We start from the raw sequence: 72,089 nt of genomic DNA, 5'->3' as shown, positions 1-72,089 counted from the left end.
CTGAAACCAGTCCTATAATGCTTGTTTCAGTTACAGGGAGGACTTGGCTTGTCAGTTTAGACTGCACTGTTCCCATGATGAACAGGGTCAAGACTGATTTGCAAATGGTTGGGTCCAAACTGGGGTGGTGTGGTGAGCAAAAAAACAATGGATTAAATCCAGATCTTTTTGACTGGAGGTGAATAGTTGTATTCTTCAGAATTCCGTCCATCATCTGTTCTTTTTGCATCTGTTGCCCCAAGTGGGAAGGGTATTCCAAGACATGGGTCCCATGCTCACTGTGCCACTGGATTCAACCTAGCCTAGCCGATGAATAGTGTTATTCTGAAACCAGTCCTAAGATGCTTGTGTCCAGTCCAGGGACGACCTAGCTTGGCAGTTTGGGCTGGACTGTTCTCATGTGGAACTCGGTCAAGATTGATTTGCATATGGTTCGATCCAAACTAGGGTGGCGTGGAGAGCAAAAAAACGATGGATTAAAGTCCACAGCTTTGTGACTCGGGATGAACGTTTGCATTGTTCAGCATTCCGTCCATCATCTGTTTTTTTTGCTTTTGTTGCCCCAAGTGGGAAGGATATGCCCAGATGTGGGTCCTGTGCTCACTGCGTCACTGGATTCAAGCTAGCCTAGTTGATGAAGGGTGATACCCTGAAACTTGTCCTAGAATGCTTGTTTCTGCTCCAGGGAGGACCTCGCTTGGCAGTTTGGGCTGGACTTTTCCCATGAGTAACAGGGGCAAGACTGATTTAGATATGGCTGAATTTAAAATGGGGTGACGCGGTGAACAAAAAAACAATGGATTAAACCCAGATCTTTGTGACTAGGGGTGATTTTTTGCATTGTTCAGCATTCCGTCCATCATCTGTTCTTTTTCCATTTGTTGCCCTAGTGTGAAGGTTATGCCCAGACATGGGTCCCGTGCTCACTGCGCCACTGGATTCAAGCTAGCTTAGCTGATGAAGGGTGATACCCTGAAACCAGTCCTAGGATGCATGTTTTCGGTCCACAGTGGACCTGGCTTGGCAATTCAGGCTGGACTGTTCCCATTAGGAACAGGGTCAAGACTGATTTGCATATGGCTGGGTGCAAGTAGGCGTGGCGTGGTGAGCAACAAAAACGATGGATTAAACCCGGATCTTTGTGACTGGGGGTCAATGTTTGCATTGTTCAGCATTCCGTCCATCATCTCTTCTTTTTGCATTTGTTGCCCCAAGTGGGTAGGGCATGCCCAGATGTGGGTCCCGTGCTCACTGCACCACTAGATTCAAACTAGCCTAATTGATGAAGGGTGATACCCTGAAACCAGTTCTAGGATGCTTTTTCCAGTCCTGGGAGGACCTGGCTTGGCAGTTCGGGTTGCACTGTTCCCATGACGAACAGGGTCAAGAGTGATTTGGGAATGGCTAGATCCAAACTTTAGTGGCGTGGTGAGCAAAAAAATGTGGATTAAGCCCAGATCTTTGTGACTGGAGGTGAATATTTGCATTGTTCAGCTTTCCGACCATCATCTGTTCTTTTTGCATTTGTTGCCCCAAGTGTAAAGGGTATGCCCAGACATGGTTCCCGTGCTCACTTCTCCACTGGATTCAAGCTAGCCTAGCTAATGAAGGGTGATACCCTGAAACCGGTCCTAGGATGCTTGTTTTCAGTCCAAGGAGGACCTGGCTTGGCAGTTCGGGCTGGACTGTTCCCATGAGGAACAGGGTCAAGAATGATATGCATTTGGCTGGGTCCAAACTGGGGAGGTGTGGTGAGGAAAAAAAGGATGGATTAAACCCAGATCTTTGTGACTTCAAGTGAATATTTGCATTGTTCAGCATTACGTCCTTCATCTGTTCTTTTTGCATTTGTTGCCCCAAGTGGGAAGGGTATGCCCAGGCATGGGTCCCATGCTCACTGCCCCATTGGATTCAAGCTAGTCTAGCTAATGAAGGCTGATACCCTGAAACTGGTTCTGGGATGCTTGTTTTAGGTCCAAGGAGTACCTGGCTTGGCAGTTTGGGATGGACTGTTCTCATGTGGAACAGGGTCAAGACTGATTTGCATATGGCTGGGTGCAAACTGGGGTGGCGCGGTGAGCAACAAAATTGTGGATTAAACCCTGATCTTTGTGACTGGGGGTGAATGTTTGCATTGTTCAGTATTCCATCCATTAACTGTTCTTTTTGCATTTGTCGCCCCAAGTGGGAAGAGTATACCCAGAGGTGGGTTTCATGCTCACTGCGCCACTGGATTCAAACTAGCCTAATTGATGAAGGGTGATACCCTGAAACCAGTTCTAGGATGCTTTTTTCCTGTCCAGGGAGGACCTGGCTTGGCAGTTCGGGTTGCACTGTTCCCATGGCGAACAGGGTCAAGAGTGATTTGGGAATGGCTAGATCGAAACTTTGGTGGCGTGGTGAGCAAAACAAAGTGGATTAAACCCAGGTCTTTGTCACTGGAGGTGAATATTTGCATTGTTCAGCTTTCCGTCCATCATCTGTTCTTTTTGCATTTGTTGCCCCAAGTGAGAAGGGTATGCCCAGACATGGTTCCCTTGCTCACTGCTCCACGGGATTCAAGCTAGCCTAGCTAATGAAGGGTGATACCCTGAAATCGGTCCTAGGATGCTTGTTTTCAGACCAAGGAGGGCTTGGTTTGGCAGTTCGGATTGGACTGTTCCCATGAGGAACAGGGTCAAGACTGATATGCATATGGTAGGGTCCAAACTCGGGTGGCTTGGTGAGGAAAAAAATTATGGATTAATCCCAGATCTTTGTGACTGCAAGTGAATATTTGCATTGTTCAGCATTACGTCCTTCATCTGTACTTTTTGAATTTGTTGCCCCAAGTGGGAAGGGTATGCCAAGGCATGGGTCCCGTGCTAATTGCCCCATTGGATTCAAGCTAGCCTAACTAATGAAGGCTGATACCCTGAAACTGGTTCTGGGATGCTTGTTTCAGGTCCAAGCAGTATCTGGCTTGGCAGTTTGGGCTGGACTGTTCTCATGTGGATATGGCTGGGTGCAAACTGGGGTGGCGCGGTGAGCAAAAAAAACAATGGATTAAACCCAGATTTTTGTGACTGGGGGTGAATGTTTGCATTGTTCAGTATTCTGTCCATTATCTGTTCTTTTTGCATTTGTCACCCCAAGTGGGAAGGGTATGCCCAGACGTGGGTCCAGTGCTTACTGCACCACCGGATTCAAGCTAGCCTAGCTGATGAAGGGTGATTCCCTGAAACCAGTCCTAAAATGCTTGTTTCAGATACATGGAGGACTTGGCTTGTCAGTTTAGACTGCACTGTTCCCATGATGAACAGGGTCAAGACAGATTTGCATATGGTTGGGTCCAAACTGGGGTGGCGTGGTGAGAAAAAAAACAATGGATTAAACCCAGATCTTTGTGAATGGAGGTGAATGGTTGTATTGTTCAGCATTCCGTCCATCATCTGTTCTTTTTGCATCTTTTGCCCCAAGTGGGAAGGGTATTCCAAGACATGGGTCCCATGCTCACTGTGCCACTGGATTCAAGCTAGCCTAGCTGATGAATGGTTTTATTCTGAAACCAGTCCTAAAATGCTTGTGTCCAGTCTAGGGACGACCTAGCTTGGCAGATTGGGCTGGACTGTTCTCATGTGGAACTCGGTCAAGATTGATTTGCATATGGTTCGAGCCAAACTGGGGTGGCGTGGTGAGCAAAAAAACGATGGATTAAACCCACATCTTTGTGATTCGGGATGAACGTTTGCATTGTTCAGCATTCCGTCCATCATCTGTTCTTTTTGCATTTGTTGCCCCAAGTGGGAAGGGTATGCCCAGATGTGGGTCCTGTGCTCACTGCGTCACTGGATTCAAGCTAGCCTAGCTGATGAAAAGTGATACCCTGAAACTAGTCCTAGAATGCTTGTTTCTGGTCCAGGGAGGACCTCGCTTGGCAGTTTGGGCTGGACTTTTCCCATGAGGAACAGGGGCAAGACTGATTTAGATATGGCTGAATTTAAAATGGGGTGACGTGGTGAACAAAAAAACTATGGATTAAACCCAGATCTTTGTGACTAGGGGTGATTGTTTGCATTGTTCAGCATTCCGTCCATCATCTGTTCTTTTTGCATTTGTTGCCCTAGTGTGAAGGGTATGCCCAGACATGGGTCCTGTGCTCACTGCGCCACTGGATTCAAGCTAGCTTAGCTGATGAAGGGTGATACCCTGAAAACAGTCTTAGAATGCTTGTTTTCAGTCCACAGAGGACCTGGCTTGGCAGTTCAGGCTGGACTGTTCCCATTAGGAACAGGGTCAAGACTGATTTGCATCTGGCTGGGTGCAGGTAGGGGTGGTGTGGTGAGCAACAGAAACGATGGATTAAACCCAGATCTTTGTGACTGGGGGGAAGGTTTGCATTGTTCAGTATTCTATCCATTATCTATTCTTTTTGCATTTGTCGCTCCAAGTGGGTAGGGTATGCCCTTATGTGGGTCCCGTGCTCACTGCGCCACTGGATTCAAGCTAGCTTAGCTGATGAAGGGAGATACCCTGAAACCAGTCCTAGGATGCTTGTTTTCGGTCCACAGAGGACTTGGCTTGGCAGTTCAGGCTGGACTGTTCCCATTAGAAACAGGGTCAAGACTGATTTGCATCTCGCTGGGTGCAAGTAGGGGTGGGGTGGTGAGCAACAGAAACGATGGATTAAACCCGGATCTTTGTGACTGGGGGTCAACGTTTGCATTGTTCAGCATTCCGTCCATCATCTGTTCTTTTTGCATTTGTTGCCCCAAGTGGGAAGGGTATGCCCAGATGTGGGCCCTGTGCTCACTGCATCACTGGATTCAAGCTAGCCTAGCTGATGAAAAGTGATACCCTGAAACTAGTCCTAGAATGCTTGTTTCTGGTCCAGGGAGGACCTCGCTTGGCAGTTTGGGCTGGACTTTTCCCATGAGGAACAGGGGCAAGACTGATTTAGATATGGCTGAATTTAAAATGGGGTGACGTGGTGAACAAAAAAACTATGGATTAAACCCAGATCTTTGTGACTAGGGGTGATTGTTTGCATTGTTCAGCATTCCGTCCATCATCTGTTCTTTTTGCATTTGTTGCCCTAGTGTGAAGGGTATGCCCAGACATGGGTCCCGTGCTCACTGCGCCACTTGATTCAAGCTAGCCTAGCTGATGAAGGGTGATACCCTGAAACCTGTCCTACGATGCTTGTTTCCGGTCCAGGGAGGAAATGGTTTGCCAGTTCGGGTTGAACTGTTTCCCTGAGGAGCAGCGTCAAGACTGATTTGCATATGGCTGGATCCAAACTGGGGTGGCGAGGTCATCAAGAAAAAGATGGATTAAACCCAGATCTTTCTTACAGGGGGGAAGGTTTGCATTGTTCAGTATTCTATCCATTATCTATTCTTTTTGCATTTGTCGCTCCAAGTGGGTAGGGTATGCCCTTATGTGGGTCCTGTGCTTACTGCACCACTGGATTCAAGCTAGCCTAGCTAGTGAAGGGTAATACCCTGAAACCGGTCCTAGGATGCTGGTTTTCAGTCCAAGGAGGACCTGGCTTGGCAGTTCGGGCTGGACTGTTCCCATGAGGAACAGGGTCAAGACTGATATGCATATGGTTGGGTGCAAACTGGGGTGGCGCGTTGAGCAACAAAATTATGGATTAAACGCAGATCTTTGTGACTGGGGGTGAATGTTTGCATTGTTCAGTATTCCATCCATTATCTGTTCATTTTGCATTTGTTGCCCTATTGTAAAGGGTCTGCCCAGACATGGGTCCCGTGCTCACTGCGCCACTGGATTCAAGCTAGCTTAGCTGATAAAGGGTGATACCCTGAAACCAGTCCTAGGATGCTTGTTTTCGGTCCACAGAGGACTTGGCTTGGCAGTTCAGGCTGGACTGTTCCCATTAGGAACAGGGTCAAGACTGATTTGCATCTCGCTGGGTGCAAGTAGGGGTGGCGTGGTGAGCAAGAAAAAGATGGATTAAACCCAGATCTTTATTACAGGGGGGAAGGTTTGCATTGTTCAGTATTCTATCCATTATCTATTCTTTTTGCATTTGTCGCTCCAAGTGGGTAGGGTATGCCCTTATGTGGGTCCTGTGCTTACTGCACCACTGGATTCAAGCTAGCCTAGCAAGTGAAGGGTAATACCCTGAAACCGGTCCTACGATGCTTGTTTCCGGTCCAGGGAGGAAATGGTTTGCCAGTTTGGGTTGAACTGTTCCCCTGAGGAGCAGCGTCAAGACTGATTTGCATATGGCTGGATCCAAACTGGGGTGGCGTGGTCAGCAAGAAAAAGGTGGATTAAACCCAGATCTTTCTTACAGGGGGGAAGGTTTGCATTGTTCAGTATTCTATCCATGATCTATTCTTTTTGCATTTGTCGCTCCAAGTGGGTAGGGTATGCCCTTATGTGGGTCCTGTGCTTACTGCACCACTGGATTCAAGCTAGCCTAGCTAGTGAAGGGTAATACCCTAAAACCGGTCCTATGATGCTTGTTTTCAGTCCAAGGAGGACCTGGCTTAGCAGTTTGGGCTGGACTGTTCCCAAGAGGAACAGGGTCAAGACTGATATGCATATGGCTGGGTCCAAACTGGGGTGGCGTGGTGAGGAAAAAAATGATGGATTAAATCCAGATCTTTGTGACTGCAATTGAATATTTTCATTGTTCAGCATTATGTCCTTCATCTGTTCTTTTTGCATTTGTTGCCCCAAGTGGGAAGGGTATGCCGAGGCATGAGTCCCGTGCTCACTGCCCCATTGGATTCAAGCTACCCTAGCTAATGAAGGATGATACCCTGAAACTGGTTCTGGGATGCTTGTTTCAGGTCCAAGGCGTACCTGGCTTGGCAGTTTGGGCTGGACTGTTCTCATGTGGAACAGGATCAAGACTGATTTGCATATGGTTGGGTGCAAACTGGGGTGGCGCGTTGAGCAACAAAATTATGGATTAAACCCTGATCTTTGTGACTGGGGGTGAATGTTTGCATTGTTCAGTAATCCATCCATTATCTGTTCATTTTGCATTTGTTGCCCTATTGTAAAGGGTCTGCCCAGACATGGGTCCCGTGCTCACTGCGCCACTGGATTCAAGCTAGCTTAGCTGATGAAGGGTGATACCCTGAAACCAGTCCTAGGATGCTTGTTTTCGGTCCACAGAGGACTTGGCTTGGCAGTTCAGGCTGGACTGTTCCCATTAGGAACAGGGTCAAGACTGATTTGCATCTCGCTGGGTGCAAGTAGGGGTGGCGTGATGAGCAACAGAAACGATGGATTAAACCCGGATCTTTGTGACTGGGGGTCAATGTTTGCATTGTTTAGCATTCCCTCCATCATTTGTTCTTTTTCCATTTGTTGGCCCAAGTGGGTAGGGCATGCCCAGATGTGGGTCCCGTGCTCACTGCACCACTGGATTCAAGCTAGCCTAGCTGATGAAGGGTGATACCCTGAAACCTGTCCTACGATGCTTGTTTCCGGTCCAGGGAGGGAATGGTTTGCCAGTTCGGGTTGAACTGTTTCCCTGAGGAGCAGCGTCAAGACTGATTTGCATATGGCTGGATCCAAACTGGGGTGGCGAGGTCAGCAAGAAAAAGATGGATTAAACCCAGATCTTTATTACAGGGGGGAAGGTTTGCATTGTTCAGTATTCCATCCATTATCTGTTCTTTTTGCATTTGTCACCCCAAGTGGGAAGAATATGCCCAGAGGTGGGTCTCATGCTTACTGCGCCACTGGATTCAAACTAGCCTAATTGATGAAGGGTGATACCCTGAAACCAGTTCTAGGATGCTTTTTTCCAGTCCAGGGAGGACCTGGCTTGGCAGTTCAGGTTGCACTGTTCCCATGGCGAACAGGGTGAAGAGTGATTTGGGAATGGCTAGATCCAAACTTTGGTGGCGTGGTGAGCAAAACAAAGTGGATTAAACCCAGATCTTTGTCACTGGAGGTGAATATTTGCATTGTTCAGCTTTCCGTCAATCATCTGTTCTTTTTGCATTTGTTGCACCAAGTGAGAAGGGTATGCCGAGGCATGAGTCCCATGCTCACTGCCCCATTGAATTCAAGCTAGCCTAGCTAATGAAGGCTGATACCCTGAAACTGGTTCTGGGATGCTTGTTTCAGGTCCAAGGAGTACCTGGCTTGGCAGTTTGGGCTGGACTGTTCTCATGTGGATATGGCTGGGTACAAACTGTGGTAGTGCGGTGAGCAAAAAAACAATGGATTAAACCCAGATTTTTGTGACTGGGGGTGAATGTTTGCATTGTTCAGTATTCTGTCCATTATCTGTTCTTTTTGCATTGTCACCCCAAGTGGGAACTGTATGCCAAGACGTGGGTCCAGTGCTTACTGCACCACCGGATTCAAGCTAGCCTAGCTGATGAAGGGTGATTCCCTGAAACCAGTACTAAAATGCTTGTTTCAGTTACAGGGAGGACTTGGCTTGTCAGTTTAGACTGCACTGTTCCCATGATGAACAGGGTCAAGACTGATTTGCATATGGATTAAACCCAGATCTTTGTGACTGGAGGTGAATGGTTGTATTGTTCAGCATTCCGTCCATCATCTGTTCTTTTTGCATTTGTTGCCCCAAGTGGGAAGACTATGCCCAGATGTGGGTCCTGTGCTCACTGCGTGACTGGATTCAAGCTAGCCTAGCTGATAAAGGGTGATACCCTGAAACTGGTCCTAGAATGCTTGTTTCTGGTCCAGGGAGGACCTGGCTTGGCAGTTTGGGTTGGACTTTTCCCCATGAGGAACAGGGGCAAGACTGATTTAGATATGGCTGGGTTTAAGATGGGGTGACGTGGTGAACAAAAAAACAATGGATTAAACTCAAATCTTTGGGACTGGGGTTGAACGTTTGGATTGTTCAACATTCCGTCCACCATCTGTTCTTTTTGCATTTATTACCCCAAGTGAGATGGGTATGCCCAGATGTGGATTCCGTGATCACTGTACCGCTGAATTCAAGCTAGTCTAGCTGACAAAGGGTGATATTCTGAAACCGGTCCTATGATTCTTGGTTTCGGTCCATGGAGAACCTGGCTTGGCAGTTCATGCGGGACTGTTCCCATGAGGAACAGGGTGAAAACTGATTTGCATATTGCTGGGTCCAAGCTAGGGTGGTGTGGTGAGCAAGAAAATGATGGATTAAACACAGATCTTTGTGACTGGGGTGAATGTTTGCAATGTTCAGTATTCCTTCCATCATCTGCTCTTTTTTCATTTGTCGCCCCAAGTGCGAAGGGTATGCCCAGACAGTGGTCCGTGCTCACTGTGCCACAGGACTCAAGCTAGCCTAGCTAATGAAAGGAGATACTCTAAAACCGGTCCTAGGATGCTTGTTTGCGGTCCAAGGAAACCTGGCTTGGCAGTTTGGGCTGGACTGTTTCCCTGAGGAACAGGGTTAAGACTGATTTGCATATGGCTGTGTCCAAACTAGGGTGGTGTGGTGAGCGAAAAAACAATGCATTAAGCCCAGATCTTTGTGATTGGGGGTGAATGTGTGCATTGTTCAGCATTCTTTTCTTCATCTGTTCTTTTTGCATTTGTTGCTCCAAGTGGGAAGGGTATGCCCAGACGTGGGTCCCGTGCTCACTGCACCACTGCATTCAAGCTAGCCTAGATGATGAAGGGGGATACCTTTAAACCAGTCCGAAGATGCTTTTTGTCTGGTCCTGGGAGGACCTGGCTTGGAAGTTTGGTCCGGACTTTTCCCATGGGTCCAAACTGTGGTGGCGTGGTGAGCAAAAAATGTATGGATTAAATACAGATCTTTCTGACTTGAGCTGATTGTTTGCATTGTTAGGCATTCCGCCCATCATCTGTTCTTTTTGCGTTTGTTGCCCCAAGTGGGAAGGGTATGTCCAGACATTGGTCCCCTGTTCACTGAGCCACTGGATTCAAGCTAGCCTAGCTAATAGAGGGTTATACTCTGAAACCGGTCTTAGGATGCTTGTTTGCGGTCCAAGGAGACCTGGCTTGGCAGTTTGGGCTGGACTGTTCCCATGAGGAACAGGGTTAAGACTGATTTGCATATGGCTGTGTCCAAACTAGGGTGGTGTGGTGAGTGAAAAAACAATGCATTAAGCCCAGATCTTTGTGACTAGGGGTGAATGTTTGCATTGTTCAGCATTCCATCCATCATCTGTTCTTTTTTGCATTTGTCACCCCAAGAGGGAAGGGTATGCCGAGACGTGGGTCCCGTGCTCACAGTGCCACTGGATTCAAGCCAGGTTAGCTGATGAAGGGTGATACCGGCCCTAGGATGCTTGTTTCTGGTCCTCAGAAGACCTGGTGTGGCAGTTTGGGCTAGACTGTTCCCATGAGGAACAGGGCCAAGATTCATTTGCAAATGGCTTGGTCCAAACTGCAGTGGTTTGGTGAGAAAAAAAAAGGTGAATTAAACCCAAATCTTTGTGACTGGGGGTGAAAGTTTGCAGTGTTCAACATTCCGGCCACCATCTGTTCTTTTTGCATTTATTACCCCAAGTGAGAAGGGTATGCCCAGATGTGGATCCCGTGCTCACTGTACTGCTGGATTCAAGCTAGCCCAGCTGATGAAGGGTGATACCTGGAAACCGGTCCTAGGATGCTTGGTTTGGGACCAGGGAGGACCTGGCTTGGCAGTTCGGGTTGGAATGTTCCCTTGAGGAACAGGGTCCTAACTGTTTTGCATATGGCTGGGTGCAAACTGGGGTGGCATGGTGAGCAAAAAAAATTATGGATTAAACCCAGATCTTTGTGATTGGGGGTGAATGTTTGATTGTTCAGCATTCTTTTCACCATCTGTTCTTTTTGCATTTGTTGCTCCAAGTGGGAAGGGTATGCCCAGACATGGGTCCTGTGCTCACTGCACCACTGGATTCAAGATAGCCTAGCTGATGAAGGGGGATACCTTTAAACCGGTCCTCGGATGCTTGTTTGTGGTCCAAGGAGACCTGGCTTGGCAGTTTGGGCCGGACTCTTCCCATGAGGAACAGTGTTAAGACTGATTTGCATATGGCTGTGTCCAAACTGGGGTGGTGAGCAAAAAAACAATGGATTAAGCCCAGATCTTTGTGACTAGGGGTGAATGTTTGCATTGTCCAGCATTCCATCCATCATCTGTTTTTTTTTGCATTTGTCACCCCAAGTGGGAAGGGTATGCCGAGACGTGGGTCCCGTGCTCACAGTGCCACTGGATTCCAGCTAGGTTAGCTGATGAAGGGTGATACCGGTTCTAGGATGCTTGCTTCTGGTCCACAGAGGACCTGGTGTGGCAGTTTCGGCTAGACTGTTCCCATGAGGAATGCGGCCAAGGTTCATTTGCATATGGCTTGGTCCAAACTGCAGTGGTTTGGTGAGAAAAAAAACGTGAATTAAACCCAAATCTTTGTGACTGGGAGTGAAAGTTTGCAGTGTTCAACATTCCGTTAACCATCTGCTCTTTCTGAATTTATTACCCCAAGTGAGAAGGGTATGCCCAGATGTGGATCCCATGCTCACTGTACTGCTGGATTCAAGCTAACCCAGCTGATGAAGGGTGATAGCTGGAAACCGGTCCTAGAATGCTTAGTTTCGGTCAAGGGAGGACCTGGCTTGGCAGTTCGGGTTGGAATGTTCCCATGAGCAACAGGGTCCTAACTGATTTGCATATGGCTGGGTGCAAACTGGGGGCAAACTGGGGTGGCATGGTGAGCAAAACAAATGATGGATTCAACCCAGATCTTTGTGATTGGGGGTGAATGTTTGCATTGTTCAGCATTCTTTTCTCCATCTGTTCTTTTTGCATTTGTTGCTCCAAGTGGGAAGGGTATGCCCAGACGTGGACCCCGTGCTCACTGCACCACTGGATTCAAGCTAGCCTAGCTGATGAAGGGGGATACCTTTAAACCAGTCCTAAGATGCTTTTTTTCTGGTCCAGGGAGGACCTGGCTTGGAAGTTTGGTCTGGACTTTTCCCATGGGTCCAAGCTGTGGTGGCGTGGTGAGCAAAAAATTGATGGATTAAACCCAGATCTTTATGACTTGGGCTGATTCTTTCAATTGTTAGGCATTTCGTCCATCATCTGTTCTTTTTGCGTTTGTTGCCCCAAGTGGGAAGGGTATGTCCAGACATTGGTCCCCTGTACACTGAGCCACTGGATTCAAGCTAGCCTAGCTAATAGAGGGTTATACTCTGAAACCGGTCTTAGGATGCTTCTCTCCGGTCCAAGGGGGACGTGGCTTTGCAGTGCGGGCTGGATTGTTCCCATGAGGAACAGCGTCAAGACTGATTAGCATATGGTTTGGTCCAAATTCGGGTGGCGTGGTGAGCAAAAAAACAATAGATTAAACCCAGATCTTTGTGAATGGAGGGGAATGTTTGCATTTTTTAGTATTAGGTCCATCATCTTTTCTTTTTGCATTTGTCACCCCAAGTGGGAAGGGTATGCCCAGACGTGGGTCCCGTGCTCACGACACCATTGGATTCTAGCTAGCCTAGATGATGAAGGGTGATACCCTGAAACTGGTGCTAGGATGCTTGTTTCCGGTCCAGGGATGACCTGGCTTCACAGTTCGGGCTGCACTGTTCCCATGAGGAACAGGGGAAAGACTGATTTCCCTATAACTGGGTCCAAACGTGGGTGGCGTGGTGAGCAAAAAAATAACAGATTAAACACAGATCTTTGTGACTGGAGGTGAATGTTTGCATTGTTCAGCATTCCGTCCATCATCTGTTCTTTTTGCACTTGTTGCCCCAAGTGGGAGGGGTGTGCCCAGACATCGGTCCCGTGCTCACTGCGCAACTGGATTCAAGCTGGCCTAGCTAATGAAGGGTGATACTTTGAAACCGGTCCTAGGATGCTTGTTTGCGGTCCAAGGAGGACCTGGTTTGACAGTTCGGGCTGGACTGTTCCCATGAGGAACAGGGTAACAATTGATTTGTATATGGATGTGTCCAAACTGGGGTGGTGTGATGTCCAAAAAAACAATGGATTAAACCCAGATCTTTGTGACAGCGGGGTGAATGTTTACATTGTTCAACATTCCATCCATCATCTGTTCTTTTTGCATTTGTCACCCCAAGTGGAAAGGGTATGCTCAGATGTGGGTCCTGTGCTCACTGCACCACTGGATTCAATCTAGGCTAGCTGATGAAGGGTGATACAATTAAACCAGTCCTAGGATGCTTGTTTTCGGTCCTGGGAGGAACTGGCTTGTCAGTTTGGGTTGGACTGTTCCCATGAGGAACAAGATGAAGGCTGATTTACATATGGCTGGGTGCAAACTGTGGTGGTGTTGTGAGCAAAAAAACAATGAATTAAACCCAGATCTTTGTGACTAGGGGTGAATGTTTGCATTGTCCAGCATTTCATCCATCATCTGTTCTTTTTTGCATTTGTCACCCCAAGTGGGAAGGGTATGCCGAGACGTGGGTCCCGTGCTCACAGTGCCACTGGATTCAAGCTAGGTTAGCTGATGAAGGGTGATGCCGGTTCTAGGATGCTTGCTTCTGGTCCACAGAGGACCTGGTGTGGCAGTTTCGGCTAGACTGTTCCCATGAGGAATGGGGCCAAGGTTAATTTGCATATGACTTGGTCCAAACTGCAGTGGTTTGGTGAGAAAAAAAAGGTGAATTAAACCCAAATCTTTGTGACTGGGAGTGAAAGTTTGCAGTGTTCAACATTCCGTCCACCATCTGCTCTTTTTGAATTTATTACCTCAAGTGAGAAGGGTATGCCCAGATGTGCATCCCGTGCTCACTGTCCTGCTGGATTCAAGCTAACCCAGCTGATGAAGGGTGATAGTTGGAAACCGGTCCTAGAATGCTTAGTTTCGGTCAAGGGAGGACCTGGCTTGGCAGTTCAGGTTGGAATGTTCCCATGAGCAACAGGGTCCTAACTGATTTGCATATGGCTGGGTGCAAACTGGGGTGGCATGGTGAGCAAAAAAAATGATGGATTCAACCCAGATCTTTGTGATTGGGGGTGAATGTTTGCATTGTTCAGCATTCTTTTCTTCATCTGTTCTTTTTGCATTTGTTGCTCCAAGTGGGAAGGGTATGCCCAGACGTGGGTCCCGTGCTCACTGCACCACTGCATTCAAACTAGCTTAGCTGGTGCAGGGGGATACCTTTAAACCAGTCCTAAGATGCTTTTTGTCTGGTCCGGGGAGGACCTGGCTTGGAAGTTTGGTCTGGACTTTTCCCATGGGTCCAAGCTGTGGTGGCGTGGTGAGCAAAAAATTGATGGATTAAACCCAGATCTTTATGACTTGGGCTGATTCTTTCAATTGTTAGGCATTTCGTCCATCATCTCTTCTTTTTGCGTTTGTTGCCCCAAGTGGGAAGGGTATGTCCAGACATTGGTCCCCTGTACACTGAGCCACTGGATTCAAGCTAGCCTAGCTAATAGAGGGTTATACTCTGAAACCGGTCTTAGGATGCTTCTGTCCGGTCCAAGGGGGACGTGGCTTTGCAGTGCGGGCTGGATTGTTCCCATGAGGAACAGCATCAAGACTGATTAGCATATGGTTCGGTCCAAACTCGGGTGGCGTGGTTAGCAAAAAAACAATGGATTAAACCCAGATCTTTGTGAATGGAGGGGAATGTTTGCATTTTTTAGTATTACATGCATCATCTGTTCTTTTTTGCATTTGTCGCCCCAAGTGGGAAGGGTATGCCCAGACATGGGTCCCATGCTCACTACACCATTGGATTCTAGCTAGCCTAGCTGGTGAAGGGTGATATCCTGAAACTGGTACTGGGATGCTTGTTTCCGGTCCAGGGATGACCTGGCTTGGCAGTTCGGGCTGCACTGTTCCCATGAGGAACAGGGGCAAGACTGATTTCCCTACACCTGGGTCCAAACGTGGGTGGCATGGTGAGCAAAAAAATAACGGATTAAACACAGATCTTTGTGACTGGAGGTGAATGTTTGCATTGTTCAGCATTCCGTCCATCATCTGTTCTTTTTGCACTTGTTGCCCCAAGTGGGTGGGGTGTGCCCAGACATCGGTCCCGTGCTCACTGCGCAACTGGATTCAAGCAGGCCTAGCTAATGAAGGGTGATACTTTGAAACCGGTCCTAGGATGCTTGTTTGCGGTCCAAGGAGGACCTGGTTTGACAGTTCGGGCTGGACTGTTCCCATGAGGAACAGGGTAACAATTGGTTTGTATATGGATGTGTCCAAACTGGGGTGGTGTGATGTCCAAAAAAACAATGGATTAAACCCAGATCTTTGTGACAGCGGGGTGAATGTTTACATTGTTCAACATTCCATCCATCATCTGTTCTTTTTGCATTTGTCACCCCAAGTGGAAAGGGTATGCTCAGATGTGGGTCCTGTGCTCACTGCGCCACTGGATTCAAGCTAGGCTAGCTGATGAAGGGTGATACAATTAAACTAGTGCTAGGATGCTTGTTTTCGGTCCTGGGAGGAACTGGCTTGTCAGTTTGGGTTGGACTGTTCCCATGAGGAACAGGATGAAGGCTAATTTACATATGGCTGGGTGCAAACTGTGGTGACGTTGTGAGCAGAAAAACAATGAATTAAACCCAGATCTTTGTGACTGGGGGTGAATGTTTGCATTTTTCAGCATGCCGTCCATCATCTGTTCTTTATTTGCATTTGTCGCCCCAAGTTGGAAGGGTATGCCGAGACGTGGGTCCCGTGCTCACAGTGCTACCGGATTCAAGCTAGGTTAGCTGATGAAGTGTGATACCGGTCCTAGGATGCTTGTTTCTGGTCCACAGAGGACCTGGTGTTGCAGTTTCGGCTAGACTGTTCCCATGAGGAATGGGGCCAAGATTCATTTGCATATGGCTGGGTCCAAACTGCAGTGGTTTGGTGAGAAAAAAAGGTGAATTAAACCCAAATCTTTGTGACTGGGGGTGAAAGCTTGCAGTGTTCAACATTCTGTCCACCATCTGTTCTTTTTGCATTTCTTACCCCATGTGAGAAGGGTATGCCCAGATGTGGATCCCGTGCTCACTGTCCTATTGGACTCAAGCTAGCCCAGCTGCTGAAGGGTGATACCCGGAAACCGGTCCTAGGATGCTTGGTTTCGGTCCAGGGAGGACCTGGCTTGGCAGTTCGGATTGGAATGTTCCCATGAGGAACAGGGTCCTAACTGATTTGCATATGGCTGGGTGCAAACTGGGGTGGCATGGTGAGCAAAAAAAATGATGGATTAAACCCAGATCTTTGTGATTGGGGGTGAATGTTTGCACTGTTCAGCATTCTTTTCTTCATCTGTTCTTTTTGCATTTGTTGTTCCAAGTGGGAAGGGTATGCCTAGACGTGGACCCCGTGCTCACTGCACCACTGGATTCAAGCTAGCCTAGCTGATGAAGGGGGATACCTTTAAACCAGTCCTAAGATGCTTTTTTTCTGGTCCAGGTAGGACCTGGCTTGGAAGTTTGGTCTGGACTTCTCCCATGGGTCCAAACTGTGGTGGCGTGGTGAGCAACACATTGATGAATTAAACCCAGATCTTTGTGACTTGGGCTGATTGTTTGCACTGTTAGGCATTCCGTCCATCATCTGTTTTTTTTGCGTTTGTTGCCCCAAGTGGGAAGGGTATGTCCAGACATTGGTCCCCTGTTCACTGAGCCACTGGATTCAAGCTAGCCTAGCTAATAGAGGGTTATACTCTGAAACTGGTCTTAGGATGCTTCGGTCTGGTCCAAGGGGGACGTGGCTTTGTAGTGCGGGCTGAATTGTTCCCAATAGGAACAGCATCAAGACTGATTTGCATATGGCTGGGTCCAAACTCGGGTGGCGTGGTGAGCAAAAAAACAATGGATTAAACCCAGATCTTTGTGAATGGATGGGAATGTTTGCATGTTTTAGTATTACGTCCATCATCTGTTCTTTTTTGCATTTGTCGCCCCATGTGGGAAGGGTATGCCCAGACGTGGGTCCCGTGCTCACTACACCATTGGATTCTAGCTAGCCTACCTGATGAAGGGTGATACCCTGAAACAGATCCTGATATGCTTGCTTCCTGGCCAGGGAGGAACTGGCTTGGCAGTTCAGGCTGTCCTGTTCCTGTGAGGAGCATGGTCAAAAATAATTTGCATATGGCTGGGTCCAAACTGGGGTGGCGTGGAGAGCAAAAAAACAATAGATTAAACCGAGATCTTTTTGACTGGGGGTGAATGTTTGCATTCTTCAGTATTCCGTCCATTATCTTTTCTTTTTTAATTTGTCGCCCCAAGTGGGAAGGGTATGCCCAAACATGGGTCCGTGCTCACTGTGCCACGAGATTCAAGCTAGCCTAGCTGATGAAAGGTGATACCCTGAAACTGCTAATAGGATGCTTGTTTCCGGTCCAGGGATGACCTGGCTTGGAAGTTCGGGCTGCACTGTTCCCTTGAGGAACAGGGGCAAGACTGATTTCCCTATAGCTGGGTCCAAACGGGGGTGGCGTGGTGAGTAAAAAAATAATGGATTAAACACAGATCTTTGTGACTGGGATTGAATGTTTGCATTGTTCAGCATTCCGTCCATCATCAGTTCTTTTTGCATTTGTTGCCCCAAGTGGGAGGGGTGTGCCCAGGCATGGGTCCCGTGCTCACTGCGCAACTGGATTGAAGCTAGCCTAACTAATGAAGGGTGATACTTTGAAACCGTTCTTAGGATGCTTGTTTGCGGTTCAAGGAGGACCTGGTTTGGCAGTTCTGGCTGGGCTGTTCCCATGAGGAACAGGGTAACAATTGGTTTGTATATGAATGTGTCCAAACTGGGGTGGCGTGATGTGCAAAAAAACAATGGATTAAACCCAGATCTTTGTGACAGTGGGGTGAATGTTTACATTGTTCAACATTCCATCCATCATCTGTTCTTTTTGCATTTGTCACCCCAAGTGGAAAGGGTATGCTCAGATGTGGGTCCTGTGCTCACTGCGCCACTGGATTCAAGCTAGGCTAGCTGATGAAGGGTGATACAATTAAACCGGTCCTAGGATGCTTGTTATCGGTCCTGGGAGGAACTGGCTTGTCAGTTTGGGTTGGACTGTTCCTATGAGGAACAGGGTGAAGGTTGATTTACATATGGCTGGGTGCAAACTATGGTGGCGTTGTGAGCAAAAAAACAATGGATTAAACCCAGATCTTTGTGACTGGGGGTGAGTGTTTGCATTGTTCAGCATTCCGTCCATCATCTGTCCTTTATTTGCATTTGTCGCCCCAAGTGGGAAGGGTATGCCGAGACGTGGGTCCCATGCTCACAGCGCCACTGGATTTAAACTAGCTTAGCTGATGAAGGGTGATACCCTGAAACAGGTCCTGATATGCTTGCTTCCTGGCCAGGGAGGAACTGGCTTGGCAGTTCAGGCTGTCCTGTTCCTGTGAGGAGCATGGTCAAAAATAATTTGCATATGGCTGGGTCCAAACTGGGGTGGCGTGGAGAGCAAAAAAACAATAGATTAAACCGAGATCTTTTTGACTGGGGGTGAATGTTTGCATTCTTCAGTATTCCGTCCATTATCTTTTCTTTTTTAATTTGTCGCCCCAAGTGGGAAGGGTATGCCCAAACATGGGTCCGTGCTCACTGTGCCACGAGATTCAAGCTAGCCTAGCTGATGAAAGGTGATACCCTGAAACTGCTAATAGGATGCTTGTTTCCGGTCCAGGGATGACCTGGCTTGGAAGTTCGGGCTGCACTGTTCCCTTGAGGAACAGGGGCAAGACTGATTTCCCTATAGCTGGGTCCAAACGGGGGTGGCGTGGTGAGCAAAAAAATAATGGATTAAACACAGATCTTTGTGACTGGGATTGAATGTTTGCATTGTTCAGCATTCCGTCCATCATCAGTTCTTTTTGCATTTGTTGCCCCAAGTGGGAGGGGTGTGCCCAGGCATGGGTCCCGTGCTCACTGCGCAACTGGATTGAAGCTAGCCTAACTAATGAAGGGTGATACTTTGAAACCGTTCTTAGGATGCTTGTTTGCGGTTCAAGGAGGACCTGGTTTGGCAGTTCTGGCTGGGCTGTTCCCATGAGGAACAGGGTAACAATTGGTTTGTATATGAATGTGTCCAAACTGGGGTGGCGTGATGTGCAAAAAAACAATAGATTAAACCCAGATCTTTGTGACAGTGGGGTGAATGTTTACATTGTTCAACATTCCATCCATCATCTGTTCTTTTTGCATTTGTCACCCCAAGTGGAAAGGGTATGCTCAGATGTGGGTCCTGTGCTCACTGCGCCACTGGATTCAAGCTAGGCTAGCTGATGAAGGGTGATACAATTAAACCGGTCCTAGGATGCTTGTTTTCGGTCCTGGGAGGAACTGGCTTGTCAGTTTGGGTTGGACTGTTCCTATGAGGAACAGGGTGAAGGTTGATTTACATATGGCTGGGTGCAAACTGTGGTGGCGTTGTGAGCAAAAAAACAATGGATTAAACCCAGATCTTTGTGACTGGGGGTGTGTGTTTGCATTGTTCAGCATTCCGTCCATCATCTGTCCTTTATTTGCATTTGTCGCCCCAAGTGGGAAGGGTATGCCGAGACGTGGGTCCCATGCTCACAGCGCCACTGGATTTAAACTAGCTTAGCTGATGAAGGGTGATACCCTGAAACAGGTCCTGATATGCTTGCTTCCTGGCCAGGGAGGAACTGGCTTGGCAGTTCAGGCTGTCCTGTTCCTGTGAGGAGCATGGTCAAAAATAATTTGCATATGGCTGGGTCCAAACTGGGGTGGCGTGGAGAGCAAAAAAACAATAGATTAAACCGAGATCTTTTTGACTGGGGGTGAATGTTTGCATTCTTCAGTATTCCGTCCATTATCTTTTCTTTTTTAATTTGTCGCCCCAAGTGGGAAGGGTATGCCCAAACATGGGTCCGTGCTCACTGTGCCACGAGATTCAAGCTAGCCTAGCTGATGAAAGGTGATACCCTGAAACTGCTAATAGGATGCTTGTTTCCGGTCCAGGGATGACCTGGCTTGGAAGTTCGGGCTGCACTGTTCCCTTGAGGAACAGGGGCAAGACTGATTTCCCTATAGCTGGGTCCAAACGGGGGTGGCGTGGTGAGTAAAAAAATAATGGATTAAACACAGATCTTTGTGACTGGGATTGAATGTTTGCATTGTTCAGCATTCCGTCCATCATCAGTTCTTTTTGCATTTGTTGCCCCAAGTGGGAGGGGTGTGCCCAGGCATGGGTCCCGTGCTCACTGCGCAACTGGATTGAAGCTAGCCTAACTAATGAAGGGTGATACTTTGAAACCGTTCTTAGGATGCTTGTTTGCGGTTCAAGGAGGACCTGGTTTGGCAGTTCTGGCTGGGCTGTTCCCATGAGGAACAGGGTAACAATTGGTTTGTATATGAATGTGTCCAAACTGGGGTGGCGTGATGTGCAAAAAAACAATGGATTAAACCCAGATCTTTGTGACAGTGGGGTGAATGTTTACATTGTTCAACATTCCATCCATCATCTGTTCTTTTTGCATTTGTCACCCCAAGTGGAAAGGGTATGCTCAGATGTGGGTCCTGTGCTCACTGCGCCACTGGATTCAAGCTAGGCTAGCTGATGAAGGGTGATACAATTAAACCGGTCCTAGGATGCTTGTTATCGGTCCTGGGAGGAACTGGCTTGTCAGTTTGGGTTGGACTGTTCCTATGAGGAACAGGGTGAAGGTTGATTTACATATGGCTGGGTGCAAACTATGGTGGCGTTGTGAGCAAAAAAACAATGGATTAAACCCAGATCTTTGTGACTGGGGGTGAGTGTTTGCATTGTTCAGCATTCCGTCCATCATCTGTCCTTTATTTGCATTTGTCGCCCCAAGTGGGAAGGGTATGCCGAGACGTGGGTCCCATGCTCACAGCGCCACTGGATTTAAACTAGCTTAGCTGATGAAGGGTGATACCCTGAAACAGGTCCTGATATGCTTGCTTCCTGGCCAGGGAGGAACTGGCTTGGCAGTTCAGGCTGTCCTGTTCCTGTGAGGAGCATGGTCAAAAATAATTTGCATATGGCTGGGTCCAAACTGGGGTGGCGTGGAGAGCAAAAAAACAATAGATTAAACCGAGATCTTTTTGACTGGGGGTGAATGTTTGCATTCTTCAGTATTCCGTCCATTATCTTTTCTTTTTTAATTTGTCGCCCCAAGTGGGAAGGGTATGCCCAAACATGGGTCCGTGCTCACTGTGCCACGAGATTCAAGCTAGCCTAGCTGATGAAAGGTGATACCCTGAAACTGCTAATAGGATGCTTGTTTCCGGTCCAGGGATGACCTGGCTTGGAAGTTCGGGCTGCACTGTTCCCATGAGGAACAGGGGCAAGACTGATTTTCCTATAGATGGGTCCAAACGGGGGTGGAGTGGTGAGCAAAAAAATAATGGATTAAACACAGATCTTTGTGACTGGAGGTGAATGTTTGCATTGTTCAGGATTCCGTCCATCATCTGTTCTTTTTGCATTTGTTGCCCCAAGTGGGAGGGGTGTGCCCAGACATGGGTCCCGTGCTCACTGCGCAACTGGATTCAAGCTAGCCTAGCTAATGAAGGGTGATACTTTGAAACCGGTCCTAGGATGCATGTTTGCGGTCCAAGGAGGACCTGGTTTGGCAGTTTGGGCTAAATTGTTCCCATGAGGAACAGGGTAACAATTGGTTTGTATATGGATGTGTCCAAACTGGGGTGGCGTGATGTGCAAAAAAACAATGGATTAAGCACAGATCTTTGTGACAGCGGGGTGAATGTTTACATTGTTCAACATTCCATCCATCATCTGTTCTTTTTGCATTTGTCACCCCAAGTGGAAAGGGTATGCTCAGATGTGGGTCCTGTGCTCACTGCGCCACTGGATTCAAGCTAGGCTAGCTGATGAAGGGTGATACAATTAAACCGGTCCTACGATGCTTGTTTTCGCTCCTGGGAGGAACTGGCTTGTCAGTTTGGTTTGGACTGTTCACATGAGGAACAAGGTGAAGGCTGATTTACATATGGCTGGGTGCAAACTGTGGTGACGTTGTGAGCAAAAAAACAATGAATTAAACCCAGATCTTTGTGACTGGGGGTAAATGTTTGCATTGTTCAGCATTCCGTCCATCATCTGTCCTTTATTTGCATTTGTCGCCCCAAGTGGGAAGGTGTAAGGAAATGCCTCCTTGGCATGGTTACCCCCTGACTTTTTGGCTTTGCTGATGCTATGTTTTGAATTGAAAGTGTGCTTAGGCCTGCTAACCAGGCCCCAGCACCAGTGTTCTTTCCCTAACCTGTACTTTTGATTCCACAATTGGCACACCCTGGCATCCAGATAAGTCCCTTGTAACTGGTACCTCTGGTACCAAGGGCCCTGATGCCAGGGAAGGTCTCTAAGGGCTGCAGCATGTATTATGCCATCCTAGAGACCCCTCACTCAGCACAGACACACTGCTTACCAGCTTGTGTGTGCTAGTGAGAACAAAATGAGTAAGTCGACATGGCACTCCCCTCAGGGTGCCATGCCAGCCTCTCACTGCCTATGCAGTATAGGTAAGACACCCCTCTAGCAGGCCTTACAGCCCTAAGGCAGGGTGCACTATGCCATAGGTGAGGGTACCAGTGCATGAGCACTGTGCCCCTACAGTGCCTAAGCAAAACCTTAGACATTGTAAGTGCAGGGTAGCCATAAAAGTATATGGTCTGGGAGTCTGTTTTACACGAACTCCACAGCACCATAATGGCTACACTGAAAACTGGGAAGTTTGGTATCAAACTTCTCAGCACAATAAATGCACACTGATGCCAGTGTGCATTTTATTGTAAAATACACCACAGAGGGCACCTTAGAGGTGCCCCCGGAAACTTAACCGACTATCTGTGTAGGCTGACTGGTTCCAGCAGCCTGCCACACTAGAGACATGTTGCTGGCCCCATGGGGAGAGTGCCTTTGTCACTCTGAGGCCAGTAACAAAGCCTGCACTGGGTGGAGATGCTAACACCTCCCCCAGGCAGGAGCTGTAACACCTGGCGGTGAGCCTCAAAGGCTCACCCCTTTGTCACAGCACTGCAGGACACTCCAGCTAGTGGAGTTGCCCGCCCCCTCCGGCCCCGGCCCCCACTTTTGGCGGCAAGGCCGGAGAAAATAATGAGAATAACAAGGAGGAGTCACTGGCCAGTCAGGACAGCCCCTAAGGTGTCCTGAGCTGAGGTGACTCTAACTTTTAGAAATCCTCCATCTTGCAGATGGAGGATTCCCCCAATAGGATTAGGGATGTGACCCCCTCCCCTTGGGAGGAGGCACAAAGAGGGTGTACCCACCCTCAGGGCTAGTAGCCATTGGCTACTAAGCCCCCAGACCTAAACACGCCCTTAAATTTAGTATTTAAGGGCTCTCCCTGAACCTAGAAATTAGATTCCTGCAACAACAAGAAGAAGGACTGCCTAGCTGAAAACCCCTGCAGAGGAAGACCAGAAGACAACAACTGCCTTGGCTCCAGAAACTCACCGGCCTGTCTCCTGCCTTCCAAAGAACTCTGCTCCAGCGACGCCTTCCAAAGGGACGAGCGACCTCTGAATCCTCTGAGGACTGCCCTGCTTCGACGACGACAAGAAACTCCCGAGGACAGCGGACCTGCTCCAAAAAGATTGCAACTTTATCCAAAGGAGCAGCTTTAAAGAACCCTGCAATCTCCCCGCAAGAAGCGTGAGACTTGCAACACTTCACCCGGCGACCCCGACTCGGCTGGTGGAGAACCAACACCTCAGGGAGGACCCCCGGACTACTCTACGACTGTGAGTACCAAAACCTGTCCCCCCTGAGCCCCCACGGCGCCGCCTGCAGAGGGAATCCCGAGGCTGCCCCTGACCGCGACTCTCTGAAACCTAAGTCCCGACGCCTGGAAAAGACCCTGCACCCGCAGCCCCCAGGACCTGAAGGACCGGACTTTCACTGCAGAAGTGACCCCCAGGAGTCCCTCTCCCTTGCCCAAGTGGAGGTTTCCCCGAGGAAGCCCCCCCTTGCCTGCCTGCAGCGCTGAAGAGATCCCTTGATCTCTCATTGACTTCCATTGCGAACCCAACGCTTGTTCTAACACTGCACCCGGCCGCCCCCGCGCCGCTGAGGGTGAAATTTCTGTGTGGACTTGTGTCCCCCCCGGTGCCCTACAAAACCCCCCTGGTCTGCCCTCCGAAGACGCGGGTACTTACCTGCTGGCAGACTGGAACCGGGGCACCCCCTTCTCTCCATTGAAGCCTATGCGTTTTGGGCACCACTTTGAACTCTGCACCTGACCGTCCCTGAGCTGCTGGTGTGGTAACTTTGGGGTTGCTCTGAACCCCCAACGGTGGGCTACCTTGGACCAAGAACTGAACCCTGTAAGTGTCGTACTTACCTGGTAAAACTAACAAAAACTTACCTCCCCCAGGAACTGTGAAAATTGCACTGTGTCCACTTTTAAAATAGCTATTTGTGAATAACTTGAAAAGTATACATGCAATTGAAATGATTCAAAGTTCCTAATGTACTTACCTGCAATACCTTTCAAACAAGATATTACATGTTAAATTTGAACCTGTGGTTCTTAAAATAAACTAAGAAAAGATATTTTTCTATACAAAACCTATTGGCTGGATTTGTCTCTGAGTGTGTGTACCTCATTTATTGTCTATGTGTATGTACAACAAATGCTTAACACTACTCCTTGGATAAGCCTACTGCTCGACCACACTACCACAAAATAGAGCATTAGTATTATCTCTTTTTACCACTATTTTACCTCTAAGGGGAACCCTTGGACTCTGTGCATGCTATTCCTTACTTTGAAATAGCACATACAGAGCCAACTTCCTACAGAAGGGTATGCCGAGACGTGGGTCCCGTGCTCACAGCGCCACTGGATTTAAGCTAGTCTAGCTGATAAAGGGTGATACTGTGAAATTGGTCCTAGAATGCTTGTTTCCAGTCCACGGAAGACCTGGTGTGGCAGTTTGGGCTGCAATGTTCCCATTAGGAACTGAGCCGAGATTCATTTGCATGTGGCTGGGTCCAAACTACAGTGGCTTGGTGAGGAAAAAAACAATGGATTAAACCCAAATCTTTGGGACTGGGGTTGAACGTTTGCATTGTTCAACATTCTGTACACCATCTGTTCTTTTGCATTTATTACCCCAAGTGAGATGGGTATGCCCAGATGTGGATTCCGTGATCACTGTACCGCTGAATTCAAGCTAGTCTAGCTGACGAAGAGTGATATTCTGAAACCGGTCCTAGGATTCTTGGTTTCAGTCCATGGAGAACCTGGCTTGGCAGTTCATGTGGGACTGTTCCCATGAGGAACAGGGTGAAAACTGATTTGCATATTGCTGGGTCCAAGCTAGGGTGGTGTGGTGAGCAAGAAAATGATGGATTAAAAACAGATCTTTGTGACTGGGCGTGAATGTTTGCAATGTTCAGTACTCCTTCCATCCTCTGCTCTTTTTGCCTTTGTCGCCTCAAATGCTAAGGGTATGCCCAGACATTGGTCCTGTGCTCACTGCGCCACTGGACTCAAGCTAGCCTAGCTAATGAAAGGTGATACTCTGACACCAGTCCTAGGATGCTTTTTTCCGTTCCAGAGAGTACCTGGCCTGACAGTTTGGGCTGCACTGTTCCCATGAGGAACAGGGTCAATAAAAATTTGCATATGGCGGTGTCCAAACTGGGGTGGCGTAGTGAGGAAAAAATGATGGATTAAACCCAGATCTCTGTATCAGGGGTGAATGGTTGCATTGTTCAGCATTCCGCCCATCAGCTGCTCTTTTGGCATTTATTACCCAAAGTGGTAAGGGTGTGCCAGACTTGGGTCCCGTGCTCACTGCACCACTGGATTCAAACTAGCCTAGCTAATGAAGGGTGATATTCTGAAACCGGTCCTAAGATTCTTGTTTGCGGTCCAAGGAGGACCTGGCTTGGCAGTTCGGGCCAGACTTTTCCCATGAAGATCAGGGTTAAGACTGATTTGCATATGGCTGGGTCCAAACTGGGTGGCCTGGTGAGCAAAAAAACAATTGATCAAACCCAGATCTTTCTGACTGGGGTGAATGTTTGCATTGGTCAGCATTTCGTCCATCATTTGTTCTTTTTTGCATTTGTCGCACCAATTGGGAGGGTGTGCCGAGACGTGGGTACCGTGCTCACCATGCCACTGGATTTAAGCTAGCCTAAGTGATGAAGGGTGATACCCTGAATCTGATCCTAGGATGCTTGTTTCGGATCCACGGAGGACCTGGCGTGGTAGTTCGGGCTGGACTGTTCCCAAGAGAAACTGGGCCAAAACTCATTTACATATGGCTGGGTCCAAACTGCAGTGGCTTGTTGAGGAAAAAAACGATGGAGTAAACCTAAATCTTTGTGACTGGGGCTGAACCTTTGCATTGTTCAGTATTCTGTCCACGATCTGTTCTTTTTGCGTTTATTAACCCAAGTGAGAAGGGTATGCCAAGATGTGGATCCCGTGCTCACTGCACCGCTGGATTCAAGCTAACCTAGCTGATGAAAGGTGATACTCTGACACCAGTCCTAGGATGCTTGTTTCCGTTCCAGGGAGGAACTGGCCTGACAGTTTGGGCTGCACTGTTCCCATGAGGAACAGGGTCAATAAAAATGTGCATATGGCGGTGTCCAAACTGGGGTGGCGTAGTGAGGAAAAAATGATGGATTAAACCCAGATCTCTGTGTCAGGGGTGAATGGTTGCATTGTTCAGCATTCCGTCCATCAGCTGCTCTTTTTGCATTTATTACCCAAAGTGGTAAGGGTGTGCCAGACTTGGGTCCCGTGCTCACTGCACTTCTGGATTAAAACAAGCCTAGCTGAGGAAGGTTGGATTAAAACAAGCCTAGCTGAGGAAGGTTGATACTTTGAAACCGGTCTCAGGATGCTTGTTTCTGGTACAAGGAGGATCTGGCTTGGCAGTTCGGGCTGGACTGTTCCCATGAGGAACAGGGTAACAATTGGTTTGTATATGGATGTGTCCAAACTGGGGTGGCGTGATGTGCAAAAAAACAATGGATTAAACCCAGATCTTTGCGACTCGGGATGAACGATTGCATTGTTCAGCATTCCGTCCATCATCTGTTCTTTTTGCATTTGTTGCCCCAAGTGGGAAGCGTATGCCCAGATGTGGGTCCTGTGCTCACTGCGTCACTAGATTCAAGCTAGCCTAGCTGATGAAGGGTGATACCCTGAAACTGGTCCTAGAATGCTTGTTTCTGGTCCAGGGATGACCTGGCTTGGCAGTTTGGGCAGGACTTTTCCCATGAGGAACAGGGGCAAGACTGGTTTTGATACGTTTTGTTCCTAACTGGGGTAGCGTGGTGAGCAAAAAAACAATGGATTAAACCCACATCTTTGTGACTGGAGATGAATGGTTGCACTGTTCACCATTCCGTCCATCATCTGTTCTTTTTGCATTTGTTTCCCCAAGTGGAAAGGGTATGTCCACACATGGGTCCTATGCTCACTGTGCCACTGGATTCAAGCTAGCCTAGCTAATGAAGGGTGATACCCTGAAACCGGTCCTAGGATGCTTGTTTCCCATCCAAGGAGGACCTCACTTGGCAGTTTGGGCTGGATTGTTCCCATGAGGAACCAGGCCAAGACTGATTTGCATATGCTGGGTCCAAACTGGGATGGAGTGGTGAGCAAAGAAATTATGGATTAAACCCAGATATTTGTGACTGGGGGTGAATGTTTGCATTGTTCAGTATTCTGTTCATTATCTGTTCTTTTTGCATTTGTTGCCTCAAGTGGGAAGGGTATGCCCAGACGTGGGTCCCGTGCTCATTGCGCCACTGGATTCAAACTAGCCTAGCTGATGAAGGGTGATACCCTGATACCAGTCCTAGGATGCTTGTTTCCGTTCCAGGGTGGATCTGGCCTGACAGTTTGGGCTGCACTGTTCCCATGAGGAACAGGGTCAAGAAAAATTTGCATATGGCTGTGTCCAAACTGGGGTGGCGTAGTGAGGAAAAAATTATGGATTAAACCCAGATCTTTGTGTCAGGGGTGAATGTTTGCATTGTTCAGCATTCCATCCATCAGCTGCTCTTTTTGCATTTATTACCCAAAGTGGGAAGGGTATGCCCAGACATGGGTCCGTGCTCAATGCACCACTGGATTCAAACTAGCCTAGCTAATGAAGGGTGATACTCTGAATCTGGTCATAGGATTCTTGTTTGCAGTCCAAGGACGACCTGGCTTGGCAGTTCGGGCCGGACTTTTCCCATGAGGAACAGGGTTAAGACTGAGTTGCATATGGCTGGGTCCAAACTGGGGTGGCGTGGTGAGCAGAAAAACAATTGATTAAACCCAGATCTTTCTGACTGGGGGTGAATGTCAGCATTCCGTCCATCATCTGTTCTTTTTTGCATTTGTCGCACCAATTGGGAAGGGTGTGCCGAGACTTGGGTCCCGTGCTCACCGTGCCACTGGATTCAAGCTAGCCTAACTGATGAAGGGTGATACCCTGAAACTGATCCTAGGATGCTTGTTTCCGATCCACGGAGGACCTGGCGTGGTAGTTCAGGCTGGACTGTTCCCATGCGAAACTGGGCCAATACTCATTTGCATATGGCTGGGTCCAAACTGCAGTGGCTTGTTGAGGAAAAAAACAATGGATTAAAACTAAATCTTTGTGACTGGGGCTCAACCTTTGCATTGTTCAGTATTCCGTCCACCATCTGTTCTTTTTGCATTTATTACCCCAAGTGAGAAGGGCATGCCCAGACGTGGGTCCCATGCTCACTGCACCACTAGATTCAAGCTACCTTAGCTGATGAAGGGTGATACCCTGAAACCAGTCCTAGGATACTTGTTTCCAGTCCAGGGAGGTCCTGGCTTGGCAGTTCTGGCTAGACTATTCCCATGAGGAACAGGGTAAAGACTGATTTGCATATGGCAGGGTCCAAACTGTGGTGGAGTGGTGAGCGAAAAAAGATGGATTAAACCTAGATCTTTGTGAATGGGGATAAATGTTTGCATTATTCAGCATTTCGTCCATCATCTGTTCTTTTTGCATTTGTCATCCCAAGTGGGAAGGGTAGGCCCAGACGTAGGTTCTGTGCTCACTGCGCTACTGGATTCAAGCTAGCCTAGCTGATGAAGGGGGATACCATGCAACTGGTTCTAGGATGCTTGTTTCTGGTCATGGGAGGCCTTGGCTTAGCAGTTGGGGCTGGACTGTTCCCGTGAGAAGCTGGGTCAAGACTGATTGGCATAATGCTGGGTCCAAAGTGGGGGGCACTGGTGAGCAAAAAAACGGTGGATTAAACCCACATCTTTGTGATTGGGGGTGAATGTCTGCATTGTTCAGCTTTCTGTCCATCATCTGTTATTTTTGCATTTGTCACCCCAAGTGGGAAGGGTATGCCCAGTCGTGGGTCCCGCGCTCACTGCGCCACTCGATTCAAGCTAGCATAGCTGATGAAGGGTGATAGTCTGAAACCGGTCCTAGGATGCTTGTTTCCGGTTCAGGGAGGACCTGGCTTGGCAGTTCTGGCTCGACTGTTCTTATGAGGAACAGGGTCAAGACTGATTTGCACATGGCTGGGTCCTAACTGGGGTGGCGTGGCAAACAAAAAAACGATGGCTTAAACCCAGATCTTTTTGGCTAGGGGTGAATGTTTCCATTGTTTAGCATTCCATCCCTCATCTGTTGTTTTCGCATTTGTTGCCCCAAGTGGGAAGGGTATTCCCAGACGTGGGTCCCTTGCTCACTGTGCCACTGCATTCAAGCTAGGCAATCTGATGAAGGGTGATACCCTGAAACCGGTCCTAGGATGTTTGTTTCTGGTTTAGGGAGGACCTGTCTTGGCAGCTCGGGCTGGATTGTTCCCATGAGGAACAGGGTCAAGACTAATTTACATATGGCTGGGTCCAAACTGGGGTAGAGTGGTGATCAAATAAAATGATGGATTAAACCCAGATCTTTGTGACGGGGGGTGAACATTTGCATTGTTAGCATTCCGTCCATCATCTGTTCTTTTTGCATTTGTAATCCCAAGTGAGAAGGGTATGCCCAGACGTAGGTTCTGTGCTCACTGGGCTACTGGATTCAAGCTAGCCTAGCTGATGAAGGGTGATATCATGCAACTGGTCCTAGAATGCTTGTTTCCGGTCCAGGGAGGACCTGGCTTGGCAGTTCAGGCTGGACTGTTCCCGTGAGGAACAGGGTCAAGACTGTTTTTCATATGGCTAGGTCCAAACTGGGGTGCCGTGGTGTGCAAAAAAACAGAGGATTAAACCCACATCTTTGTGAGTAGGGTGAATGTTTGCATTGTACAGCATTTCGTCCATCATTTTGCATTTGTCGCCCCGAGTGGAAAGGGTGTGCCCAGATGTAGTTCCTGTGCTCACTGAGCCACTGGATTCAAGCTAGCCTAGCTGGGGAAGCGTGATAGCCTGAAACCAGTCCTAGGATACTTGTTTCCAGTCCAGGGAGGACCTGGCATGGCAGTTCGGGCTGGACGGTTCCCGTGAAGAACAGGGTCAAGACTGATTTGCATATGCCTGAGACCAAACTGGGGTGCCGTGTTTAGCAAAAAAACAATGGATTAAACCCACCTCTTTATGCCTGGGTGTGAATGTTTGCATTGTTCAGCATTCCGTCCATCATCTGTCCTTTATTTGCATTTGTCGCCCCAAGTGGGAAGGGTATGCCGAGACGTGGGTCCCATGCTCACAGCGCCACTGGATTTAAACTAGCCTAGCTGATGAAAGGTGATACTGTGAAATCGGTCCTAGAATGCTTGTTTCCAGTCCACAGAAGACCTGGTGTGGCAGTTTGGGCTGCACTGTTCCCATTAGGAACTGAGACAAGATTCATTTGCATGTGGCTGGGTCCAAACTGCAGTGGCTTGGTGAGGAAAAAAACTATGGATTAAGCCCAAATCTTTGGGACTGGGGTTGAACGTTTGCATTGTTCAACATTCCATCCACCATCTGTTCTTTTTTGCATTTATTACCCCAAGTGAGATGGGTATGCCCAGATGTGGATCCCGTGATCACTGTCCCGCTGAATTCAAGCTAGTCTAGCTAACGAAGGGTGATATTCTGAAACTGGTCCTAGGATTCTTGGTTTTGGTCCATGGAGAACCTGGCTTGGCAGTTCATGCAGGACTGTTCCAATGAGGAACAGGGTGAAAACTGATTTGCATATTGCTGAGTCCAAGCTAGGGTGGTGTGGTGACCAAGAAAATGATGGATTAAACATAGATTTGCATTTGTCATCCCAAGTGGGAAGGGTATGCCGAGACAATGGTCCAGTGCTCTCAGTGCCACTGGATTCAAGCTAGCCTAGCTGAGGAAGTGTGATACCCTGAAACTGGTCCTAGGACACTTGTTTCCGGTCTAGGAGGGCCTGGCTTGGCATTTTGGGCTGGACTGTTCCCATGAGAAAAAGGGTCAAGACTGATTTGCATATGGCTGGGTCCAAACTGGGGTGGTGTGGTGAGCAAAAAAATGATGGAATAAACCCAGGTCTTTATGACTGGGGGTGAATGTTTGTAACGTTCAGCATTCCATCCAACATCTGTTCTTCTTTTTGCATTTGTTGCCCCAAGTGGAAAGGGTATGCCTAGACATGGGTCCCGTGCTCACTGTGCCACTGGCTTCAAGCTAGTCTAGCTGATGAAGGGTGATATCCTGAAACTGGTCCTAAGATACTTGTTTCCGGTCCAGGAGGACCTGGCTTGGCAGTTCAGGCTGGAGTGTTCTCATGAGGAACTGGGTCAAGAATGATTTGCATATGGCTGAGTCCAAACTGGGCTGGCTTGGTGAGGGAAAAATCGATGGATTAAATTGGGATCTTTGCGACTGGGGGTGAATGTTTGCATTGCATTGAACTCCGTCCATCATCTGTTCTTTTTGCATTTATTACCCCCAGTGGGAAGGGCATGTCCAGACGTGGGTCAGGTCCTCACTGCACCACTGGATTCAAGCTAGCTTAGCTGATGAAGGGTGATACTTTGAAACCGGTCCTAGGATGCTTGTTTCCGGTCCACAGAGGACCTGGCTTGGCAGTTCGGGCTGGACTGTTCCCGTGAGGAACAGGGTCAATACAGATTTGCACATGCCTGGGTCCATACTGGGGTGGTGTGGTGAGCAAAAAAGTCGATGGATTAAACACAGATCTTTGTGACTGGGGGTGTTTGTTTGCATTGTTCAGCATTCCGTCCATCATCTGTTCTTTTTGCATTTGTCTCCCCAAGTGGGAATGGTATTGCCAGACGTGGGCCCCGTGCTCACTGCACCACTGTGTTCAAGCTAGCCTAGTTGATGAAGGGTGATACTCTGAAACCAGTCCTAAAATGCTTGTTTTCGGTCCAGAGAGGACCTGCCTTGCCAGTTCGGGCTGGACTGTTCCCATGAAGAACAGGGTCAAGGCTGATTTGCATATGGCTGCATCCTAACTGGGGTGGCGTTGTGAATAAAAAAAATTATGGATTAAACCCAGATCTTTGTGATTGGGGGTGAATGTTTGCATTGCTCAGCTTTCTGTCCATCTATTCTTTTTGCATTTGTCCCCCCAAGTGGGAAGGGAATGCCCAGAAGTGGGTCCCATGCTCATTGCACCACTAGATTCAAGCTACCTTAGTTGATGAAGTGTGATACCCTGAAACCGGTCCTAGAATGTTTGTTTCCGGTCCAGGGAGGACCTGGCTTGCCAGTTTGGGCTGGACTGCTCCTATGATGAACAGGGTCAAGACTGATTTGCATATAGCTGGATCCAAACTGGGGTGGCGTGGTGAGCAAAAAAACGATGGATTAAACCCAGATCTTTCTGACTGGGGGTGAAGGTTTGTATTGTTCAGTATTTCATCCATCATCTGTTCTTTTTTTGCATTTGTTGCCCCAAGTGGGAAGGGTATGCCTAGACGTGGGTCCTGTGCTCACTGCGCCACTGGATTCAAGCTAGCGTAGCTGATGAAGGGTGATACCCTGAAACCAGTCCTAGGATGCTTGTTGGCGGTCCAGGGAGGACCTGGCTTGGCACTTCGGGCTGGACTGTTCCCATGAGGAACAGGGTCAAGACTGAGGCCCATATTTATACTTTTTGACGCAAAACTGTGCCGGCTGAGTTTTACGTCAAAAATATTACCACCGGCTAACGCCATTTCTGTGCGCCGTGCGGGCGTCAAATCTATACTTTGACGCACGGCGGCGCAAACCATAGGTGTAAGTCATTTTTTTTTACGCACACCGCAGCGTCAAGTCGTAAAGCAAAACGACATTAACGCAGCGGAAATGACTGTGGGTCGATTTACGACACCACAAACCTGATATGCAGCGTTTTTTGACGCAATAGCGTCAAAATTCCCCACGAACACAGCCATTTCAGCAGAGGAGAGCCAAAATGGATCTCAGATGCCCGTACAGACCCCAGGAAGATGACAACAGACCAGGAACCAGTCAGGAGAACCCACACAAGAACCAGGACAGTTTTAAGAAGAAAAGAAAGTGTCACTTCAGTGCAGAGGAGCAGGAAATTCTGGTTAAAGAGGTGACGGAACACCAGCACCAACTGTTTGTCACCTCAATGTTGCCAATCAGTAGGAGATGTTGACAAGATTAACAGTGTGGCAGAAGTACGCGGAACAGTCATCGAGTGCAAGAAACGCTAGCATGACTGCAAGCGCAGGACCAAGGAAAAGATGGCAAGGAACAGGAAGGCAGCATTGCAGATTGGAGGTGGGAGTCCAGCATTGAAGAGATGGTCGCAGCCATCATCCCTGAGGAGATCGTCACAGGGATTCAAGGACAGGACAGCGCAGACTACCAGGAGACAACGCACATGCAGGGTAAGTCGCATGGGGAATTAAAATGCACAAATGTTAACTGTAAGCGGGGGGATATGGACCACAAACTGCATGGAAGTCATCATATACATGGAGTGGCATGGGTAAAGGGGTATGGGATGGGGGCATGGCCTGCACAGAGAGAAGCTGGGGCACACCATTACACTACACCAACAACAGTCCCATGGGGGCATGCCGCCATGCCAACGATGGAGCAAAGGTAAAGCCACGCCAGGAGGGAAGGGCACAACGTCAAACTGACATCCTGTCACACATCAGCCACTATACCCCCTACAATAACTAGGGCCCAATTAACAACCTCTAGTCATACCAACAACTGGAATGTGACAGTGACAACAGTTGCCACTACCACCTCTGCTGTGTGTGCTGATCAAGTAGCCAATGGCAGTAACGTCCCCATGGATCATACACACCTAAATTAATGGGTTGAGGATGACAACTTCAACATTCCCCTGAAACAAGACAAATGTTCCAGTCCTGTCAATTGTGAATGCCCATAGTTGCCACAAACTTCAGCCAATGTCATCAACATTAGGAGCTACACAGCACTAATGTCACACCCATGCTGCATATGCCAGGGTCCATCCTGTGCCTGGGTCACAATGCAACATCCCAAATGTCATACTGCTCAGACCACAGCATTGATGGGAAGGATACATGTAACTGGTCACAGAAATACACCTACACAGTCAGAGGAGGAAATAGGACACTGCTATGACTATCAGGGCAATCCAATGTACCACACATTCCCCAACATCAGCTGCACACATTACCAATGCTAACATCCATATCGTGCCATAACAATGCTATGCCTAGGATACGCTACATTTCAACTACATATAAGTGGATGTGAAAGATCAGAGACTGGGGCAGGTCCAGATTGTTAAGTGTGCTGCTAGTGCCATCAGAACACCCACAGCCAGTGAAAGGTCTCACCATGAGAATGGATGTAGACGGAGGCTTGAGTAGGACAAGAAGGTGGCAATTCATTATTTGGCCTAAAACAACACTAGAGGAGATGATGCTGATAAGTCTAATAACTTAATACAATACATGTGACATGCAGGTGGGCCATAGGCCTGGGAGAGTGCCCATCTGAAAGACTGGAGCAATGAACAGGATACAAGATCACAATGTGAAATCATCACAAATAAGGCATGTCACATCACAAATGCCACAACACAGACACATTAATTGTACCCTATTTCATTGCAGAGGATGATGGATCTCCTGCGGATATGCCTGTCCAGGAATACCCTGATGACATGGATGACGAGCTGACAAACATCCCCCAGCAGACCATCTAAGATGTCCTTGGAACCCTCCAGACCCCACCTTCAGTCACAAGGAGGAGCAAAGAACAAGCAGCCATCGCAGAGGATCCACCCACCACCCCAATTGTAAGACCTGCCAGCTCCAATACAGCTGAGGACTCAGACAACACAAGCACCAGCTTTGAGAGAACTGTAGTTGGAGTACAGCGGGAGCTGGCCAATGAGGTGCGGGTGGGGATGCAAACTATGGCAGCCAGCCTAGAGGGGGTGCGTTTGTGCATGATGTCATCTGCAGATCATGCAGCAGCCATGCAAGCGCTAACATCCATCCTGCAAGGACTACAACAAACTGTAAAGGAATTCACCACTGCAGTAAGGAAATTGCCACAACACCTCGCACCCCAAACCTTCCACTGCATGCACGAATGCAATCATGACCCCCTCAGGGCCGACCTGGCTGCCTACCATCGTGATGTGGCTGCTATATTTAAGAACCAGCAGATCCTACTTGCAGCAGTACTGCCCTTAAGACCCTCACAGGTAGCAGCTACTGGGATGTCTGACTCCACATCTTCAAACACTGAAGTGTGTGTTGCCCCTTCACAACCACCACCACCAAGGACAGAGGAAGCAACACACACATAAGAAGACATGGAACAGATCACCTTCACACGTAAAAGTACCGGGAAGCACTAGTCCCTGCCACATGGCCACCTATTACCAAGGTCCAGCGCTTCGTAACATGCCAGTCTTGCAACAACTGTATTCAACGACAGTTCAGCAAACCACTGTATATCATGTCAGCCTGCCTTGTGATTGTCTCTCACTTACTCATTGGCAAATCCTGTCCCTCTGCACTGTCTGACACATCGCCCCAGCATGTCAAATGAATTGTCCTTTAGCACTTGTGTAGGATCACAATGGAAGATGTCACTATAATTGACTCACAAACATGGACAATGTACATATAGCACAACAGCACTTTTCAATAAATAGTATTTACACAACCACTTTGTCTCTGTGTAATGTGAAACATCAACTGTGCAGTAGATAACTGAAATGTGCCTCCTGTCAAATTACGTAGCTTGTCAATACAACTGTCCTGAAATTATGTAGTCAGATAACTTTGCACAGTGGCCAAGATTGCATCATACTCTGCCCTTCCTGAGGGTAATATCTGATGAAGAGAGAAAACATACACCATCATGCTGTGTTGGACAGAATAATGCTTCCTCAAGGGATATCGAAGTCAACAAATAGTGGCAGCAAAATGTTGTCACCATGCAATACTAACACATATAACAGTGCCCACAAATCTAAGCAAACACTCCAAAAACTGCATGAATGAAGGTGTCTAAGTTTCCATCCAAATAAGTAATCATGCTGAACAGTGTCACAAATGATGTCTGTGAGTCATGAAGACGATACTAAAAGAGTGCTTACGACCACTCACCTTATAAGGATGTACTTGAACATCACATTGCAGTCAGACCTAAAACAGTTCCCCCAATACCAAATCTGGAAGAACTGTTTGTGACTTTGAAAACATACTTATTTACAAAAACACGTTGGGATCCATATTAACTGTGATTGGTGGTTGCAATTAATGGTGGAATCTTTGCAAGGTAGCTCTGGGGTAGCTGCCAATCTTACAGCTCAGTTGGGATTTGTTTGTAGCATAGGACGCAAATGTAATAGAACAAACATCATGTACACTTATGCCAAGGCCCTGATCAACAAGCATTTAACACCTACTGTAAAGGATTCACTATATATTTATTAAACATTAATAACAGAAGAGGAAACTCAGGGAAAAGTCTTACCTACCCTAATCTACCCTAACTACTCATTACCCACAACTGTCCCTAACTAACCTAAGCTAAACTTACTTGTTACATGTAACGAAAAGTTCTAAACATCAACCCCCTGCCCGCCTTATGAGACGGGACACATGGAGGACAACAGATGCTAACCTAAACACATACTATACTATCCTAAACATATATATATTTTTTTGTATTTTATGACATATATATATATATTTTTTTTGTAAACACACAAGAACCCCAACATAGCCCAACACACTCAAAAAGAAAAATTAGAAATAATCAGGGCCCCCCCACCCACTAACACTAACTAAACTAACATCCTATACTAACCTAACACTATGCCCCCTAAGCCCACTAAGTATTAGAACAAGGAAAGAGGAGGGAGGGGAGGGAATCATGTCCATTTTTAAAAGTCTAGAGGTTGGCCCTCCGGAGGGTCCGCTTTATGGACCGCACACGCCTGTTCATATGGCGAACATCCCTCTGCAGGTGCCTAATTTTCCAGAGGACACGGTCCATGTTTCTTTCCATTGCCTGAAAAGCTGCAGGGTCAACTGTAGCAGCTGGGGCAGTCTGGGTACCAGCTGAGGATGTGTGTGGGCATGTAGAGTCTATGCCTCTGGGCTGCCCTGAAGGTGTTATACTGCTAGGGCCTGGAGCAACTGCAGACGTTGGGACAACAGTCCCAGCTGTGGGTGGTGCCACCTGGGTGGAAGTGGTGGTTGTGCTGGTGGTAGCTGTGGTGGGCAAAGTAGGGCCACCCTGTGGGAAAGCCCTCCATGCTCCGGAGGCCCGTTCGTTCCGGTATCTTCGGGCCATCCATCTGAACCCCGACTCTACCAGCAGGATATGCTGGTACCTCATTGCACACCTCTGGAACTCACGGACCTGGATGGGTGTCATGTTCGCAGCTGTGAAGACAAAGGCAAACAATTTACATTAGGAACTGCATTGTGTGAAATGGCACAAGAATTAAATCAGACGGTACATCTACTGTACTTGTAACAGCTCATATCATCATACAGATAATTGATTGTCCCTGAGGAAGTACATGGCAGGGCAGGCTACAAAGGTCATATCACACATAGCACATCCAAACCCTACAAGATGGATAACAACTGGCATTAATTTGGCATCAGAGTTCTGCCAGTTGTCAGCTAACAATCATGCTGCACATCCTCCGCCAATGCCAGGGCTACAAATGTCAGTGTATGGGATGGAAATCTAAAGCCACATGATCTGCAAGTTGTAAATGGACTTGCTAGTATAGTACTCATGTGCTATACCTGAGTGTGTATACTAGGTTCCGACCAAAGATTCACAGATTTACATATCTGTGTAACATACCGGTAGCATCAGTTCTAGGTACACTATTCACAAACCCATGCCTGTGTTTGATGGTGTGGGGGTGGAGAAACAACTAACAATTACAAACAACATGGACACCCAGGAGTCTATAGAAAGCTGGACATGTGTTTGGCTCTACACACACACCACAGGTAAGGTCTATCAAAAAATAGGAGACAGCAAAACCTTGACCAATCCTAGCGCCACACATGTCAGGAATACTTCCAGTAAGGCATGACTTACAACAGACACAGAGTTGCAAGAACACCCATGATCATGATTTGCATGCACACCTAGGCCATTGCACTCAAGTGCCACATACTTGTAGCATTACATGTGGAGCTACATGCTGCTAAGAAGTTCAACCTACATTTAAATCAGTACTTTGGTGAATAGGGAAGCAGAAGTCTGAGGGTAAGCATTTTGCAGTTCCAATCTGGGAGAATGTGGGTCTGACAGGCAGACTAAATCTGAGATGAATTCCAGTGTGACTCTTGTTGATACAAGTGTTATCCACATGACTCACCCCAGTTCTCATTGCGGGACCTACATGAATGACCTACAATCCCTAGATAACACAATAGGATAAGCATTGGCCAACTCAAAAATGGTGATAAAATGAAATCCCACTCATGGAACAAGACAAATGATGGGCCAGCGCTTAATACTTTGCTATGTGTTCAACCCACAGAAGTCCATCACACATCACCAGCAAACACAACACATAACAGACATATCAACACTTACTGGAGTTGTCGGGGTCCTCAAATGAAGCCACCTCTCCCACAGTGTAGGGTGCCGGTCCACCTGTAAGGCATGGAAGGAAGAAATGTGCTCAAAATCTGTGCACTGACCAACAATTCCAAAGACAAAAACTATGTGTAAGATGACATAAGTAATTAAAGCCATTCAGACATGATGATACTGCATCTGATATAGCACGGTTAACATGTACATAGCATGGGTCTCCTGTGACAATTACACACATATCTGCAAACATGCAGTGGCCCTAACTATCATGTGGTGGCAAACATGCTCCTTCATTAGTGAGCAGAAATAATTATGGAGTGTAATCGTCTCATCATGTGCATCCAAGAGAGACATCCAAAGCCTGGTTACTTGAGGACTGCATTACCAGTCAAAAAGCCTATGTGGCCATGACACATTTATGACACATAGGTACATTGTACAGAGGGGCAGGGACTTTTGTAAGCCCAAATGTTGTTACAGTTTCTTCATTTGATGTGGCCCAGCAATGGTGATTTGCACCAAACATAGAGATATGAACCCATGTGCATACCTTTGGACTGCCATCCCTAATTGGAATGTGGCACTACAAACTCCAAATACCAGTGTAAGATGTTAGCTGAGGGCACCTTACACCTTTTCCCGATGTTTTCAAATCCAGATCTGACATGTATCCAAAATGATGAAGGACCACAATAATCCCTAACATTCATAGGACTTCCAAAAACACTTTCCTTACACACTCACCAGACACACATGAGACATATGTCTGGGCCACATTGCTATCATCAATTGACGTGAAGCCAGCACTCATTTTCTGCCTCATGTAGTGTTTCTAAAGTCAGTCTAGCTATTGCGTCAACAAAGGTTGCCAATATTTTAGTAAATCTGTACTTCACTGGCAAATATGACCTATATAGAAATGATTGGCTCATATTTTGTGTTGCTGTCTGACACAAAGGCGGCACCAAATTACATTAAGCAAAAGTATTCTGTAAGTTTGCAGAGCATATGCTTCCTGACAGCTAACAATTGTGGTCCTTCACATAGTCCATCAATGAACCTGTATGTTTCCGCAGCATTCCACACAGTCAGCAACTTAGCCGGCAGATATTGTACAAATCATCTGATGTCACTACAGAGCTTTTAATTGTGCAGATTTACATGATTTGTACTCACCAACAGGGCCACCAATCACTATTCCCAGGTGGTCCAGCAGATCTTGCTCCCTGGTGATGAGGTCAGCCCAGCGGTGCTTCAGCTGGTGGTCATTCCTCTGGCTCCCATACACGCGCTGCAAGTGATGCAGCACCTTTCCCCACCGGATTCGTTGTGCCTCAGTGTGATACCCCTGTATCATACTGCCCCCTGCCTCGATCATCAGTGGGAGGAAATGGCACACCAGCCAGATAAACCCCCCAAGCTCCTCCTCACCCATCCTGCCAAGATGTGGCCTACCCAAAATTTATACTTTTTGGTGCAAAACTGCACTAACGCAGTTTTGCATCAAAAAGTTTGGCACCAACTTGCACCATTTCTGTGCACCAGCCAGGCACCATATTTATGGAATGGTGCAAGCCGGTGCAAAACTTTTTGGGGCAAAACTGCATTAGTGCAGTTTTGCTCCAAAAAGTATAAATCAGGGCCTTCGTATGATTGGCTTACACCTCTTTGGAACATTTTCTGACGCAAAACCAGCCATACCACGTGACTCCGGCCTTAGAAAAGACAGGAGTCATGCTCACCACCCCAATGGCCAGACTGGTCCCCTGGGCATGGACATTGCACCCAGTGCCATGTAGGGGGACCCATTTCAGGACCCCCAATGGCACTTTAAAAAAAGAAATACAATTCTTACCTGTACTTACCTATACTTATCTGGGATGGGGTCCCCCATATTCCACTGTCCCTCAGGTGTGGGTGGGGGTGTCCCTGGGGCCTGGGGAGGGCACATGTGGGCTTATTCCACATAGTTCCACCATGGAGATAGGCCCACCGGTCCCATTACGCCTGCCCTGACCCAGGCTTTGCACCATTTGTTGACCCCTCCTCCCTCCAGTGCGTGATTTTAGCATGGGGGGATAAATATGGCGCTAGGGCCATAGAGCAGAGGTCTTCAAACTGGGGGGCGAGCCCCCCTTGGGGGGCCTTAAGTGATCCCAGGGGGGGCGCCAAACTCTGGCAAAAAGAAATATTATACAGATAATATGCCTTTGTTTTAAGCAAAAGCATGTTATTGCAGTTTTAAAAAGGTAACAGTACTTAACTGCAATGTTTAAATAGGTTTAGATATATTTAAACAGTGCCATCTTTCTAAAATAAATGTGAAAAATTCTGAGGGGGGGCCCCAAAGATTTTTATTTTTCAACTGGGGGGGCGCGGCATTAAAAAGTTTGAAGACCTCTGCCATAGAGTCATTTTTTGCACTGGAACGTCTACTTTGCATCTCATTGACGCAAAATAGGGCCCATATTTATACTCTGTTTGAACCGAATTAGCGTCATTTTTTAAAACTCTAATTTGGTGCAAAACAAACTCCATATTTATACTTTGGTGCTAAACCCATCTAGCGCCAAATTTATGGAGTTAAAGTCATTTTTGGATGTGAAAATCTACCTTGCCTTAATAAGATGCAAGGTAGGTGTTACAGTGCAAAAAATGACTTTATGGCCTTAACGCCATATTTATACTCCCGTGCAAAAATGGTGCACGGGAGGGTTAAAAAAATGGTGCAAAGCTTTCTTTGCCCCATTTTTTTACGCCTGGATCAGGGCAGGTGTTAGGGGACCTGTGGTCCTCTTTCCATGGTGGAACACCATGGAATAAGCCCACAGGTGCACTCCCCAGGCACTAGGGACACCCCCACCCACACCAGAGGAACAGCAGAGGATGGGGAACCCCATCCCAGGTAAGTACAGGTACGTATTTTATTTTATTTTTTAAAGTGCCATAGGGGGCCCTGAAATGGGCCCCCATACATGGCACAGGGTGCAATGGCTATGCCCAGGGTACCCTAGTCCCCTATGCTGGCCATTGAGGTTGTGGGCATTACTCCTGTCTTTTCTAAGACAGGAGTCATGTGGTATGGATGGTTTTGCATCAGAAAATGACTCTAGGCAGGTTAGAGTCATTTTTTTTACTCTAACCTGCCTAACATAATTTTTTGGTGCAAAACCCCCTGCTTCCATACCGCCAGCCCCACCCGACTAACGTCATTTCTTTTACACTAGCCTCCCCTTTGCACCGGCTTGCACTATTCCATAAATATGGTGCCCTGCTGGAGCACAGAAATGGTGCAAGCCGGTACTAAAGTTTTTGGTGCAAAACTGCGTTAGTGCAGTTTTGCCCCAAAAAGTATAAATCAGGGCCTAGGTTTCCACATCCAAAAAATGACTTTAACTCCATAAATTTGGCGCTAGACAGGTCTAGCGCCAAAGTATAAATATGGAGTTAGTTTTACACAGAATTTGCGTAAAAACAAATGATGCAAATTTGGTGCAAAACAAGTATAAATACACCCCCAAGTTTAAAGGAGAGAGCACATGAACTTTAGTACTGATCAGCAGTGATAAAATGCCCAGAGTCCTGACACCAACAAAAGAGGGTCAGAAAAACAGTAGGAGGAAGGCAAAAACTTTGGGGATGACCCTGCAAAATGGGGCTGGTCCAACATGACCCTCCATCAGCCTAACACCAGGGTAGGCCAATCATTACCTTGATGGGCTTCCCTGCTTGGGCGTTAGAACATGGACCCTGGCCTGCAACTGCAGGGGCATGTTCCATTTCTGCACCAGTCTGAACCCAGTTGGATCCCTCTGTCTATGCTTCCCAGACAACCTAAGCCAACCCATGGGGGCTCCTTAGCTGTCAGTGGCCAGAGCCAAGCCATCCAGGGATCTCTGAAATTTCTCAGAGTGGGGGGCGATTGCCCCAAGAGCATAGCATCCTCTCTCCATTGCCCACCAGTTCAGGGATTCTACCCTGCAACTGGTCCCCCAGCCTAGGGTCTGCACCCATAGGCTGGACAGAGGTCAGGTTTGAGGGTCTCCTCCCTCTGCCCTTTCTTCTGGAGTTCTGCACCCTCCCACCAAGGGGGGTACCCCCAGAAGACACACTGGTAGGGACTGTTGTGGTAACTGCCAACTCTCCAGGTCAGGGGTAACACCCTGGACCTGACCTTCCAGCCCAGAGCCTGTACCCCTGGACTGGATCTGTGCCTGAGGGGCCAGGACTTCCTGGGGAGTATTGCCAACCCCCCCCCCAGGGAATCATATTCTTCATGTGTTGTGCAAGAGTCTGTCTGGTGCTGGTCTCCTGACCGCTGCCCATCTGGCAGAGCATGAATCCTTCCCAGACCAGAAGTGGTGTCACCAGGGTCATTCCTGTGGGGTTCTGACCTCAGAGTTGGCCCCCGACCCTCTGGTTTCCCCAGTGATGACTGCCTCCCCCTCTTACCGCTCCAACTGGCACCCCACACCCTCCATTCCAGAGTGTTACCGCCAGACACCAGAACTGGTGGGATGCTGGTGACAGTTACCCCCCCAAGTCCTCTTAACATTCTGGGATCCCCCTCAGCAGATGGCCCCCCGGTACAGATGAAATTTTCTTCATGGGGTCCCCACGTGATACTCTCCAGGTTCAGGGGCTGGGCATAGGGCAACCTGGGATGTCTCCCACTCTCACCTCTCCTCCTACTCTGATAAGGGACATGGAACCCCACACCCACCCCACTCCAAGGTGACCTGTCTAGGTCACTCAGAAATTCCCTCTCCTCCCTCCGTTGAGGGAAAGCAGGGACAGTCTCTTTAGGATCACTCCTAAATGCCTTTCCAGACTCTATGGCACTAAGCCAGAGGTCTGCCTCTTTTGCAAGTTCCCTGGGGTCGGAAAACTCACACTCCAACAGGTGTCAGCATAGCCCTGGAAAACAACAAGAGAACATGTGCTCTCTGACAATCAGATTAAACGGCTCTTCAAAATTGTTTGCTGTGCTACTATTCACCCAACCCTCTAGTGCTTTCAAACAATCCTCCACAAAGTCCCCCCAACACTGGTTAGTTTCTTTCAGCCCCTAAACTTCAACCTATACTCCTCGGGTGAAGCCATACTTACTTATTAGTGCCTCCTTCATACCCCTGCCTTTCACTCCCTTCTAGAGCCAGTAGGGCATCCCTTCCCTCCTCAGGAATATAGCTCCCCAGACCAATCCCCCAGTCCTCCTCAGGGATCCTGCGCACTACTGGAGCCTTCTCATATTCCTGCAACCACTGATGTATGTAATCTCCGTCCTTGAATCTAAGCACCAAGGCCCGTATTTATACTCTTTTTGCGCTGCATTTGTGTCATTTCTTGACACAAAAGCGGCGGAAACTTACAAAATACAATTATATTTTGCAAGTTTGTGCCGCGTTTGCGTCAAAACAATTATGTAGATGCAGCGCAAAAAAAGTATAAATAAGGGCCCAAGTCTGTAGGTATGTAAGGTTTGTTCCTGACCCTAGTCTCCAAATTGATGCCACCACTGGACTCCACCTGCAGTGCTGGTGAGTCCAGAACTCTCAGACTATGCTCAAGGTTGAGTTTTCTCTGGCAAAGGCCATCCTCTCCTGGACTAAGGCTCTTTCCACCTTATCCCTTTGCTCCTCCACAGCCAGCTGCGCTATCTGCAACCTCCGATCCTTCTCCTCTCGCCTATCTCTGAGCCCCTCTTCGGACAGGGAATGGGAGGTGACACCGCTCCTTCCCCTAGACCAATCAAAGGACTCCCTATCTATGGGGTCCTCCCTGTCTACTGGCATTCCTTCCCAGTCATTTTCTCCTTCCTGTTCAGTCTCTTCAGGGTCACTGCCCTCTAGGGATATGGTCTGGGAACCCTCCCACTGAGAACCCTCACTAAACTCCAGGTCCTCCTCTGGGCCTCCCTCAAAAGTACTACCCCCTTGTTCTGTGTTAACAATCTTACACAGCCTCTCTCTGGCAGTCCCCTCTCCCTACAGAAAACCTTTAATTCCTCCTTATTGTAATACAACAGATTGTCTAGGACAATGGTTAACCCCATAGTGACAAGGTACCTAAACTACAAGTGCAGCGACAAGATTCCCAGGTGTAATAGCTGACAGGAGAAATGACCAACGAGATAATCAGGAGAAAACAAAACATGTAGTGGTCTAAGTGCAGAGTTTGTAGTGCAATAATGAGTAACTATGGTATTGTGGAAAAGCAAGTCATATCCTCACCACTGATCACCAATGTTAGAAATGGGGTTTCTGGTTGGCTAGGGTATGCACCTAAGACAGGCCGAACCCACCACTCTAGTCAGGGAAAGGGAGCTACACATCCAAGATAACACCTGCTCCTCTCCTTGTTAGCTTGGCCAGAGCAGTCAGGCTTATCCCAGAGGCAATGTGTAAAGCATTTTCTCAAAACACACACCAGTAACACACAAAATACACCACAAAAGAGACTCCACACAAAATTATATGAAAATAAACTGTATTACATATACATCATAGGACAATAATTACTTTGCCAACTAGGGAAAAGTCACATCATAGTGCAAATTAAATAAATACTTATCCATTACATTGCTCATAAAAGCATACCATCCACGTGTACACAAGACGGACCCTGAGAATATTCTTGGCACCCTAACGAGGCAGAAATGCCATATAATATTACAGTAGGTCCTGAAAAGACAGTATAAACATTGAGGGGGAGAAAACACATGGATTGGCAGATGCCTCCAAAAAGGCAACAGTCTCAGCGCGCTCAACCTTCTGCTAGGCTTCCTATGGTACTCTGGTTGTTAAGGCCCACAAATCACTGCCATAAGTTCAGGCAAAATACAGAAATCCTGATACCCCTATTAAATGGGTTACAGTAACCGATCAAAACCTCAGGCAATTGATTCAGTGTAGGCACCTGTGGGCCAACTACAAGTAATACAGTAATTTATAGCAGCAATAGGATTTGGACCTCCGTTGAGGGTTTCACCCAGTCCTGCTATTCCCACCAGCAGACAGGTGCCCCCACCAGGTATATGCTGGCTGAAAGTAAGGGGATACAAAATTGTTTACTTTAGTGGGGGGGGGCTCACAGACTCCCCTGTGTAGATTCAAATTGAAGCAGCTGCCGTGACAGTGTGAAGCAGATGCTGCCCACGGCGATATTCGAGTCCTGGTTGACAGTGCCCCCCCCCTCAGGGCCCAACTCAAGGTGATGGAAGCAGAAGGCAATTCCCTTTGTAGCAAAAGGCAGATCAATCCTCCTCGGGCCCCAGAACGGCAGGCTTTCCCCACAGGTTGCTGCGCGTGGCCGTACAGTGCAGTAGCTTATCTCTCTGCAGCTTCTCTTCCTTCAGTCGGGCTGCCCATGCAGGCAGCATGGTCTGAGCTCCCTTTCCTATTAGCTTCCAGCACCTTCACTTGTTGGGCCTGCTCCCTTGGACCTAAGGGTTGGTGGCACCAGTGTCATCCGGGATTTCCTCGGTGCCCCTGCAACGAAGTCTCCAGTTGGGCAAGAATTTCCTCTTCCCCAGCCCAAGGCACAGCTCCTAGCCAGAAGACACACTGGTAGGGACTGTTGTGGTAACTGACAACTCTCCAGGTCAGGGGTAACACCCTGGACCTGACCTTCCAGCCCAGAGCCTGTACCCCTGGACTGGATCTGTGCCTGAGGGGCCAGGACTTCCTGGGGAGTATTGCCAACCCCCCCCCCCCAGGGAATCATATTCTTCATGTGTTGTGCAAGAGTCTGTCTGGTGCTGGTCTCCTGACCGCTGCCCATCTGGCAGAGCATGAATCCTTCCCAGACCAGAAGTGGTGTCACCAGGGTCATTCCTGTGGGGTTCTGACCTCAGAGTTGGCCCCCGACCCTCTGGTTTCCCCAGTGATGACTGCCTCCCCCTCTTACCGCTCCAACTGGCACCCCACACCCTCCATTCCAGAGTGTTACCGCCAGACACCAGAACTGGTGGGATGCTGGTGACAGTTACCCCCCCAAGTCCTCTTAACATTCTGGGATCCCCCTCAGCAGATGGCCCCCCGGTACAGATGAAATTTTCTTCATGGGGTCCCCACGTGATACTCTCCAGGTTCAGGGGCTGGGCATAGGGCAACCTGGGATGTCTCCCACTCTCACCTCTCCTCCTACTCTGATAAGGGACATGGAACCCCACACCCACCCCACTCCAAGGTGACCTGTCTAGGTCACTCAGAAATTCCCTCTCCTCCCTCCGTTGAGGGAAAGCAGGGACAGTCTCTTTAGGATCACTCCTAAATGCCTTTCCAGACTCTATGGCACTAAGCCAGAGGTCTGCCTCTTTTGCAAGTTCCCTGGGGTCGGAAAACTCACACTCCAACAGGTGTCCGCATAGCCCTGGAAAACAACAAGAGAACATGTGCTCTCTGACAATCAGATTAAACGGCTCTTCAAAATTGTTTGCTGTGCTACTATTCACCCAACCCTCTAGTGCTTTCAAACAATCCTCCACAAAGTCCCCCCAACACTGGTTAGTTTCTTTCAGCCCCTAAACTTCAACCTATACTCCTCGGGTGAAGCCATACTTACTTATTAGTGCCTCCTTCATACCCCTGCCTTTCACTCCCTTCTAGAGCCAGTAGGGCATCCCTTCCCTCCTCAGGAATATAGCTCCCCAGACCAATCCCCCAGTCCTCCTCAGGGATCCTGCGCACTACTGGAGCCTTCTCATATTCCTGCAACCACTGATGTATGTAATCTCCGTCCTTGAATCTAAGCACCAAGGCCCGTATTTATACTCTTTTTGCGCTGCATTTGTGTCATTTCTTGACACAAAAGCGGCGGAAACTTACAAAATACAATTATATTTTGCAAGTTTGTGCCGCGTTTGCGTCAAAACAATTATGTAGATGCAGCGCAAAAAAAGTATAAATAAGGGCCCAAGTCTGTAGGTATGTAAGGTTTGTTCCTGACCCTAGTCTCCAAATTGATGCCACCACTGGACTCCACCTGCAGTGCTGGTGAGTCCAGAACTCTCAGACTATGCTCAAGGTTGAGTTTTCTCTGGCAAAGGCCATCCTCTCCTGGACTAAGGCTCTTTCCACCTTATCCCTTTGCTCCTCCACAGCCAGCTGCGCTACCTGCAACCTCCGATCCCCCTCCTCTCGCCTATCTCTGAGCCCCTCTTCGGACAGGGAATGGGAGGTGACACCGCTCCTTCCCCTAGACCAATCAAAGGACTCCCTATCTATGGGGTCCTCCCTGTCTACTGGCATTCCTTCCCAGTCATTTTCTCCTTCCTGTTCAGTCTCTTCAGGGTCACTGCCCTCTAGGGATATGGTCTGGGAACCCTCCCACTGAGAACCCTCACTAAACTCCAGGTCCTCCTCTGGGCCTCCCTCAAAAGTACTACCCCCTTGTTCTGTGTTAACAATCTTACACAGCCTCTCTCTGGCAGTCCCCTCTCCCTACAGAAAACCTTTAATTCCTCCTTATTGTAATACAACAGATTGTCTAGGACAATGGTTAACCCCATAGTGACAAGGTACCTAAACTACAAGTGCAGCAACAAGATTCCCAGGTGTAATAGCTGACAGGAGAAATGACCAACGAGATAATCAGGAGAAAACAAAACATGTAGTGGTCTAAGTGCAGAGTTTGTAGTGCAATAATGAGTAACTATGGTATTGTGGAAAAGCAAGTCATATCCTCACCACTGATCACCAATGTTAGAAATTGGGTTTCTGGTTGGCTAGGGTATGCACCTAAGACAGGCCGAACTCACCACTCTAGTCAGGGAAAGGGAGCTACACATCCAAGATAACACCTGCTCATCTCCTTGTTAGCTTGGCCAGAGCAGTCAGGCTTATCCCAGAGGCAATGTGTAAAGCATTTTCTCAAAACACACACACCAGTAACACACAAAATACACCACAAAAGAGACTCCACACAAAATTATATGAAAATAAACTGTATTACATATACATCATAGGACAATAATTACTTTGCCAACTAGGGAAAAGTCACATCATAGTGCAAATTAAATAAATACTTATCCATTACATTGCTCATAAAAGCATACCATCCACGTGTACACAAGACGGACCCTGAGAATATTCTTGGCACCCTAACGAGGCAGAAATGCCATATAATATTACAGTAGGTCCTGAAAAGACAGTATAAACATTGAGGGGGAGAAAACACATGGATTGGCAGATGCCTCCAAAAAGGCAACAGTCTCAGCGCGCTCAACCTTCTGCTAGGCTTCCTATGGTACTCTGGTTGTTAAGGCCCACAAATCACTGCCATAAGTTCAGGCAAAATACAGAAATCCTGATACCCCTATTAAATGGGTTACAGTAACCGATCAAAACCTCAGGCAATTGATTCAGTGTAGGCACCTGTGGGCCAACTACAAGTAATACAGTAATTTATAGCAGCAATAGGATTTGGACCTCCGTTGAGGGTTTCACCCAGTCCTGCTATTCCCACCAGCAGGCAGGTGCCCCCACCAGGTATGTGCTGGCCGAAAGTAAGGGGATACAAAATTGTTTACTTTAGTGGGGGGGGGCTCACAGACTCCCCCGTGTAGATTCAAATTGAAGCAGCTGCCGTGACAGTGTGAAGCAGATGCTGCCCACGGCGATATTCGAGTCCTGGTTGACAGTGCCCCCCCCCCTCAGGGCCCAACTCAAGGTGATGGAAGCAGAAGGCAATTCCCTTTGTAGCAAAAGGCAGATCAATCCTCCTCGGGCCCCAGAACGGCAGGCTTTCCCCACAGGTTGCTGCGCGTGGCCGTACAGTGCAGTAGCTTATCTCTCTGCAGCTTCTCTTCCTTCAGTCGGGCTGCCCATGCAGGCAGCATGGTCTGAGCTCCCTTTCCTATTAGCTTCCAGCACCTTCACTTGTTGGGCCTGCTCCCTTGGACCTAAGGGTTGGTGGCACCAGTGTCATCCGGGATTTCCTCGGTGCCCCTGCAACGAAGTCTCCAGTTGGGCAAGAATTTCCTCTTCCCCAGCCCAAGGCACAGCTCCTAGCCAGAAGACACACTGGTAGGGACTGTTGTGGTAACTGACAACTCTCCAGGTCAGGGGTAACACCCTGGACCTGACCTTCCAGTCCAGAGCCTGTACCCCAGGACTGGATCTGTGCCTGAGGGGCCAGGACTTCCTGGGGAGTATTGCCACCCCCCCCCCCAGGGAATCATATTCTTCATGTGTTGTGCAAGAGTCTGTCTGGTGCTGGTCTCCTGACCGCTGCCCATCTGGCAGAGCATGAATCCTTCCCAGACCAGAAGTGGTGTCACCAGGGTCATTCCTGTGGGGTTCTGACCTCAGAGTTGGCCCCCGACCCTCTGGTTTCCCCAGTGATGACTGCCTCCCCCTCTTACCGCTCCAACTGGCACCCCACACCCTCCATTCCAGAGTGTTACCGCCAGACACCAGAACTGGTGGGATGCTGGTGACAGTTACCCCCCAAGTCCTCTTAACATTCTGGGATCCCCCTCAGCAGATGGCCCCCCGGTACAGATGACATTTTCTTCATGGGGTCCCCACGTGATACTCTCCAGGTTCAGGGGCTGGGCATAGGGCAACCTGGGATGTCTCCCACTCTCACCTCTCCTCCTACTCTGATAAGGGACATGGAACCCCACACCCACCCCACTCCAAGGTGACCTGTCTAGGTCACTCAGAAATTCCCTCTCCTCCCTCCGTTGAGGGAAAGCAGGGACAGTCTCTTTAGGATCACTCCTAAATGCCTTTCCAGACTCTATGGCACTAAGCCAGAGGTCTGCCTCTTTTGCAAGTTCCCTGGGGTCGGAAAACTCACACTCCAACAGGTGTCCGCATAGCCCTGGAAAACAACAAGAGAACATGTGCTCTCTGACAATCAGATTAAACGGCTCTTCAAAATTGTTTGCTGTGCTACTATTCACCCAACCCTCTAGTGCTTTCAAACAATCCTCCACAAAGTCCCCCCAACACTGGTTAGTTTCTTTCAGCCCCTAAACTTCAACCTATACTCCTCGGGTGAAGCCATACTTACTTATTAGTGCCTCCTTCATACCCCTGCCTTTCACTCCCTTCTAGAGCCAGTAGGGCATCCCTTCCCTCCTCAGGAATATAGCTCCCCAGACCAATCCCCCAGTCCTCCTCAGGGATCCTGCGCACTACTGGAGCCTTCTCATATTCCTGCAACCACTGATGTATGTAATCTCCGTCCTTGAATCTAAGCACCAAGGCCCGTATTTATACTCTTTTTGCGCTGCATTTGTGTCATTTCTTGACACAAAAGCGGCGGAAACTTACAAAATACAATTATATTTTGCAAGTTTGTGCCGCGTTTGCGTCAAAACAATTATGTAGATGCAGCGCAAAAAAAGTATAAATAAGGGCCCAAGTCTGTAGGTATGTAAGGTTTGTTCCTGACCCTAGTCTCCAAATTGATGCCACCACTGGACTCCACCTGCAGTGCTGGTGAGTCCAGAACTCTCAGACTATGCTCAAGGTTGAGTTTTCTCTGGCAAAGGCCATCCTCTCCTGGACTAAGGCTCTTTCCACCTTATCCCTTTGCTCCTCCACAGCCAGCTGCGCTATCTGCAACCTCCGATCCCTCTCCTCTCGCCTATCTCTGAGCCCCTCTTCGGACAGGGAATGGGAGGTGACACCGCTCCTTCCCCTAGACCAATCAAAGGACTCCCTATCTATGGGGTCCTCCCTGTCTACTGGCATTCCTTCCCAGTCATTTTCTCCTTCCTGTTCAGTCTCTTCAGGGTCACTGCCCTCTAGGGATATGGTCTGGGAACCCTCCCACTGAGAACCCTCACTAAACTCCAGGTCCTCCTCTGGGCCTCCCTCAAAAGTACTACCCCCTTGTTCTGTGTTAACAATCTTACACAGCCTCTCTCTGGCAGTCCCCTCTCCCTACAGAAAACCTTTAATTCCTCCTTATTGTAATACAACAGATTGTCTAGGACAATGGTTAACCCCATAGTGACAAGGTACCTAAACTACAAGTGCAGCGACAAGATTCCCAGGTGTAATAGCTGACAGGAGAAATGACCAACGAGATAATCAGGAGAAAACAAAACATGTAGTGGTCTAAGTGCAGAGTTTGTAGTGCAATAATGAGTAACTATGGTATTGTGGAAAAGCAAGTCATATCCTCACCACTGATCACCAATGTTAGAAATGGGGTTTCTGGTTGGCTAGGGTATGCACCTAAGACAGGCCGAACCCACCACTCTAGTCAGGGAAAGGGAGCTACACATCCAAGATAACACCTGCTCCTCTCCTTGTTAGCTTGGCCAGAGCAGTCAGGCTTATCCCAGAGGCAATGTGTAAAGCATTTTCTCAAAACACACACCAGTAACACACAAAATACACCACAAAAGAGACTCCACACAAAATTATATGAAAATAAACTGTATTACATATACATCATAGGACAATAATTACTTTGCCAACTAGGGAAAAGTCACATCATAGTGCAAATTAAATAAATACTTATCCATTACATTGCTCATAAAAGCATACCATCCACGTGTACACAAGACGGACCCTGAGAATATTCTTGGCACCCTAACGAGGCAGAAATGCCATATAATATTACAGTAGGTCCTGAAAAGACAGTATAAACATTGAGGGGGAGAAAACACATGGATTGGCAGATGCCTCCAAAAAGGCAACAGTCTCAGCGCGCTCAACCTTCTGCTAGGCTTCCTATGGTACTCTGGTTGTTAAGGCCCACAAATCACTGCCATAAGTTCAGGCAAAATACAGAAATCCTGATACCCCTATTAAATGGGTTACAGTAACCGATCAAAACCTCAGGCAATTGATTCAGTGTAGGCACCTGTGGGCCAACTACAAGTAATACAGTAATTTATAGCAGCAATAGGATTTGGACCTCCGTTGAGGGTTTCACCCAGTCCTGCTATTCCCACCAGCAGACAGGTGCCCCCACCAGGTATGTGCTGGCTGAAAGTAAGGGGATACAAAATTGTTTACTTTAGTGGGGGGGGGCTCACAGACTCCCCTGTGTAGATTCAAATTGAAGCAGCTGCCGTGACAGTGTGAAGCAGATGCTGCCCACGGCGATATTCGAGTCCTGGTTGACAGTGCCCCCCCCCTCAGGGCCCAACTCAAGGTGATGGAAGCAGAAGGCAATTCCCTTTGTAGCAAAAGGCAGATCAATCCTCCTCGGGCCCCAGAACGGCAGGCTTTCCCCACAGGTTGCTGCGCGTGGCCGTACAGTGCAGTAGCTTATCTCTCTGCAGCTTCTCTTCCTTCAGTCGGGCTGCCCATGCAGGCAGCATGGTCTGAGCTCCCTTTCCTATTAGCTTCCAGCACCTTCACTTGTTGGGCCTGCTCCCTTGGACCTAAGGGTTGGTGGCACCAGTGTCATCCGGGATTTCCTCGGTGCCCCTGCAACGAAGTCTCCAGTTGGGCAAGAATTTCCTCTTCCCCAGCCCAAGGCACAGCTCCTAGCCAGAAGACACACTGGTAGGGACTGTTGTGGTAACTGACAACTCTCCAGGTCAGGGGTAACACCCTGGACCTGACCTTCCAGCCCAGAGCCTGTTCCCCTGGACTGGATCTGTGCCTGAGGGGCCAGGACTTCCTGGGGAGTATTGCCAACCCCCCCCCCCAGGGAATCATATTCTTCATGTGTTGTGCAAGAGTCTGTCTGGTGCTGGTCTCCTGACCGCTGCCCATCTGGCAGAGCATGAATCCTTCCCAGACCAGAAGTGGTGTCACCAGGGTCATTCCTGTGGGGTTCTGACCTCAGAGTTGGCCCCCGACCCTCTGGTTTCCCCAGTGATGACTGCCTCCCCCTCTTACCGCTCCAACTGGCACCCCACACCCTCCATTCCAGAGTGTTACCGCCAGACACCAGAACTGGTGGGATGCTGGTGACAGTTACCCCCCCAAGTCCTCTTAACATTCTGGGATCCCCCTCAGCAGATGGCCCCCCGGTACAGATGAAATTTTCTTCATGGGGTCCCCACGTGATACTCTCCAGGTTCAGGGGCTGGGCATAGGGCAACCTGGGATGTCTCCCACTCTCACCTCTCCTCCTACTCTGATAAGGGACATGGAACCCCACACCCACCCCACTCCAAGGTGACCTGTCTAGGTCACTCAGAAATTCCCTCTCCTCCCTCCGTTGAGGGAAAGCAGGGACAGTCTCTTTAGGATCACTCCTAAATGCCTTTCCAGACTCTATGGCACTAAGCCAGAGGTCTGCCTCTTTTGCAAGTTCCCTGGGGTCGGAAAACTCACACTCCAACAGGTGTCCGCATAGCCCTGGAAAACAACAAGAGAACATGTGCTCTCTGACAATCAGATTAAACGGCTCTTCAAAATTGTTTGCTGTGCTACTATTCACCCAACCCTCTAGTGCTTTCAAACAATCCTCCACAAAGTCCCCCCAACACTGGTTAGTTTCTTTCAGCCCCTAAACTTCAACCTATACTCCTCGGGTGAAGCCATACTTACTTATTAGTGCCTCCTTCATACCCCTGCCTTTCACTCCCTTCTAGAGCCAGTAGGGCATCCCTTCCCTCCTCAGGAATATAGCTCCCCAGACCAATCCCCCAGTCCTCCTCAGGGATCCTGCGCACTACTGGAGCCTTCTCATATTCCTGCAACCACTGATGTATGTAATCTCCGTCCTTGAATCTAAGCACCAAGGCCCGTATTTATACTCTTTTTGCGCTGCATTTGTGTCATTTCTTGACACAAAAGCGGCGGAAACTTACAAAATACAATTATATTTTGCAAGTTTGTGCCGCGTTTGCGTCAAAACAATTATGTAGATGCAGCGCAAAAAAAGTATAAATAAGGGCCCAAGTCTGTAGGTATGTAAGGTTTGTTCCTGACCCTAGTCTCCAAATTGATGCCACCACTGGACTCCACCTGCAGTGCTGGTGAGTCCAGAACTCTCAGACTATGCTCAAGGTTGAGTTTTCTCTGGCAAAGGCCATCCTCTCCTGGACTAAGGCTCTTTCCACCTTATCCCTTTGCTCCTCCACAGCCAGCTGCGCTACCTGCAACCTCCGATCCCCCTCCTCTCGCCTATCTCTGAGCCCCTCTTCGGACAGGGAATGGGAGGTGACACCGCTCCTTCCCCTAGACCAATCAAAGGACTCCCTATCTATGGGGTCCTCCCTGTCTACTGGCATTCCTTCCCAGTCATTTTCTCCTTCCTGTTCAGTCTCTTCAGGGTCACTGCCCTCTAGGGATATGGTCTGGGAACCCTCCCACTGAGAACCCTCACTAAACTCCAGGTCCTCCTCTGGGCCTCCCTCAAAAGTACTACCCCCTTGTTCTGTGTTAACAATCTTACACAGCCTCTCTCTGGCAGTCCCCTCTCCCTACAGAAAACCTTTAATTCCTCCTTATTGTAATACAACAGATTGTCTAGGACAATGGTTAACCCCATAGTGACAAGGTACCTAAACTACAAGTGCAGCAACAAGATTCCCAGGTGTAATAGCTGACAGGAGAAATGACCAACGAGATAATCAGGAGAAAACAAAACATGTAGTGGTCTAAGTGCAGAGTTTGTAGTGCAATAATGAGTAACTATGGTATTGTGGAAAAGCAAGTCATATCCTCACCACTGATCACCAATGTTAGAAATTGGGTTTCTGGTTGGCTAGGGTATGCACCTAAGACAGGCCGAACTCACCACTCTAGTCAGGGAAAGGGAGCTACACATCCAAGATAACACCTGCTCATCTCCTTGTTAGCTTGGCCAGAGCAGTCAGGCTTATCCCAGAGGCAATGTGTAAAGCATTTTCTCAAAACACACACACCAGTAACACACAAAATACACCACAAAAGAGACTCCACACAAAATTATATGAAAATAAACTGTATTACATATACATCATAGGACAATAATTACTTTGCCAACTAGGGAAAAGTCACATCATAGTGCAAATTAAATAAATACTTATCCATTACATTGCTCATAAAAGCATACCATCCACGTGTACACAAGACGGACCCTGAGAATATTCTTGGCACCCTAACGAGGCAGAAATGCCATATAATATTACAGTAGGTCCTGAAAAGACAGTATAAACATTGAGGGGGAGAAAACACATGGATTGGCAGATGCCTCCAAAAAGGCAACAGTCTCAGCGCGCTCAACCTTCTGCTAGGCTTCCTATGGTACTCTGGTTGTTAAGGCCCACAAATCACTGCCATAAGTTCAGGCAAAATACAGAAATCCTGATACCCCTATTAAATGGGTTACAGTAACCGATCAAAACCTCAGGCAATTGATTCAGTGTAGGCACCTGTGGGCCAACTACAAGTAATACAGTAATTTATAGCAGCAATAGGATTTGGACCTCCGTTGAGGGTTTCACCCAGTCCTGCTATTCCCACCAGCAGGCAGGTGCCCCCACCAGGTATGTGCTGGCCGAAAGTAAGGGGATACAAAATTGTTTACTTTAGTGGGGGGGGGCTCACAGACTCCCCCGTGTAGATTCAAATTGAAGCAGCTGCCGTGACAGTGTGAAGCAGATGCTGCCCACGGCGATATTCGAGTCCTGGTTGACAGTGCCCCCCCCCCTCAGGGCCCAACTCAAGGTGATGGAAGCAGAAGGCAATTCCCTTTGTAGCAAAAGGCAGATCAATCCTCCTCGGGCCCCAGAACGGCAGGCTTTCCCCACAGGTTGCTGCGCGTGGCCGTACAGTGCAGTAGCTTATCTCTCTGCAGCTTCTCTTCCTTCAGTCGGGCTGCCCATGCAGGCAGCATGGTCTGAGCTCCCTTTCCTATTAGCTTCCAGCACCTTCACTTGTTGGGCCTGCTCCCTTGGACCTAAGGGTTGGTGGCACCAGTGTCATCCGGGATTTCCTCGGTGCCCCTGCAACGAAGTCTCCAGTTGGGCAAGAATTTCCTCTTCCCCAGCCCAAGGCACAGCTCCTAGCCAGAAGACACACTGGTAGGGACTGTTGTGGTAACTGACAACTCTCCAGGTCAGGGGTAACACCCTGGACCTGATCTTCCAGTCCAGAGCCTGTACCCCAGGACTGGATCTGTGCCTGAGGGGCCAGGACTTCCTGGGGAGTATTGCCACCCCCCCCCCCCAGGGAATCATATTCTTCATGTGTTGTGCAAGAGTCTGTCTGGTGCTGGTCTCCTGACCGCTGCCCATCTGGCAGAGCATGAATCCTTCCCAGACCAGAAGTGGTGTCACCAGGGTCATTCCTGTGGGGTTCTGACCTCAGAGTTGGCCCCCGACCCTCTGGTTTCCCCAGTGATGACTGCCTCCCCCTCTTACCGCTCCAACTGGCACCCCACACCCTCCATTCCAGAGTGTTACCGCCAGACACCAGAACTGGTGGGATGCTGGTGACAGTTACCCCCCAAGTCCTCTTAACATTCTGGGATCCCCCTCAGCAGATGGCCCCCCGGTACAGATGACATTTTCTTCATGGGGTCCCCACGTGATACTCTCCAGGTTCAGGGGCTGGGCATAGGGCAACCTGGGATGTCTCCCACTCTCACCTCTCCTCCTACTCTGATAAGGGACATGGAACCCCACACCCACCCCACTCCAAGGTGACCTGTCTAGGTCACTCAGAAATTCCCTCTCCTCCCTCCGTTGAGGGAAAGCAGGGACAGTCTCTTTAGGATCACTCCTAAATGCCTTTCCAGACTCTATGGCACTAAGCCAGAGGTCTGCCTCTTTTGCAAGTTCCCTGGGGTCGGAAAACTCACACTCCAACAGGTGTCCGCATAGCCCTGGAAAACAACAAGAGAACATGTGCTCTCTGACAATCAGATTAAACGGCTCTTCAAAATTGTTTGCTGTGCTACTATTCACCCAACCCTCTAGTGCTTTCAAACAATCCTCCACAAAGTCCCCCCAACACTGGTTAGTTTCTTTCAGCCCCTAAACTTCAACCTATACTCCTCGGGTGAAGCCATACTTACTTATTAGTGCCTCCTTCATACCCCTGCCTTTCACTCCCTTCTAGAGCCAGTAGGGCATCCCTTCCCTCCTCAGGAATATAGCTCCCCAGACCAATCCCCCAGTCCTCCTCAGGGATCCTGCGCACTACTGGAGCCTTCTCATATTCCTGCAACCACTGATGTATGTAATCTCCGTCCTTGAATCTAAGCACCAAGGCCCGTATTTATACTCTTTTTGCGCTGCATTTGTGTCATTTCTTGACACAAAAGCGGCGGAAACTTACAAAATACAATTATATTTTGCAAGTTTGTGCCGCGTTTGCGTCAAAACAATTATGTAGATGCAGCGCAAAAAAAGTATAAATAAGGGCCCAAGTCTGTAGGTATGTAAGGTTTGTTCCTGACCCTAGTCTCCAAATTGATGCCACCACTGGACTCCACCTGCAGTGCTGGTGAGTCCAGAACTCTCAGACTATGCTCAAGGTTGAGTTTTCTCTGGCAAAGGCCATCCTCTCCTGGACTAAGGCTCTTTCCACCTTATCCCTTTGCTCCTCCACAGCCAGCTGCGCTATCTGCAACCTCCGATCCCTCTCCTCTCGCCTATCTCTGAGCCCCTCTTCGGACAGGGAATGGGAGGTGACACCGCTCCTTCCCCTAGACCAATCAAAGGACTCCCTATCTATGGGGTCCTCCCTGTCTACTGGCATTCCTTCCCAGTCATTTTCTCCTTCCTGTTCAGTCTCTTCAGGGTCACTGCCCTCTAGGGATATGGTCTGGGAACCCTCCCACTGAGAACCCTCACTAAACTCCAGGTCCTCCTCTGGGCCTCCCTCAAAAGTACTACCCCCTTGTTCTGTGTTAACAATCTTACACAGCCTCTCTCTGGCAGTCCCCTCTCCCTACAGAAAACCTTTAATTCCTCCTTATTGTAATACAACAGATTGTCTAGGACAATGGTTAACCCCATAGTGACAAGGTACCTAAACTACAAGTGCAGCGACAAGATTCCCAGGTGTAATAGCTGACAGGAGAAATGACCAACGAGATAATCAGGAGAAAACAAAACATGTAGTGGTCTAAGTGCAGAGTTTGTAGTGCAATAATGAGTAACTATGGTATTGTGGAAAAGCAAGTCATATCCTCACCACTGATCACCAATGTTAGAAATGGGGTTTCTGGTTGGCTAGGGTATGCACCTAAGACAGGCCGAACCCACCACTCTAGTCAGGGAAAGGGAGCTACACATCCAAGATAACACCTGCTCATCTCCTTGTTAGCTTGGCCAGAGCAGTCAGGCTTATCCCAGAGGCAATGTGTAAAGCATTTTCTCAAAACACACACCAGTAACACACAAAATACACCACAAAAGAGACTCCACACAAAATTATATGAAAATAAACTGTATTACATATACATCATAGGACAATAATTACTTTGCCAACTAGGGAAAAGTCACATCATAGTGCAAATTAAATAAATACTTATCCATTACATTGCTCATAAAAGCATACCATCCACGTGTACACAAGACGGACCCTGAGAATATTCTTGGCACCCTAACGAGGCAGAAATGCCATATAATATTACAGTAGGTCCTGAAAAGACAGTATAAACATTGAGGGGGAGAAAACACATGGATTGGCAGATGCCTCCAAAAAGGCAACAGTCTCAGCGCGCTCAACCTTCTGCTAGGCTTCCTATGGTACTCTGGTTGTTAAGGCCCACAAATCACTGCCATAAGTTCAGGCAAAATACAGAAATCCTGATACCCCTATTAAATGGGTTACAGTAACCGATCAAAACCTCAGGCAATTGATTCAGTGTAGGCACCTGTGGGCCAACTACAAGTAATACAGTAATTTATAGCAGCAATAGGATTTGGACCTCCGTTGAGGGTTTCACCCAGTCCTGCTATTCCCACCAGCAGACAGGTGCCCCCACCAGGTATGTGCTGGCCGAAAGTAAGGGGATACAAAATTGTTTACTTTAGTGGGGGGGGGCTCACAGACTCCCCTGTGTAGATTCAAATTGAAGCAGCTGCCGTGACAGTGTGAAGCAGATTCTGCCCACGGCGATATTCGAGTCCTGGTTGACAGTGCCCCCCCCCCCTCAGGGCCCAACTCAAGGTGATGGAAGCAGAAGGCAATTCCCTTTGTAGCAAAAGGCAGATCAATCCTCCTCGGGCCCCAGAACGGCAGGCTTTCCCCACAGGTTGCTGCGCGTGGCCGTACAGTGCAGTAGCTTATCTCTCTGCAGCTTCTCTTCCTTCAGTCGGGCTGCCCATGCAGGCAGCATGGTCTGAGCTCCCTTTCCTATTAGCTTCCAGCACCTTCACTTGTTGGGCCTGCTCCCTTGGACCTAAGGGTTGGTGGCACCAGTGTCATCCGGGATTTCCTCTGTGCCCCTGCAACGAAGTCTCCAGTTGGGCAAGAATTTCCTCTTCCCCAGCCCAAGGCACAGCTCCTAGCCAGAAGACACACTGGTAGGGACTGTTGTGGTAACTGACAACTCTCCAGGTCAGGGGTAACACCCTGGACTTGACCTTCCAGCCCAGAGCCTGTACCCCTGGACTGGATCTGTGCCTGAGGGGCCAGGACTTCCTGGGGAGTATTGCCAACCCCCCCACCCCCAGGGAATCATATTCTTCATGTGTTGTGCAAGAGTCTGTCTGGTGCTGGTCTCCTGACCGCTGCCCATCTGGCAGAGCATGAATCCTTCCCAGACCAGAAGTGGTGTCACCAGGGTCATTCCTGTGGGGTTCTGACCTCAGAGTTGGCCCCCGACCCTCTGGTTTCCCCAGTGATGACTGCCTCCCCCTCTTACCGCTCCAACTGGCACCCCACACCCTCCATTCCAGAGTGTTACCGCCAGACACCAGAACTGGTGGGATGCTGGTGACAGTTACCCCCCCAAGTCCTCTTAACATTCTGGGATCCCCCTCAGCAGATGGCCCCCCGGTACAGATGAAATTTTCTTCATGGGGTCCCCACGTGATACTCTCCAGGTTCAGGGGCTGGGCATAGGGCAACCTGGGATGTCTCCCACTCTCACCTCTCCTCCTACTCTGATAAGGGACATGGAACCCCACACCCACCCCACTCCAAGGTGACCTGTCTAGGTCACTCAGAAATTCCCTCTCCTCCCTCCGTTGAGGGAAAGCAGGGACAGTCTCTTTAGGATCACTCCTAAATGCCTTTCCAGACTCTATGGCACTAAGCCAGAGGTCTGCCTCTTTTGCAAGTTCCCTGGGGTCAGAAAACTCACACTCCAACAGGTGTCCGCATAGCCCTGGAAAACAACAAGAGAACATGTGCTCTCTGACAATCAGATTAAACGGCTCTTCAAAATTGTTTGCTGTGCTACTATTCACCCAACCCTCTAGTGCTTTCAAACAATCCTCCACAAAGTCCCCCCAACACTGGTTAGTTTCTTTCAGCCCCTAAACTTCAACCTATACTCCTCGGGTGAAGCCATACTTACTTATTAGTGCCTCCTTCATACCCCTGCCTTTCACTCCCTTCTAGAGCCAGTAGGGCATCCCTTCCCTCCTCAGGAATATAGCTCCCCAGACCAATCCCCCAGTCCTCCTCAGGGATCCTGCGCACTACTGGAGCCTTCTCATATTCCTGCAACCACTGATGTATGTAATCTCCGTCCTTGAATCTAAGCACCAAGGCCCGTATTTATACTCTTTTTGCGCTGCATTTGTGTCATTTCTTGACACAAAAGCGGCGGAAACTTACAAAATACAATTATATTTTGCAAGTTTGTGCCGCGTTTGCGTCAAAACAATTATGTAGATGCAGCGCAAAAAAAGTATAAATAAGGGCCCAAGTCTGTAGGTATGTAAGGTTTGTTCCTGACCCTAGTCTCCAAATTGATGCCACCACTGGACTCCACCTGCAGTGCTGGTGAGTCCAGAACTCTCAGACTATGCTCAAGGTTGAGTTTTCTCTGGCAAAGGCCATCCTCTCCTGGACTAAGGCTCTTTCCACCTTATCCCTTTGCTCCTCCACAGCCAGCTGCGCTACCTGCAACCTCCGATCCCCCTCCTCTCGCCTATCTCTGAGCCCCTCTTTGGACAGGGAATGGGAGGTGACACCGCTCCTTCCCCTAGACCAATCAAAGGACTCCCTATCTATGGGGTCCTCCCTGTCTACTGGCATTCCTTCCCAGTCATTTTCTTCTTCCTGTTCAGTCTCTTCAGGGTCACTGCCCTCTAGGGATATGGTCTGGGAACCCTCCCACTGAGAACCCTCACTAAACTCCAGGTCCTCCTCTGGGCCTCCCTCAAAAGTACTACCCCCTTGTTCTGTGTTAACAATCTTACACAGCCTCTCTCTGGCAGTCCCCTCTCCCTACAGAAAACCTTTAATTCCTCCTTATTGTAATACAACAGATTGTCTAGGACAATGGTTAACCCCATAGTGACAAGGTACCTAAACTACAAGTGCAGCAACAAGATTCCCAGGTGTAATAGCTGACAGGAGAAATGACCAACGAGATAATCAGGAGAAAACAAAACATGTAGTGGTCTAAGTGCAGAGTTTGTAGTGCAATAATGAGTAACTATGGTATTGTGGAAAAGCAAGTCATATCCTCACCACTGATCACCAATGTTAGAAATTGGGTTTCTGGTTGGCTAGGGTATGCACCTAAGACAGGCCGAACCCACCACTCTAGTCAGGGAAAGGGAGCTACACATCCAAGATAACACCTGCTCATCTCCTTGCTAGCTTGGCCAGAGCAGTCAGGCTTATCCCAGAGGCAATGTGTAAAGCATTTTCTCAAAACACACACACCAGTAACACACAAAATACACCACAAAAGAGACTCCACACAAAATTATATGAAAATAAACTGTATTACATATACATCATAGGACAATAATTACTTTGCCAACTAGGGAAAAGTCACATCATAGTGCAAATTAAATAAATACTTATCCATTACATTACTCATAAAAGCATACCATCCACGTGTACACAAGACGGACCCTGAGAATATTCTTGGCACCCTAACGAGGCAGAAATGCCATATAATATTACAGTAGGTCCTGAAAAGACAGTATAAACATTGAGGGGGAGAAAACACATGGATTGGCAGATGCCTCCAAAAAGGCAACAGTCTCAGCGCGCTCAACCTTCTGCTAGGCTTCCTATGGTACTCTGGTTGTTAAGGCCCACAAATCACTGCCATAAGTTCAGGCAAAATACAGAAATCCTGATACCCCTATTAAATGGGTTACAGTAACCGATCAAAACCTCAGGCAATTGATTCAGTGTAGGCACCTGTGGGCCAACTACAAGTAATACAGTAATTTATAGCAGCAATAGGATTTGGACCTCCGTTGAGGGTTTCACCCAGTCCTGCTATTCCCACCAGCAGGCAGGTGCCCCCACCAGGTATGTGCTGGCCGAAAGTAAGGGGATACAAAATTGTTTACTTTAGTGGGGGGGGGCTCACAGACTCCCCCGTGTAGATTCAAATTGAAGCAGCTGCCGTGACAGTGTGAAGCAGATGCTGCCCACGGCGATATTCGAGTCCTGGTTGACAGTGCCCCCCCCCCTCAGGGCCCAACTCAAGGTGATGGAAGCAGAAGGCAATTCCCTTTGTAGCAAAAGGCAGATCAATCCTCCTCGGGCCCCAGAACGGCAGGCTTTCCCCACAGGTTGCTGCGCGTGGCCGTACAGTGCAGTAGCTTATCTCTCTGCAGCTTCTCTTCCTTCAGTCGGGCTGCCCATGCAGGCAGCATGGTCTGAGCTCCCTTTCCTATTAGCTTCCAGCACCTTCACTTGTTGGGCCTGCTCCCTTGGACCTAAGGGTTGGTGGCACCAGTGTCATCCGGGATTTCCTCGGTGCCCCTGCAACGAAGTCTCCAGTTGGGCAAGAATTTCCTCTTCCCCAGCCCAAGGCACAGCTCCTAGCCAGAAGACACACTGGTAGGGACTGTTGTGGTAACTGACAACTCTCCAGGTCAGGGGTAACACCCTGGACTTGACCTTCCAGCCCAGAGCCTGTACCCCTGGACTGGATCTGTGCCTGAGGGGCCAGGACTTCCTGGGGAGTATTGCCAACCCCCCCCCCCCAGGGAATCATATTCTTCATGTGTTGTGCAAGAGTCTGTCTGGTGCTGGTCTCCTGACCGCTGCCCATCTGGCAGAGCATGAATCCTTCCCAGACCAGAAGTGGTGTCACCAGGGTCATTCCTGTGGGGTTCTGACCTCAGAGTTGGCCCCCGACCCTCTGGTTTCCCCAGTGATGACTGCCTCCCCCTCTTACCGCTCCAACTGGCACCCCACACCCTCCATTCCAGAGTGTTACCGCCAGACACCAGAACTGGTGGGATGCTGGTGACAGTTACCCCCCCAAGTCCTCTTAACATTCTGGGATCCCCCTCAGCAGATGGCCCCCCGGTACAGATGAAATTTTCTTCATGGGGTCCCCACGTGATACTCTCCAGGTTCAGGGGCTGGGCATAGGGCAACCTGGGATGTCTCCCACTCTCACCTCTCCTCCTACTCTGATAAGGGACATGGAACCCCACACCCACCCCACTCCAAGGTGACCTGTCTAGGTCACTCAGAAATTCCCTCTCCTCCCTCCGTTGAGGGAAAGCAGGGACAGTCTCTTTAGGATCACTCCTAAATGCCTTTCCAGACTCTATGGCACTAAGCCAGAGGTCTGCCTCTTTTGCAAGTTCCCTGGGGTCGGAAAACTCACACTCCAACAGGTGTCCGCATAGCCCTGGAAAACAACAAGAGAACATGTGCTCTCTGACAATCAGATTAAACGGCTCTTCAAAATTGTTTGCTGTGCTACTATTCACCCAACCCTCTAGTGCTTTCAAACAATCCTCCACAAAGTCCCCCCAACACTGGTTAGTTTCTTTCAGCCCCTAAACTTCAACCTATACTCCTCGGGTGAAGCCATACTTACTTATTAGTGCCTCCTTCATACCCCTGCCTTTCACTCCCTTCTAGAGCCAGTAGGGCATCCCTTCCCTCCTCAGGAATATAGCTCCCCAGACCAATCCCCCAGTCCTCCTCAGGGATCCTGCGCACTACTGGAGCCTTCTCATATTCCTGCAACCACTGATGTATGTAATCTCCGTCCTTGAATCTAAGCACCAAGGCCCGTATTTATACTCTTTTTGCGCTGCATTTGTGTCATTTCTTGACACAAAAGCGGCGGAAACTTACAAAATACAATTATATTTTGCAAGTTTGTGCCGCGTTTGCGTCAAAACAATTATGTAGATGCAGCGCAAAAAAAGTATAAATAAGGGCCCAAGTCTGTAGGTATGTAAGGTTTGTTCCTGACCCTAGTCTCCAAATTGATGCCACCACTGGACTCCACCTGCAGTGCTGGTGAGTCCAGAACTCTCAGACTATGCTCAAGGTTGAGTTTTCTCTGGCAAAGGCCATCCTCTCCTGGACTAAGGCTCTTTCCACCTTATCCCTTTGCTCCTCCACAGCCAGCTGCGCTATCTGCAACCTCCGATCCTTCTCCTCTCGCCTATCTCTGAGCCCCTCTTCGGACAGGGAATGGGAGGTGACACCGCTCCTTCCCCTAGACCAATCAAAGGACTCCCTATCTATGGGGTCCTCCCTGTCTACTGGCATTCCTTCCCAGTCATTTTCTCCTTCCTGTTCAGTCTCTTCAGGGTCACTGCCCTCTAGGGATATGGTCTGGGAACCCTCCCACTGAGAACCCTCACTAAACTCCAGGTCCTCCTCTGGGCCTCCCTCAAAAGTACTACCCCCTTGTTCTGTGTTAACAATCTTACACAGCCTCTCTCTGGCAGTCCCCTCTCCCTACAGAAAACCTTTAATTCCTCCTTATTGTAATACAACAGATTGTCTAGGACAATGGTTAACCCCATAGTGACAAGGTACCTAAACTACAAGTGCAGCAACAAGATTCCCAGGTGTAATAGCTGACAGGAGAAATGACCAACGAGATAATCAGGAGAAAACAAAACATGTAGTGGTCTAAGTGCAGAGTTTGTAGTGCAATAATGAGTAACTATGGTATTGTGGAAAAGCAAGTCATATCCTCACCACTGATCACCAATGTTAGAAATGGGGTTTCTGGTTGGCTAGGGTATGCACCTAAGACAGGCCGAACCCACCACTCTAGTCAGGGAAAGGGAGCTACACATCCAAGATAACACCTGCTCCTCTCCTTGTTAGCTTGGCCAGAGCAGTCAGGCTTATCCCAGAGGCAATGTGTAAAGCATTTTCTCAAAACACACACCAGTAACACACAAAATACACCACAAAAGAGACTCCACACAAAATTATATGAAAATAAACTGTATTACATATACATCATAGGACAATAATTACTTTGCCAACTAGGGAAAAGTCACATCATAGTGCAAATTAAATAAATACTTATCCATTACATTGCTCATAAAAGCATACCATCCACGTGTACACAAGACGGACCCTGAGAATATTCTTGGCACCCTAACGAGGCAGAAATGCCATATAATATTACAGTAGGTCCTGAAAAGACAGTATAAACATTGAGGGGGAGAAAACACATGGATTGGCAGATGCCTCCAAAAAGGCAACAGTCTCAGCGCGCTCAACCTTCTGCTAGGCTTCCTATGGTACTCTGGTTGTTAAGGCCCACAAATCACTGCCATAAGTTCAGGCAAAATACAGAAATCCTGATACCCCTATTAAATGGGTTACAGTAACCGATCAAAACCTCAGGCAATTGATTCAGTGTAGGCACCTGTGGGCCAACTACAAGTAATACAGTAATTTATAGCAGCAATAGGATTTGGACCTCCGTTGAGGGTTTCACCCAGTCCTGCTATTCCCACCAGCAGGCAGGTGCCCCCACCAGGTATGTGCTGGCCGAAAGTAAGGGGATACAAAATTGTTTACTTTAGTGGGGGGGGGCTCACAGACTCCCCCGTGTAGATTCAAATTGAAGCAGCTGCCGTGACAGTGTGAAGCAGATGCTGCCCACGGCGATATTCGAGTCCTGGTTGACAGTGCCCCCCCCCCCCCCCCCTCAGGATTCAACTCAAGGTGATGGAAGCAGAAGGCAATTCCCTTTGTAGCAAAAGGCAGATCAATCCTCCTCGGGCCCCAGAACGGCAGGCTTTCCCCACAGGTTGCTGCGCGTGGCCGTACAGTGCAGTAGCTTATCTCTCTGCAGCTTCTCTTCCTTCAGTCGGGCTGCCCATGCAGGCAGCATGGTCTGAGCTCCCTTTCCTATTAGCTTCCAGCACCTTCACTTGTTGGGCCTGCTCCCTTGGACCTAAGGGTTGGTGGCACCAGTGTCATCCGGGATTTCCTCGGTGCCCCTGCAACGAAGTCTCCAGTTGGGCAAGAATTTCCTCTTCCCCAGCCCAAGGCACAGCTCCTAGCCAGTGAGATGTGCTGGTCCACCAGCAGGACACAGTTCCTGCACTGGAGGGAGGGCTGAGCCCAAGTTACCGGCATCACTGGGTACCACACTGTTTCACCACAAATTACACACACTTCAGCTTGGCCCCCAACAAAGTGCTCAATGTGTTCTGAAAGGCAAGCGAAGCGCTCTGCACACACCAGGAAGTGAAAGTTCTCCCAGACGCTATGCTTAAAGAGGCCAGGGGCACAGCCAGTACCGACCATGTACTGGGCTTCCTGATAGAACACTGGAGCAGGAAGCACAAATCAGGGAACCAGCAGCCGACCAGCACATGAGGGTACCTGAGGCAAAGTGACAGTCATTCTTATGGCCCAGCACACCACAGGTCAGCACAACCAAACAAGTCAGTTCAATGGAGGCTCTTCCTGGCAGCCTAACAGTTCCTTCTGGCAATGTGCAGTTTGTAGAGCCAGCAGTGTCTTGTTACAAGTCCACACAGTGTCTAAAAACATGTCGCGACAGCCCCTGTATTCATTTACAAAATGTATTTGATCTAGGAGGCACTTCAAAGGAACTTTAGAAGTGCAACACGCCACCTTTCAGCCCCAGCCCTGGCACTAGACATCAGTAGGGGATAAACAAGCCCTTTGTGTGAGTTCAGGACACAGCCTGTACAAATGTAAGGGTGCCCGCCTCCCACTCCCCCAGCACAGGAAAACCACTCAGTATGCAAATGTAATCCTACTATACCTCCACCCTCCCTGTGCGATGCTGTCACAAAGCCCACCTGTCACTATACCCCAGACGTGGAATGGAGTTAGGCTGCAAAGCACAAGAGTCATGAGCATAATGAAATGCCCACTATCTAAAAGTGGTATTTCCACAATAGTAATAAAAAATCCACCTTCACCAATAAGCAGGATTTCTCACTACCATTCCAAACATACCAAACATGCCCACGCCTCTCCTCATAGATCAGAAATTACCACTTAAGCATACATAAAGAAATTCCTAATGGAAACCTATGAAAGGAGCAGCACTCAAACAGTTAGAAACCAAGTAGGCTTTTTGTCACTACCAGGACATGCCACACAATGAAGGCACATGTCCTACCTTTTACCTACACAGCACCCTGCCCATAGGGCTACCAAGGGCCTATCTTAGGTCTAGGTATGTAGTAAAAGGGAAGGTACAGGCTTGGCAAGAAACTTTAGATGCCAAGTCAATGTGGCAGTAAACTGCACATACAGGCCTGAGACAGATTTGAAAGGCTACTTCCTTGGGTGGCGCAAGCTGTGCTACAGGCCCACTAGTAGCATTTAATTTACACGCCCTGGGTATATAGGATACCACTGTACAAAGGACGTATAGGTAAATTAAATGTGCCAAACAGATGTAATACAATCATATCAAGTTTAAAGACAGTAGTGCAGTAGTATTTTGCATAATGCTTTAGATTCACTTTATTTCTTTTATAGCATTTGCAAAGCACATAGGTAACTTGATCCTAATAAAGTACCCTCTGAGGAAAATAGAGCTTGCAGAAAACAAATTATCAGATTTTGGGAATCTAGCAGATTTTAAAAGATTTTAAAAGATTTTCTAAATTGAAAAAGTGAGGGTTTCAGGTGAAGTGTGAAAGGAAAAGAATTCCAAAGTTTCAAAGTCATCAAATAAAATATTAAGACACCAATCGTGCTGCCGTGGAACCCAATCAGCAAAAAGGCACCTTTGAATTTAAATTTCATGCAGGGACATACAGAGTAAATTTTCTAACTAAAGAATTACTCTGTTTTCCATGAACTGCTTTAAAAACCAGACACAGTGGCTTAATGATGAGTCCGCTTCGCAGACACTGAGGATCTCGGAAAGTCAGGGTAACAGGATCAAAATGCCAGAGCTGTAGATTATTCTTGATGCAGCATTTTGATCCAACTTGAACTTTTTGTCTTTGGCTGGAGGATTTAAAACACTTAAATACAGTAGTCCAGCCTGGAGACAATAAAGGCATTGCCATTCATTAGTTTTTGGGGTTTGGAGAACAGAAACATATTGGTGGTCATTCCAACCCTGGCGGTCGGTGTTAAAGCGGCGGCCAACCTGCCAACAGGCAGGCGGTAAAAAAAATGGAATTCTGACCCTGGCGGGAACCGCCAACAGAGACCGCCACTTTAACACTCCGACCGCCACGGCGGGACAAACAAACAGCGCGGCGGTCACCGCCAACAGACAGGCGGGAGCCAATGTACCGCCCACCCTATCACAACCCACCAATCCGCCACCTTTTCCGGGGTGGTAGTCCCACCGATAAAAACACGGCGGAAACAGACATTACGAATGGAAAACGCTCACCTCTACACACTCCACGAGGAATCTGGACAGCATGGAACCCGAACTACACATCCTACCAGCTATTGTCTTCCTGCTCCTCTACCAGGAGCACGAACGCAGGCGCAGAAGACACCGGTGAGGACTGCACCTACGACACAGGGGAGGCAAAAAATTACGGGCACACACATACGCGACACACCCACCCTCACCCTCACCCACAACTACATACACATCAATGCAGAGCAACAACTCAGAGTGACACCCCCCAAGCCCCCTGGAAGAATGCAAAGACAAAATAAAATGTTCATGAATTTTGAAGTATATTGAACGGCTAAGTAAAAAAATATATCCAACATCTATAACTATATATACAAATGTAAATTGTCCTGTGCAAATTGGGTATCAGCCATTGTTCGTGGGCCAATGGGCCTAAACACATGGGCAAAGCCCACACACGATACCCGAATCCATTGGAGAGAACACTGCAGGGGCATCAGATAGCAAAACTACAGGCACCTCAGGGGGAAGGGAAGGGAGGGCACCTCAGCCAGATGAGTCCACGACGCCAGATCCACGAGGGGCCTCCATGCCCACTGTTCAATCCTGGGGAGTGCAAAGCCACAGTCTCACAAGTCCAGACAGTGGGTGGATTGCCCACTGTGCCATCCTGGGGAGTGCAAAGCCACAGTCTCACAAGTCCAGAGAGTGGGTGGATTGCCCACTGTGCCATCCTGGGGAGTGCAAAGCCACAGTCTCACAAGTCTCTACAGTGGGTGGATTGCCCACTGTGTCATCCTGGGGAGTGCAAAGCCACAGTCTCACAAGTCTCTACAGTGGGTGGATTGCCCACTGTGCCATCCTGGGGAGTGCAAATCCACAGTCTCACAAGTCTCTACAGTGGGTGGATTGCCCACTGTGCCATCCTGGGGAGTGCAAAGCCACAGTCAATCAAGTGGATTACAGACTCCACTGGTTCTGGAGAAGGCATGGTGCCCAGAGTGCTTCGTGCAGCCCCGCCCGACACAGATCCGGCCCTGCCCCTTCTGCCAATGGGCCAGAGGTGCTTGAGACTGCGGTGCCCTGTCCAGCGGTGCTTGACTTGAAGGGCCCAGCGGAGCGGTGCAGAGACGGCGGTGCCCAGCGGAGCGGTGCTTGACTTGAAGGGCCCAGCGGAGCGGTGCAGAGACGGCGGTGCCCAGCGGAGCAGTGCTTGACTTGAAGGGCCCAGTGGAGCGGTGCTTGACTTGAAGGGCACAGCGGAGCGGTGCAGAGACGGCAGTGCCCAGCGGAGCGGTGCTTGACTTGAAGGGCCCAGCGGAGCGGTGCAGAGACGGCGGTGCCCAGCGGAGCGGTGCTTGACTTGAAGGGCCCAGCGGAGCGGTGCAGAGACGGCGGTGCCCAGCGGAGCAGTGCTTGACTTGAAGGGCCCAGTGGAGCGGTGCTTGACTTGAAGGGCACAGCGGAGCGGTGCAGAGACGGCAGTGCCCAGCGGAGCGGTGCTTGACTTGAAGGGCCCAGCGGAGCGGTGCAGAAACGGCGGTGCCCAGCGGAGCGGTTCTTGACTTGAAGGGCCCAGCGGAGCGGTGCAGAGACGGCGGTGCCGAGCGGAGCGATGCTTGACTTGAAGGGCCCAGCGGAGCGGTGCTTGACTTGAAGGGCCCAGCGGAGCGGTGCTTGACTTGAAGGGCACAGCGGAGCGGTGCAGAGACGGCGGTGCCCAGCAGAGCGGTGCTTGACTTGAAGGGCCCAGCGGAGCGGTGCAGAGACGGCGGAGCCCAGCGGAGCGGTGCTTGACTTGAAGGGCCCAGCGGAGCGGTGCTTGACTTGAAGGGCCCAGCGGAGCGGTGCTTGACTTGAAGGGCCTTGTTCAGCGGTTCTTGAGACGGCGGTGCCCTGTTCAGCGGTGCTTGTCTTGAAGGGCCCTGTTCAGCGGTTCTTGAGACGGCGGTGCCCTGTTCAGCGGTGCTTGTCTTGAAGGGCCCTGTTCAGCGGTTCTTCAGACGGCGGTGCCCTGTTCAGCGGTGCTTGTCTTGAAGGGCCATGTTCAGCGGTTCTTGAGACGCCGGTGCCTTGTTCAGCGGTGCTTGTCTTGAAGGGCCCTGTTCAGCGGTTCTTGAGACGGCGGTGCCCTGTTCAGTGGTGCTTGACTTAAAGGGCCCTGTTCAGCGGTGCTTGACATGTGTCTCCAGGGCACCAGATCCGGCCATGACATGGATCTCACTCGCCACCCGACATGTGGCTGCCGTGCCCTTCGTGCACATCTGTCTTCTCGCTTGCGGGGCCCTCCTGTGCTGCCGTCCCGGGCCCGTGGGTGTCCTCCTTCACCCCTGGAATGGGGCTGGTGGGGCCCTCCTGGGCAGCTCGCCTGCTGACGGACTTGTCGGGCGTGCTGCCCTTGCCACCCTTCCCTGCTCCTCTGTGGCCCTTTCCTCCCTTTGTCGGTGTGCCAGGTGGCACCCCACTTCCTGACGGTGCCAGGGTAGTGCCCTTGGAGCCTGCTGTCTCTGGCCTCTCGCGCCGGGCACTGGCTTTTTTGGCTTTCTTT

The sequence above is a fragment of the Pleurodeles waltl genome, chromosome 3_1 (assembly GCF_031143425.1).
Source record: "Pleurodeles waltl isolate 20211129_DDA chromosome 3_1, aPleWal1.hap1.20221129, whole genome shotgun sequence".
NCBI lineage: Eukaryota > Metazoa > Chordata > Amphibia > Caudata > Salamandridae > Pleurodeles > Pleurodeles waltl.
Note: the sequence above shows the minus strand (reverse complement) of the source record.